The sequence below is a fragment of the Bubalus bubalis genome, chromosome 5 (assembly GCF_019923935.1).
Source record: "Bubalus bubalis isolate 160015118507 breed Murrah chromosome 5, NDDB_SH_1, whole genome shotgun sequence".
In the NCBI taxonomy this organism is placed as follows: Eukaryota; Metazoa; Chordata; class Mammalia; order Artiodactyla; family Bovidae; genus Bubalus; species Bubalus bubalis.
The window spans coordinates 43,694,648-43,766,736 of NC_059161.1; the positions used below are offsets into that span (position 1 = coordinate 43,694,648).

The 72,089-nt window shown below is 40.5% G+C and overlaps 2 protein-coding genes across 9 annotated transcripts; both read left to right on the forward strand.

The window, feature by feature from the left end:
- Positions 1-8,411: 8,411 nt before the first annotated feature.
- On the forward strand, positions 8,412-21,136 carry SELE (selectin E). 2 transcript variants are annotated; one of them, XM_006073100.3, is made up of 12 exons: positions 8,412-8,515; positions 8,865-8,949; positions 9,779-10,165; positions 11,170-11,277; positions 11,925-12,107; positions 13,232-13,417; positions 13,516-13,704; positions 15,338-15,514; positions 16,056-16,166; positions 17,029-17,050; positions 18,857-18,929; positions 19,874-21,136. In XM_006073100.3, the coding sequence occupies exons 2-11, from the start codon at positions 8,913-8,915 to the stop codon at positions 18,912-18,914; spliced, it is 1,458 nt and encodes a 485-aa protein (XP_006073162.2). In that variant the 5' UTR covers positions 8,412-8,515; positions 8,865-8,912; the 3' UTR covers positions 18,915-18,929; positions 19,874-21,136. The 2 variants fall into 2 exon arrangements, 1 of the variants encoding a protein (XP_006073162.2); XR_328832.3 differs by lacking the exon at positions 17,029-17,050.
- A 6,283-nt stretch (positions 21,137-27,419) lies between these two features.
- On the forward strand, positions 27,420-54,942 carry SELL (selectin L). 7 transcript variants are annotated; one of them, XM_025285978.3, is made up of 10 exons: positions 27,420-27,579; positions 28,581-28,662; positions 29,931-30,317; positions 31,735-31,842; positions 39,902-40,087; positions 41,947-42,132; positions 43,954-44,085; positions 44,932-44,933; positions 48,494-48,512; positions 53,810-54,942. In XM_025285978.3, the coding sequence occupies exons 1-10, from the start codon at positions 27,577-27,579 to the stop codon at positions 53,923-53,925; spliced, it is 1,221 nt and encodes a 406-aa protein (XP_025141763.3). In that variant the 5' UTR covers positions 27,420-27,576; the 3' UTR covers positions 53,926-54,942. The 7 variants fall into 7 exon arrangements, 4 of the variants coding, with proteins under 4 accessions (XP_025141763.3, XP_025141764.3, XP_006073159.3 ...); XR_006551172.2 differs by having other exon boundaries at positions 41,947-42,136; positions 53,810-53,844; XM_025285979.3 differs by lacking the exon at positions 44,932-44,933.
- Positions 54,943-72,089: the final 17,147 nt, after the last annotated feature.

A 72,089-nucleotide genomic window follows, 5' to 3' on the forward strand; every position in this document is an offset into this window, starting at 1 on the left:
TATAACATTTTTTTAATGCAAAAACTAAAGTATATTTTCCTTCTAAGGTTTCAATCTGAGCAGGCATGGAATCAACACAAAGATGGGCTTTGGAATAATAAAAACAGGGATTTGATTCCCTGCTTGACCACATATTAGCTGAAAAAACAGGCTGGTTACTTAACTTTTTGAGGTCTGTGTTTCATCCTCTGTAAATGGAATTAATAATATCTACTTTTCATTTTGTGAAATTTGCATGAAGTAATGCAGGTAAAGTGCTTGGCACACACTAGGCACACATGTATGCCAATAGTACATGATATCATTATTAATCATTAGCTATAAACATCACAGCAAGGAAAAATGAGGAACACTTGGATTTAGAGTTTCTTCTTGTATTTATGTTATATCATAATATTTTACAGCTGGCAGGGACTGGGGTCAAACACCTTTAGTTCTAGATGAGAGATCTGAGACTTAAATAGGATAAGAAGCTTGCTCCAAGTCACAGTGATGGTGTAAAACAGCAGATGGTTTTTTCTTTTTTTTTTGATAGTACGTTCACATGCTCAAAAATTATAACAATATACAAGGGAAACAGAGTTGATCTTTTTATTCCAAAAGTGACAAAGCCAGGTTTTTCTCCTGATGTAGGGCTCTGAGAGCAAAGCTAATAATAATTATTTAGGAAATTTTTGATTACAAAACCAGCAGCACAATGGCCAAGGAAAACAAGCAAAGAAAGTTTTCTAAAATCCAGGAGGATTTTCCCTTCTTTGTTAATGACAGATGGCAAACAGCCTGGCTACATTCAGGAAGGATTCTGCCAATCTATCAGCCCATCTGCCTGTATTTCTTCTGCTTTGGGAACTCACTGGGCTTGGCTCATTTTGAAGATATTCCCACTAGTTTTTTCTTAGATTCCAAAATGGAAAATGGAGCTTCAAGATTGCTGGGAACTATAAACAACCTCAGATATGCAGATGATACCACTCTAATGGTATCATCAAGAACAAGAAGAGGAACTTAAGAGCCTCTTGATGAGGGTGAAAGAGGAGAGTGAAAAAGCTGGCTTAAAACTCAACATTAAACTTAAAACTAAGTTCATGGCATCTGGTCCCATAACTCCATGGAAAACAGAAAGGGAAACAGTGACCAATTTTATTTATTTGGGCTCCCAAATCCCTGTCGATGGTGACTGCAGCCATGAAATTAAAAGACGCTTGTTCCTTGGAAGGAAAGCTATGACAAACCTAGATAGTGTATGAGACATCACTTTGGAGACAAAGGTTCACATATTTAAAGCTACAGTTTTTTCAGTGTCATGTATGTGACAGTTGGACCACAATGAAGGCTGAGAGCCAAGAACTGATGCTTTCGAATTGTGGTGCTGGAGAAGACTCTTGAGAGTCCCTTGGACTGCAAGGAGATCAAACCAGTCAATCTTAAAGGAGATCAACCCTAAATTGGAAGGACTAATGCTGAAGTTGAAACTCGAATACTTTGGCCACCTGATGCGAAGAACTGAAGGGTCACTGGAAAAGGCCCTGTTGCTGGGAAAGATTGAGGGCAGGAGGAGAAGGGGATGACAGAGGATGAGATGGTTGGATGGCATCACCGACTTAACAGACATGAGTTTGAGCAAACTCCAGGAGATAGTGAAGGACGTGGTGTGCTGCAGTTCATGAGGCTGCAAAGATTTGGACATGACTTAGCGACTGAACAATAAAAAGATAAGGTGCTGCCAAGCAGGACGCAAGGAAACACATTAGAATTGAAATCTCAGAATCATGTTAGAAGTTTAAAAAGGGAAATTAGTGGAATTACTGAGTCCTCTTGAATCAGAGGAGAAAGGAGAATAAATATATACATACTTATGGTACTTCTTTAAAGCAACTTGCTTTCTTTGGTTAAAAACCATTTACTTCTTTGGAGAAATGTCTGTTTAGGTCTTCTGCCCATTTTTTGATGGGGCAGTTTGTTTTCCTAATATTGAACTGCATGAGCTGCTTATATATTCTGGAGCTTAATCCTTTGTCAGTTTCTTCACTTGCAATTATTTTCTTCCATTCTGCGGGTTGTTTTTTCATCTTGTTTATGGTTTCCTTTGCCGTGCAAAAGCTTTTAACTTTAATTAGGTCCCATTTGTTTATTTTTATTTCCATTACTCTAGCAGATGGGTCATAGAAGATCTTGCTGTGGTTTATGTCAGAGTGTTCTGCCTATGTTTTCCTCTAAGAGTTTTATAGTTTCTGGCCTTACATGTAGGTCTTTATTCCATTTTGATTTTACTTTTGTGTATGGTGTTAAGAAGTGTTCTAATTTCATTCTTTTACACATAGCTGTCCAGCACCACTTACTGAAGAGACTGTCTATTCTCCATTGTATACACTTGCCTCCTTTGTCAAAGATAAGGTGCCCATAGGTGCATGGGTTTATCTCTCGGTTTTGTATCTTGTTCCATTGGTCAATATTTCTGTTTTTGTGCCAGTAACACACTGTCTTGATGACTATAGCTTTGTAGTATAGTTTGAAGTCAGCAAGGTTGATTCCTCCAGCTCCATTTTTCTTTCTCAATATTGCTTTGGCTATTTGGGGTCTTTTGTGTTTCCATGCAAATTGTGAAATATTTTGTTCAAGTTCTGTGAAAAATGCCATTGGTTATTTGATAGGGATTGCACTGAATCTGTATATACCTTTGAGTAGTATAGTCATTTTTACAATATTGATTCTTCCAACCCAAGAACATGATATATCTCTCCATCTGTTTATGTTGTCTTTGATTTGTTTCATGAGTGTCTTATACTTTTCTGTGTACATGTTTTTTTGTCTCCTTAGGTAGGTTTACTCCTAAGTAGTTTATTTGTAGGGCAGGAATAGAGAAGCAGACATAGAGAACAGACTTGTAGACACAGCAGGGGAAATGGAGAGAGTAGCACTGAAACATATACATTACCATATGTAAAACAGATAGCTAGTGGAAAGTTGCTGCATAACACAGAGAGCTCAACCCCGTGCTCTGTGACAATCTAGAGGGGTGGGATGGGGTGAGGGGTAGGAGGGAGGTTTAAGAGAGAGGGGATACATATATACTTATGGCTGATTAATGCTATTGTATGGCAAAAACCAACACAACATTATCACGCAATTATCTTCCAATTAAAAATTAAAAAAAATTACTTTCCATGTATGAGAAATCAAAACAACAACTCATCCTACTTATTTTCTGTATTTGCCCAGCACTGTTACCAATGGTGCCTCTAGTCTTCCAGTAGAGAGGGTGTCAGTAACTGTACTGACATTTGGGTCAAAATTGTACTGAGAGCTGAGCACCAGCCACAGGGTCTTCTTGGTATTCTTTCCCAAATCAGGTGACACTGGACCAACATATCTCAAAGTGTGGTAGAACTGGGGCATTTGTATAAGAATCACCTGAATATTCATTTAAACTACAGATTCCTGGTCCCAACCCTAAACCTACTGAGTCAGAGTCTCTAAGTGTTGGGCTTGAAGATAATGCACTTTATTTTATTTTGCTTATTTATTTTTTGGTTGCCCTGGGTGTTCATTGCTGCACTCGGACTTTCTCTAGTTGCGGTGAGTGGAGGCTACTCTCTAGTTTCAGTGTACGGGCTTCTCTCTGCCATGGTTTCTCTTGTTGCAGAGCACCAGGTCTGGTTGCTAGGGTTGCAGGCTTCAATAGTTGCGGTACACAAGCTTAGCTGCTCCATGGCATGTGGGATCTTCCCAGTCTAGGGATTGAACCCATGTGTCCAGTATTGTAAGGCAGACTTTTAACCACTGGACCACCAGGGAAGCCCAAGATACACATTTTATTTTTTAAAAGACATTAGTTTTGTTGTTGTTGTTGCACTGGGTCTTCATTGCTGCATTCAGGTTTTCTCTAGCTGTGATGAGTGGAGCTTCTCTCTGGTTATGGTGCATTGGCTTCTCATAGAGGTGATTTCTCTTGTTGCAGAGCACAGGCTCTAGATGTGCAGGCTTCAGTAGTTGCAGCATGTGGGCTCAACAGTAGCAGCTCCCAGGTCCTAGAGCACAGGCCCGGCAGTTGTGGTACACAGGCTCAGCCGTTCAGTGGCACATGGGATCTTCCCAGAGCAGGGACCAAACCCCTGTCTCTTGCATTGGTAGGAGAGGTCTTTACCACTGACCCACCAGGGAAACCCCACATACACATTTTAAATGAGCTGCTCAGGTGAGTCTTCTTCATATGAGAGGTCTGAAAACTCCACTTCTCCCTAGGATTGGGAGTGCAGATTGAGAGCCCAAGGCTCCTACCTGACCCAGGTGTTTTGAGATGGCTACACATCCCAAAGAAGTGAACATGCCTTTCTGCAGAATGAATTTAGAGGGAACCAGACTCATTTTCTATCAAATATACTCATGTTTCAATCATGCAAGAAATGCCATTCTACTCCATGATGGAGCACTGTTGATTAATTTAACTTTACAATTTTGAGTGTGCAAGAAATATCATATTTGTATACTCCAAGTAGGATTGAATCTTTATTAGGATTTCCCCTCCCTACCTTGGGCTTCCCAGGTGGCACTAGTGGTAAAGAACCTGCCTGCCAAAGCAGGTGACATCGAACCCAGGTTCGATCCCTGGGTCGGGAAGATCCCTTGGAGGAGGGCATGGAAACCCACTCCAGTATTCTTGCCTGGAGAATCCCAAGGGCAGGGAAGCCTGGTGAGCTATAGTCCAAAGGGTCGCAAAGAACTGGACATGACTGAAACAACTTAGCACACACGCACTCCCTACCTTAGACTCTACAGAAGTACTTTAGATGTTAGCAGAGTCAAATTTGGGGGCAAGTTACCAAGGCTTTCAAAAAGAAGCATCTTGCAACACTGCCCAGAGGTGAGGGAACCCAGAACCTCAGGAAGGCTACTGCCCATGGGTCATAGTTCCTTTCAGCTGAGGGAACTGAGGAACCAAAGCTAAATTCACACTTTAACAGGTGGTCTTGCCATATGTACTTACGGCCCATGCTACTTCCCATTCAACCCAACAATCTCCTGTCCATAGCTTTTATTGTCCCTTGCTATGGAAGATGAACTAGATGGCCTCGAGTAAAACTGTAACATTTGCCTTGGGAACCTTGACATCCTCTTTCCGGCTCTCCTTCACTCCCTCAGGGATGTCCCTTCACCATAAAGATGAGAATGAGTTTGCCTGGGGGGGCAGCAGCAAAAGTGTTTAAAGTCCTTGGTGCCCCATGACAGGATGTGGAGACGCCAGGCAGGGCACTTTCAGGAAAGTGATGATAATGCCAGGAAGGGCGGCACCTCAGACAAAATAGCCCTGGTGGTGGACGGAGCCCGAGGGGTGCCCGTGTTTGGATTATTTTCTTTCTTTTTCTCCTTGCCTCCCCAAGCTGGAGATTGTGAGGGGGTGTCCATATGAGGCCAGGGTTGAAAATGGAGCTATCCAGGGATAGCCAGCTGCATCTTCTGAGCTTGGGAGATTCCATGTGGCCTCGAGGCACCTCTAATCAGCCTGCTATGTGGGGGCATTAGGTTCATTTGGGGAAGGGGAGATAATATTCAACACTCCCAGCTATTCAGTGCTCACCTGATTTCCTCTTCAACTCATTCTTCTATCCTCCAAGTAAGGGTGCCCCCCTCATCAGATTCTGATACAAAAAAAGCAGGTGAAGAAGCTACAGTCCAGCTGTCAGCCCACTCCTGGCCCTCACTATGCTGACATCTCTCTATGAGAGGCAAATGAGGTCTGTCTATGGCCTCTTTCAGCAACTCTACAGTCAAAATAAAGCCCCTCCACTCTTAGTGGCCAGGTACTTGATTTGTGGTCCCAACCTCAGATGACAGGCGTGTGGAAAATATTCTGGGAGAATGCAGGATAACTGTAAGGGTGAGTGAGTTTGGAATATTATACTTCTGGTGGTAATAACAATAAGTTATCTTTACTCACAGTCGCTTCTATTCCTTATTTTTCATATCCCTCTTTTTTGGTATTGGGGTATGTCCCTGCACCCTTTAGCCATAGAGAGAATCTGCTTTAAAATCAGGATCTCCTGGAAAGTGTGATACAGGGATCAAAACTTTCCCTGGTGTAGCTCACCCTGCCTTGCTTGTCCCTTCATCCACTTCCCCACCACAGCGGAGAACCTAGAGTCTACTTTCACTGTATCTTCTGTCTACTGCTTACTGCCCCCTAGTTCCCTTCCTGCCTTCACGTCTCAGAACGCAGGACAGAGCCTCTCTGAGGGAGAGCTGGGACTATCACACTGCTCTTGGGAAGAAGAAAGAGATTGGAGGCTTGGGAAGAAGACGGCAAGGGAAGACTGGAGACTTGGGAAGAATAGGGAGGCTCATTGTGGAGCAAAATAACAAGAGAAACCACAGACTGGAATATAGCAGTTAAGAAAGCTGGCTCCGGAGACTGACTGCCCAGGTTTCAACTCCTTAGCTCTGTGCTTTTAGTTGAGACCCGTAAAATCCTTGTTCCTCAATTTCTTCATCTGTGTTGTGGGGATCATAAGAGCACCTATTTCATAGGCTATTGTAAGAATTAAATACATATGTAGATGAATATGTAAAAAACTTAGAACAGGGCCTGGCACAAGATGAAGGTTCAATATATGTTACAGATTATAACTGGGGCATCCAGGACATATATAGTCAATGAAATAGGGACTGTACCACCATTGGAGGTATTTTTAGATATTTGTGAACTAATGAGAAAGGAAAAAGACAAACTTAATTTAGTTATGAAAAAATCATAATAGTAAATGTAGTTATCTTGGGCTGTTATGACTAACTACTATTTTCAAAATAATTATTAGGTACTTTATTATTGTGTCAGATAAAGATCTGCCTACAGTACACATTTTTAAGTGACAAATCATGTGTTCACAACTTATTGAAAATTAATATGCATATAGATTAACAATATTAATATTAACCCAGCTTCACATCTTTCTCTAAAATCTAAACAAACACTTGTGGCTGATTACTTTCCACATTTACTGAGCAACAGCAACCACATTTACAAAAGTAAAGTTTGATAAAAAGTTAAAATAATGCTAACATCTGGAAAATATAGGACAGTTGGAGGGTGGATGGTATATATTCTCTGTTAAATTTGGGCATATTTAGGAATTAAATTAGCTAACTGGATTATACATTTACTTAAGTCAGTTGTATTTATTGGAATTTTTCTTCTCTTTTTCTGTTTGGTTTGGGTCTTTATGTACACAGAAAGAACCAGGGCACTAACAAGTAATGCAAGAAATAAACCTGTTATGTCCCCCTCAATCCCCTCACTACTACTTCATGTCTGCTGAGAGTACATTGTTAGCTGTCTTATTTTTAAAAGCTGTAACTATAGAATATTAGCTTCACTTGATCTCTACAGAATATGGAAATTAAAAGATTCCCATTTACTGTCTCTACCATTTCAATTAGATGGGATGCAGAGATGGGGAATGGTGATTATATTGTATATAATCCCCCCAAAGAAATGCCAATATAAAGAGCAGGAATCAGTGATATTATATATACATATATGAAGGTGGTAACTATATATATAGTTATATTTGATACAGAATTCTTTAAACTGTGTTCATTTTACTATAAAAGTAATAGAGGGTCATTGCAAAAACTGCAAAATGCTGAAAATAATCATGAAGCTTATAAAAATAACCCCTAAATTCTGTCCTCTAGAAATTACTGTTGACATTTTGATACATTTAAAAATTTTTTTTTTTTTTTTGCAATTCACATTTAAATTTTTTCAAACCAAATTTGGTTCAATTAAATACAAATATGTATAGTTTTCATCTTTATTTTCTCACTGAATAAATCATGAACACTTTCCAGATGGAATATCTGTTTCTCATTTTTCTTATATTTAAGAAACAAGGAATTATTTCAGACATGTAAGCGGGAGATACTATTTCTAGTAATTTAGCCAAAACTATGCATAGAATCTGAGGATTAACATTTTTTCATGATTAACATTACCTCTGTGAGACAGTGTACCTTAAAATGAGTTGAGTTGGAAGGTGAGAAAGAGAAAACCCATTATTGACTGGTATGTAGTAAGAAAATCAAGAGTAATAGCCCATAGATGACAAAACTATTCTTAGTTCACTTCAGTTGATAAAATTCTGATTACTACCACAATTTCAGAAAAGGAACTGCTAATAAGCCACGTTTTAAAACTTTCTAAAGACATGGATTTTATGTTAATAGAATTAAAACCGTGCATTTATGTCATATTAATAGAATTCATCTAAAATAAAAAGGCACATTAAAAAGGAGAATTCATGTTGACATCATTGTAATTTTTAGCACTGTGGAATTGCTGGGAATTCCTCTTTACTGGGTTTGGACATATCTTTGTATTACTCACAGGAAGTGAGCATCTTATAAAGGATGGTTCCAGCAGGAGCAGGGCTCCACTGTTCTTGGCTGACTTCACATCAAACCTGCAGGAGTGGCACAAAACAGAAGCAGCAGCAACACGGGAGGAATCTGATACTGAACAGTAAGTGCAAGAAATCTTTACAAGAGCAGTCTTGACCATGAAGCACAGATCATGAATATGAACAGATATGCAAAACTCCTTCCATAGAAGATCTGTGCAAGCTCTTATTGTATTCAGACTGCTTAAAACCTGGCTTTTTTTTTTGACTGAAATGATGAAAATCTTAACTTCTGTATTTATTCCTTTGGACAAACTTCTTTGAAATAAACCTTGTGGCAAAAGATTATAATCCTTTAATTTAAACATCTTATGATGCCACTTTACACATCATTGTAGAATGATCTGGGTATCTGGTAGCCTGGGAATTCATTCTAGAATTAATTTTGTACCTCCCTCCCTTCCCCCCAAGAAAAGCATTTTCAAGTCTAATCTCTGGATCAAAAGAACTCTTGAAGTCATGATTGTGTCACAGTATCTCTCTGCTCTCACTTTCGGTAAGTCAATGTCAGTTGATAGACTAAAATTTCTTATCCTTAGCACTACTGGCATTTTGGACCAGATAAGTCTTCCTTGGGGTGGGCTTCCAAGTGTAATGTAGGTTGTTTAGCAGCATCCTGGGCTCCTCCTCATAATGTGTTGTGCCCTGGGCTAGGAGCCATTTACCTCTTTGTGTCTCAGATCCCTTAGGTATAAAGAGTGATCATAAATAATCTATTTCCCAGAGGCCTTTTGAGGATTCAATATCATGGCTCATGTAAAGTGCCTCAGACAGTGCTTGATGGTGCATATTTAGTGCTCAAAAAAGCTTAGTTATTCTATTATTCTACTATTAGGTAGGTGTATTGATAGGTTATAGTGGGTAAGCACCAAGTGGAAGGTCAATTACAAAAGAGAAATACAGTAAATGGTAGTGTCTCCATTCGTACCCATTTTTACTTTGGAAAAAATTTTTCCAAGAAATTCTTACTTTGGAAAAACAATTGAATCATCCCAAAGGCCACTAGGAGGCTTCCCTGGTGGCTCAGCAGTAAAGAATCCACCCGCAATGCAGGAGACGTGGGTTCGATCCCTGGGTCAGGAAGATCCCCTGGAGAAGCGCATGGCAACCCACTCCAGTATTCTTGCCTGGAGAATCTCATGGACAGGAGACTGGCGGGCTACGGTCCATGGGGCCGCAAAGAGTCAGACGCGACTGAAGCCACTGAGCAGGCACACACACAAAGGCCGCTAGATGCCAAAAATATGACAACAAAAGATTCACCTAACAGACTCAAACCACAGCAGGGCTAAACTTTCCCATTCCTTTCATGTTTTCCCCCTTAGTGCTTCTCCTGTTTAAAGAAAGTAGAACCTGGTCTTACCATGCATCCATGGAAATCATGACTTTTGAGGAGGCCAGAGATTATTGCCAGAAAACTTACACAGCTCTAGTTGCAATTCAAAACCAGGAAGAGATTGAATACCTGAACTCCACATTCAGCTATTCACCAAGTTACTACTGGATTGGAATCAGAAAGATCAATGGTACATGGACCTGGATAGGGACCAATAAGTCTTTGACCAAAGAAGCCACAAACTGGGCTCCAGGTGAACCAAACAATAAACAAAGTGATGAGGACTGTGTAGAGATCTACATTAAGAGAGAAAAGGACTCAGGCAAGTGGAATGATGAGAAATGCACCAAACAGAAACTCGCCTTGTGTTACAAAGGTAAGGAGTCTGCGGCAGCAGTGGGAGGGAGATGTTGTGTGTGAGCATCTTGACAGATTGTTGACTGTATACAAAAACTGATCTCTATTGTGTGGATTTTATGTTCTAAAAAGATACAGTTTTTAAACAGTCTATTTGAAATGTTTAAACACCTGAAATTTGCCTCTTCTTGTTTCTTTGTGTGAATGTAGTTAAGAATGTATTTATGTATGGTGGTGATTTAGTTGCTAAGTTGTGTCTGACTCTCGTGCCCCATGGACTGTAGCCCACAAGACTTCTCTGTTCATGGGATTTCCCAGGCAAGAATACTGGAGTGGGTTGCCATTTCCTCCTCCAGGGGTCTTCCCCATCCAGGGATTGAACCTGAGTCTCTTGCATTGCAGGCAGATTCTTTACCTACTGAGCCACCAGGGAAGCCATATATAAGTATAGACCTAAATATATGCATATATGTATATATAAATATAGGCTTCCCCAGTGACTCAGTTGGTAAAGAAACCACCTGCAATGCAGGAGACTCAGGTTCAATCTCTGGGTGCAGAAGATCCCCTGGAGAAGGAAATGGCAACCCACTCGAGTATTCTTGCCTAGAGAATCCCATGGACAGAGGAGCCTGGCAGGTTACAGTCCATGGAGTCTCAAAGAGTCAGACATGACTTAGCGACTAAACCACCACATACTTATATACAGTGTGTATGCACACATATAACACACTTTTTAGTTACTTGTTATTTATTCGCAGTAGGAGAATTCTGTTCAGAATTGGTGATAAAGTGAATTTTCTATTTTGGGTGCCAGTTACAGCTCTACCTCTGATATTAACATCAGGGTTTGAAATGTTTAAGCTTAAGACTCATCTTGGGCATTTCATCAAGCACCTCCATTAAAATCTCTGACACTCTGTATCATTGGTGACATCCCTGTTACACATCATTGATCCCAAATTCAAAGAAACTCCGTTGAAGCATAACAACAAGAGTCATCACGGATTGTCTTTTCCACAGCCGCCTGTAACCCCACACCCTGCGGCAGCCATGGTGAATGTGTAGAGACCATCAACAACTACACTTGCCAGTGCCACCCTGGCTTCAAGGGCCTCAAATGTGAGCAAGGTAAGGCGTGGTCTCAGCTTTTCCTTCACTTGAAATTGTAGGAGCATTTTATGTCCCAGCTGGTTTTGGCGTCAGGTCTGCATGCTTTGCCTTCCCTGGAGCATATGGAGTCAGAAGGAGGTTAAGAGCTGAAGCTGTGAAATCTTTTCTCCTGCGTTTGAATCCCAGATCCACCACTTAGTAGTTATGGCACCTTGATAACAGGGAGGAAAACTCTCAAGTCCCAGGTTTCTCATTGTAAAACGAGGACAGTAGAGTACCAACTTCATAGGCTTATGGTTTGGATGATGTGAACAAATGCAGACACGACATTTTCATGGTGCCTGTTCTTTGCCGAATCCCTTTAGCCATGTACGACTCTCTGCGACTCCATGGACTGTAGCCTGCCAGGTTCCTCTGTCCATGGGGTTCTCCAGGCAAGAATACTGGAATGGGTTGCTGTGCCTTCCTCCAGGGGAACTTCCCAACCCAGGGATCGAACCCAGGTCTCTTTTGTCTCCTGCATTGGCAGGCAGGTTCTTTACCACTAGTGCCACCTGGGAAGCCTGGTGCCTGACGTTTGATAAATAGTAGTTCTGGTTTCCAGGGTTCTTCCCACATGCTACAGGGTGAGAGAGGAGCAGAACTGATTTGTTTTCCTTTTTCAGTTGTGACCTGTCCAGCACAGAAACATCCTGAACATGGACATCTGGTTTGCAACCCTTTGGGGAAATTCACCTACAACTCTTCCTGCTCCATCAGCTGTGCAGATGGCTACCTCCCAAGCAGCACAGAGGCCACTCGGTGCATGTCCTCTGGAGAATGGAGCACTCCTCTCCCAAAATGCAATGGTAAGTCTCTCTCAGAAAGCATAGAGCATTCTCCAATTCATCTCTCACCCCCTTGGTTCCCTGGTGGCTCAGACGATAAAGCGTCTGCCTGCAATGCAGGAGACCCGGGTTTGATCCCTGGGTGGGGAAGATCCCCTGGAGAAGGAAATGGCAACCCCCTCCAGTACTCTTGCTTGGAAAATTCCATGGACAGAGGAGCTTTGTAGGCTATAGTCCATAGGATCGCAAAGAGTCAGACACGACTGAGCCACTTCACTTCACTTCACTTCACTGTGCCATTTTCAGCACTTCAGGGAAAGTTCCTTCTAAACTTATCCTAATTAAACAAGTTCTAACTCAACTTGTTCTCTCAGCCAGTGTATATAGGGCCAATATGGTACCAGCTGGCTTTGAGAAAAGTTTTGATCCTGTTTTTGACATGAGTGTTTCTGAGGCTCTCATGATATGTAAGGGAACACAGAACTGTGGAACTGCCCCCTCAAAATCTGAATGACTTCCTCTCTCCTTTCTCTGTTTAATTTCATCCATGCAATTGGACCATTGAAGATCATGATAACCAAGCACCCTCAATATATCCTTTTCTCTCTGTTTTATCTTCCTAGGTCAAAGACAGAAAAACTCTTTCCTCCAGGTCTTATTGTTTAGTTGCCAAGTCATGTCCGACTCTTTTGTGACCCCATAGACTGGTAGCTCCTCTGTCTGTGGAATTTCCCAGGCAAGAATACTGGAGTGGGTTGCCATTTCCTTCTCCATTCTCCAGGTCTTGCTGGGCTAAAATAAATGAATGTTCTGTGTATGCTTGGATTTGTTTTTTTTTTATCACAACTAGTCATAAATCCTGATCTAGAATCTGCTACTTTTCTTTGTTTTTGCCTGTTGTAAAATAAGCCAGGTAAAACGATCAGGAACCACTTAGCATAGTCAAAGTCAATCAGAGAGGATGAAGATATCAAGAAAAAAACATAACAACTTTATTGTGGTGTGCGTGTCCCCAGAAGTTAACCTTGGGCTTTGAGTTCTACCCTCTGAAGGTAGTTTCCTTACTGTGTTATAAACTCCAGTTCAAGAAGAAGTGAATATCTTACTCTTCTTTAAAATTTCATGGTGTTCTTTCAAATCCCTAGTGGTTAAGTGTGATGCTTTGTCAAATCCGGACAACGGAGTTGTAAACTGTTCCCCAAACCATGGAAGCCTCCCATGGAACACCACCTGTACGTTTGAGTGTCAGGAAGGATATAAACTCACTGGACCCCAGCACCTACAGTGTACCTCCTCTGGGATTTGGGACAACAAGCAGCCAACATGTAAAGGTAAGGTGGCTCCGCATCAAGATTTACTGTAACATCTCAACCTATTCTCCAAATGGGCAAGTCTGACCTGCTAATATAAATTGGGACATGTGTTGCAGCTGTAACCTGTGCAGCCATCAGCCATCCTCAGAACGGCACTGTGAACTGTAGCCACTCCTTGGTTGGAGATTTTGCCTTCAAGTCATCCTGCCACTTCACCTGTGCAGAGGGCTTCACGTTGCAGGGGCCAACTCAGGTTGAATGCACTGCCCAGGGACAATGGACACAGCAGGTCCCAGTTTGTGAAGGTAAGCCTGAGAGTCCCCTTTCTCAAAGAACAGCAGTCTGCACATGTGGGCACTTAAAATGAAACCAGCTGCCTACATTAACTATAATAACCAGATCTGATGGGCAACAATCATCTTATGTTTTTGAGATGCATATAAAAGAACTGATGCTTGTCCAGGGAAAGGACTGTGTGGAATAAGAGTGGATGCTTTGCTGGTTTCTTAATTGTCCTGGGCTAATATAACTTTGCAACTCCACGGACTGTAGCCCGCCAGGCTCTTCTGTCCATGGGATTTCCCAGGCAAGAATACTGAGGTGGGTTGCCATGCCCTCCTCCTGGGGATCTTACCAACCCAGGGACTGAACCCACATCTCCTGGACTCTGGCACTGGCAGGTGGATTCTTTATTGTTGAGTCACCACGGGGCTACAGTCCATAGGATTGCAAAGAGTCTGACACAACTGAGCACATACGCAAATATATAAATATGTATAACTTTATAAACATTGGCATCGGTAAGCAGAAAGCTTAATCTAAAGGGAAATCACATTAGAAAATTTACAAAATAGAATTATGAGAACATGCTGTTGTTGTTGTTGTTCAGCTGCTAAGACGTGTCTGACTCTTTGAGACCCCATGGACTGCAGCACTCCAGGCTTCCCTGTCCTTCACTATCTCCTGGAGTTTGCTCAAATTCATGTCCATTGAGTTGGTGATGCTATCTAACCAACTCATCCTCTGCCACCCCCTTCTCCTTATCATTTGACTCTAAAACTCTTGTCATGCCCTTCTTCTGAAACTGCTTATAACTAGCAGTGAGGAAAATGTTTCAAGTATGGTCTCATCTAAAGAAACACCCTTAAAACATACATAAGCACTGAAGTTTAGTTTAATAAAGCAAGAGCGAGAATACTGAAAACAAGCAAGTTTCACTATCAGGTACTAACATTTTTGTAGCCAAATACAGCACAGAGTTATTTCTAGTTGCAAAAAACCACAAGACAAAAACCAAACTGTAAAGCAGATAAATTTGATGTGGCTGCCTTCTTATCTTCCTTTCTTTTTGGCCTCATCTGTAAGTACTCAAGACTCATAAGTTGCTCTCTGGCTACCTAAAATATTTCTCCTGACCCTAACTTCATCACATGTCAGAACAGAGCTCAGGAGCCATTGGTCCTGTAAAAGGCTGTCTAGTACCATTATCAACAGAGGCACTGGAATAAAAAAAAAAAAAGAAAACAACGGCCATTTTCCCATTTGTCCAGGGACTAATGAAGAGGCACAGTTGTGTCCGACTCTTTGCAATCCCATGGACTGAAGCCTGCCTTGCTCCTCTGTCCATGGAATTCTCCATGCAAGAATACTGGAGTGGGTTGCCTTTTCCTTCTCCAGGGGATCTTCCTGACCCGGGGATCGAACCTGCATCTCCTGAACTGAGGGCAGTTTCCTTACCAACCGAGTCACTAGGGAAGCCCAATGAAGAGGCAGCCACATACAATTTATTTGCTTTGCAGATTGCCCCAAAGGACTTGATTCTAATTTCCTACATGCTGAAAACTATGTAGTACTTAAACTTATTGGTGACTTTCTGTCAGTTTCAGAAGTCTTCCAGTCGATTTTTCTTAACTGCTACCCATATGCTCTCATTTTCAGTGGTACGATGTTCACGTCTGGACGTTTCTGGAAAGCTCAGCATGAACTGCAGTGGGGAGCCCATGCTTGGCACTGAGTGTACGTTTGCATGTCCTGAAAGATGGACGCTCAATGGCTCTGTAGTGCTGACCTGCGGTGCTACAGGACACTGGTCTGGGATGCTGCCAACCTGTGAAGGTGAAGCACTGAGTGATGGTGGTTGTCTGGGGCGGGGGAATCAGAGAGAAGAAAGCGAGCAAAGAAAGGAAGCTATCTGGCTACAATAATGAACTATCCAGTATATCCAAACCAGGAAGGTCAGAAAGGTTACCCAGGTTAACATTTAAGGGATGGATATTTCATTCTATGGGGAAGAGAGAAAACAGGAGTGACATGCTGATGGAATTTTGATAATTGGAGAAAGGAGAGCTAGTGCGAGAAATTGGAGGGGAAAGGAAAATGAGTGAAAAAGAGAGAAAGAGAGACAGAGGTTAACCAAGGTGTGCTGTAGAAGCTTGGCAAGTTAGAGCTCTGTCTGACCGTGCTGGGAGATAAGCTCACAAAGAGATTTGGGCTGATCTGAAAGGCCCTTAGTACCATGTCTCTGCCTCATGTATTGGACTAGATGACTCTTCTGCTTTGCACATTATAACCAGTGTACAAAGAAAAGGGCAAATGGACAGAACAGGAAGACTTTAAATTTAATTTCTTCTCATGACTGTTTACCCCGTTTCCTTAGCTCCCACTGTGTCCCAAACTCCCTTGGCAGTTGGACTTTCTACTGCTGGAGTCTCCCTTGTGACTATACCATCATTTCTCTTCTGGCTTCTGAAACGCCTTCAGAAGAAAGGTGAGGGCATTTATGAATGTACTCCAAAAAGGTTTTGTGAAAAAAATTTTTTTTCTCATTGATGAGTCATGTTGTCTCTCACAGATTAAAAAGTTATCAGAATCAAATCATAAGTCATTTAATGATAAACATGAATAAACTGCAGGATAAATAAGCAGAAATCTTAGGAAAAGAGTTTTAATACAAATGTTAGCGTGCTAACATTGTACAGCTCCAGGGGGTGCTATTCACTTTGAACTCTGTGGTCCGAGGAGTTGCTGCACTGAGGCTGCCATAATTAGTGTTCCTGGGAAAATGAAGAAAATGTTTCCAAAAATTGTATTTGGAATACAGGCTTAAATTTGGGAGCATCTCAGGAAATATGCAGTATTCTTGCCAGGAAAAAATCATAGATAGAGGAGTCTGGTGGGCTACAGTCCACAGGGTCACAAACAGTTGGATATGATGGAGCAACTAAGCACACACAGAGAATATGCAAACACATCTCACTACACTCTTGATCTGTTTGGCCTACAGAGTCTTTAAATTTTTTCGAACTAAACTCTGACATTTATGAAATAGGAAATTTCATATCAAATCTGATTTGAGATTTCTCATGACCAACTGGAAGACAGACAAACTTGGCAGGTGGAGCCTATAGACTATCTGCCTGCCTTAGGAAGCTGCTGTCCTCTTTGCATGAATGTACACTTTGCATTCACCCTGCCCTGTTGTCACCAAGATATGTTTGTGTTCTGATAATTATAGGGGCCTTGAAGGCCTTGAGTTTGCAATCCCTGATAAATAGAGTCATATTGCTTCAGGATTTAAAATGTCCCTGAAAGTCACTTAGCCCAAATTAATAGTTCTCTTTCTCTTGCAGCAAAAAAATTTTCTCCTGCCAGGTAAGCTGCATTCTTGAATTTAGGTTGGTGCAAAAGTAATTGTGGTTTTGCACTGTTGAAATTTGCTGTTTGATATTGGAATACATTCTTAAACAAATGTGGTTATGTTATACATTATTTTAATGCACATTTCTCACATTTCTCTCATTTATGTGTTTTTGCTAATGACATTGTGTGTGCTAAGTCACCACAATTGTGTCTGACTCTTTGGAGCCCTATGAACAATAGTCCACCAGGCTCCTCTATCCATGGGATTCTCCAGGCAAAAATACTGGAGGAGATATTTCCAACCCAGGGATCGAACCTGAGTCTCTTATGTCTTCTGCATTGACAGACAGGTTCTTTACCACTAGTGCCCCCTAGGAAAGCCCTGCTAATGGCATTACTTGCTATTTATTTATTTATTTATAATGAAGAGCAATAGTTTCCTACACTGTTGCTATTTGCTCTTTTTTTAAAATTAATTAATTTATTTTAATTAGAGGATAATTTCTCTACAATATTGTGGTGGTTTTTGCCATACATCAACATGAATCACCCACAGGTGCACATGTGTCCCCGCATCCTGAATCCCCCTATTCAGAGCACCAGCTTTGAGTGCCCTGCTTCATGCATCAAACTTGCTATTTTGGACTACAGAAATGATGTTAGGCAAAACTCAAATTAAAGTGATTTTTTAATTCAAGTTCAAAATGGATTGTAAAGCAGTGGAGACAACTTGCAACATCAACACATTTGGCCCAGAAACTGCTAATGAACACACAGTGCGGTGGTGGTTCAAGACGTTTTGCAAAGAAGGCAGCCTTGAAGCTGAGGAGCATAGTGGCCTGCCATCGGAAGTTGACAATGACCAATTGACAGCGTCACCAAAGCTGATCCTCTAACAACTAACTACGTGAAAAGCTGCCAAAGAACTCAATGTCGACCATTCTATGGTCATTTGGCATTTGAAGCAAATTGGAAAGGTGAAAAGGCTCAATAAGTGAGCTAACCACAAATCAAAAAAAAACACATCAATTTAAACTGTTGTCTTCTATTATTCTACACAACAACAACAAACCATTTCTCAACCAGATTGTGACATGCAATGAAAAGTGGATTTTACATGACAACCAGCTCAGTGGCTGGACTGAGGAAGAAGCTCCAAAGCACTTTCAAAAGCCAGACTTGCACAAAAAAAGGTCATGGTCACTGTTTGGTGGTCTGGTGCCTGTCTGATCCACTACAACTTTCTGAATCCCAGTGAAACCATTACATCTGAGAAGTATACTCAGCAAATTGATGAGATGCACCCAAAACTGCAACGTCTGCAGCCAGCATTAGTCAACAGAATGGGCCCAGTTCTTCTCCATGATGCTGGACCATGCATCACACAACCAATGCTTCAAAAGTTGAACACATTGGGCTATGAAGTTTTGCCTCATTCACCATATTCAGCTGACCTCTTGCCAACCAACTAGCACTTCATTAAGCAGCTTTACAACTTTTTGCAGGGAAAATGCTTCTACAACCAGCCTGAGGCAGAAAATCCTTGCCAAGAGTTCACTGAATACCAAAGCACAAATTTTTATGCTACAGGAATAGAGCAACTTATTTCTCATTGGTAAAAACGTGTTGATTGTAACATTCCTATTTTGATTGCTAACGATGTGTTTGAAGCCTAGTTATTATTTAAAATTCACAGTCTGAAACTACAAATACTTTTGTACCAACCTAATTGTAAAGCATGCCATTGAACATTTTACACATTTTTCTCTTCATGTTGGAAACCAGTGCTTTACCTTGGTGTTGTCATGTGTTCCACAGCAGCTGCTCAAGCCTGAAATCAGATGGATGCTACTCAACACCTTCCAAGTTAATTTAAGTCCAAAGGAATCAGGTAAGATTTGAAAATCACATATGGTTTTGAAAAAAGACATCTTCTCCACATATTCTATTGTTTCTTGAACCCTCCAAACCTGCTAGTTTCTAGGGGGGATATCACCACCTTGGTGTTATTTTATGGAAAGTTGTTTCCTTTTTTTTTTTTTTTTTGTAGGAGAGGAAAGGAACAAGAATCTTGCCTTCAATGAATCATTTCATTTATGAACATTAATGATAATAATGATAGTTAACCATTCTATGGCACTTACTATATTCTAGGAACCACTCTAAGCTAGGAATTCTATGAGATAAGGGCTATTGTATTTATTATTATATATATGAAGAAAATGAGGCACAGGGAAGTTGAGTAATGGCTAAAATCTCAAAACTATTAAGTTGTATAGTCAGGAATCATACTCAGGCGGTCTGGCTCTAAACTCTGTATTCTTAAAAACACTCTACTTTGCTTTGTGAGAATTTTGAAGGTTCAAGTTGCCTCTGAATAGATTTTTTTTTAATTAATAGACATTTTTATGTATGCAGTTTTAGGTTTACAGAAAAAAATTGGTAGAAAGAACAGAGTTCCAACATCCCTCCCTCATACCCTCTGATTTCCTCTATCATTGACATCTTACATTAGTATGGTATTTTGTTAAAATTGATGGGCCAGTTTTGATACATCATTATTAACTAAATCCCAAAGTTTACATTAGGGTTCAGTCCTGGTTCTGTACATTCTGTGGGTTTTGACAAATATATAATGACATGTATCCATCATTACAGTATCATACAGAATCGTTTCACTATCCCAACTGAATAGGATAGCGTTCCTATTTGCTGTTCATATTTGGACTAGCCTCGTGAGAGTACACACAGCTGTCTGTGCTAGAAGGGGAATTTTGTTGTTGCTGTTAGTATGCAAAATATTAAGGATCCTGATGTCATGCACTCTCATTGCAGGAGCACAAGCAAATTAGGGAACTAGAGCAATACCCTGAAGATGGCAGAGACAGAGAGGTCTGCTTGGGTCTCCAGCTCTTCTCTCCTACTGCATCCACTGGCTACATTTACAGGTGGGGCCATGGTACCCATGAGGACTTCAGTGGACAAAATCCAACGAGCAAGTCCAGTCTGCCACCAAAAAAGACTCAATTCTCTCCTTTCCAGTGCTGGCTACTGGAAGGGAAGGATGGCTCCTGGAAGGGAAGGATATTCTTGTCCATTCAAAAGCAAAGAGACTAAGGCTCTAGAATCTCAGGATTCCTTTCCTAACTCACCCTTCACTCACTTTGAAATCTTGTGGGGGTAATACAATATTTAGTGGCACTGTTTCTTTCTTTTGTCCCTCATGGTGTTTCAGCTGCTGACTCTGTAGTTGCTGTTATGGGGATGAATAATTGTCAAGAATTTAGAGGAAACTAATTGGTCATAGATATTCTATTAATAGACTTGGGGGAAAATGACAAAAGTTTAATGCCACAGGGTGATGACATGTGAAAAGTTGTTAATAGTGAAAATTCTATTTAGCACAGCAAGTACAGTCTCAGTCACTTTGATCCTTGTGGGATTTGGTGTTTTTTAAAGTGTTTTTACCTTCCCGGTGACACAGCGGTAAAGAATCCGCCTCCACTGCAGGAGATGCAAGAGACGTGGGTTCAATACCTTTGTAGGGAAGATTCCTTGGAGAAGGAAATGGCAACCCACTCCAGTATTCTTGCCTGGGAAATCCCATAGACAGAGGAGCCTGGCAGGCTACAGTCCATGGGGTCACAGAGTTGGACACGACTGAGCGACTAAGCACTAATGTGCTTTTAGAGGTTGTGTTCTTTTTGCTTGCATTGAATATAGTATAAATGCCTTAAGTCTTAATTCAGTACAAGTATTTTAAGTTATTATTTTAAATGTTTTATGTACGTATTTATTAAGCTAATGTCATACCTGGGCTTACCAGGTGGCTCAGTGGTAAAGAATCCATCTCCCAAGCAGGAGATGTGGGTTCGATCCCTGAGATAGGAAGATCCCCTGGAAAAGCAAATGGCAACCCACTCTAGAATTCTTGCATGGAGAATCCCATGGACAGATAAGCCTGGTGGGCTATATATAGTCCATGGGGTTGTAAAACAGTCGGACATAACTTAGTGACTAAACAACAAATGTCTACAATCACAACTATTGTATGTAACATGGCACTGTAAAGTTTGATAATAAACATGTTTATATTTATCCTGTGTAATGGCTCTTAAAAATCTATTTTATTTAGGTAAAAATCACATACCATAAAATTCACTGTTTATAAATATAAAATCCAATGGATTTCGGTATATTCACAAGATCCTGTGACCTTCACTGCTATCTAACTCTGGAACATTTCTATCACCCCTCAAAAGAAACACAGGACCCAACAGTAGTCACTCTCCATCTTCCCCAGTCCCTGATAACTACTTACCTACTTTTTCCTTCTATAAATTTACCTTTCTGGACATTTCATAAAAATAGAATCATCCTACAATATGTGGCCTGTTATGTCCAGCATCTTTTGTTTAGCATAATATTTTTTGGGTTCCAAAATCACTGCAGATGGTGATTGCAGCCATGAAATTAAAAGACGCTCTCTCCTTGGAAGGAAAGTTATGACCAACCTAGATAGCATATTCAAAAGCAGAGACATTACTTTGCCAACAAAGGTCCATCTAGTCAAGGCTATGGTTTTTCCAGTGATCATGTATGGATGTGAAAGTTAGACTGTGAAGAAAGCTGACCACTGAAGAATTGATGCTTTTGAACTGTGGTGTTGGAGAAGACTCTTGAGAGTCCCTTGGACTGCAAGGAGATCCAACCAGTCCTTCCTAAAGGAGATCAGTCCTGGGTGTTCTTTGGAAGGACTGATTCTAAAGCTGAAACTCCAATACTTTGGCCACCTTATGCGAAGAGTTGACTCATTGGAAAAGACTTTGATGCTCAGAGGGATTGGGGGCAGGAGGAGAAGGGGAGGACAGAGGATGAGATGGCTGGATGGCATCACTGACTTGATGGATATGAGTTTGGGTGAACTCCGGGAGTTGGTGATGGACAGGGAGGCCTGGTGTGCTGCAATTCATGGGGTCACAAAGAGTCGGACACGACTGAGTGACTGAACTGAACTGAACTTTCAAGATTCAGCCATTTTTTTCTATCATGTATCAGTACTCCATTCCTTTTCATTACTGAATAATACTCTACTGTTTGAATATGCCTCATGTTCTTTTTCCATTCATCAAATGATGGACATTTGGATTGTTTCTGCTTCTTGATTATTGTGACTAACACTGCTATGAACATTCATGTTCAAGTTTTAGAGTAGACTTATATTTTCAGTTCTCTTGGTCGTATACCCAGAAGAGGAATTGTTGGGTCATATGGTAACTTCATGCTTCACGTTTTGTGGAATTGCCAAATTGTTTCCCAAAAGGGCAGTACCCTTTCACAATCCCATCTGCAATGTGTGAAGGTTCCTATTTCTCTACATTCTTTTCAGTACTTATTATTGCCTGTCATTTTGATTATCACCACCCTAGTGTGTATGAAATAGTATACATATGGGTTTTGGCTTCAAGACTGTACAGTTGTTGGAAAAATATTAATAATCTAAAAACAATCATTAAGCACAATGAAACAAAGACTTCTGGAGTCTGTGCATCATGCTAGCTTCAATTCTAGGTTACTCAAGTCAACCAATTCACCTTGTTTTATCCTCCAGACTCAGTTATTCTCCAGGGTTAGAGACACTAGTTTTTCCTACAGAGAACGTGTGCCTTCTCTTTGCTAAAATAGTGTCAACGCAAAATGCCTTGTGTGTACCCAGCTAAAAACCACCTTGTGAATCTCATTGTTATCAAATAATTGGAATATCTAAAATTCCTAAGAAAACAGGGTTTAATGTTTGGCTTGGTTAGCCAGACTAAAAAAAAAAAAAAAAGTGGCTATAACATTGTTACAGGCTAAAAGTTTTTTTCACTTTGATTTTATACTTCTTCTTAGCTCAAAGTACTAAAGATAAAGTTAAAGAAAAGGCGAAAAACAGTATAGATCCTGCTAATTAGGGATGTTTTCATGTAGGACTGAAATGGGTACACACTTGAGACTTCAGCTAGAAATGCAGAGGAAGCAGGAATATTAGCTTTCCCAGGTTCCCCCAAAGAGAAAACTGAACAAATTAAATGTATTCAGAAGATACCCAAGTCAAACGGATGTAGACAAGTAGAGCGCATACAGTATTGCCAAGTGGAACAATTCTTGGTGTCAGCAGATTAAAAGATTAGAAAAGAAGTTTTTAACGAAAGAAAACAAAAATCTACCTAAACAGGAAGAGCTCATGGTCCTCTTTCAGTTCGAAAAAATATAGTTTGTACCTTCAAACTTTAACTGCCTTCTCCCAAAAGATTCTAAGCCAAGAGAAATTAAAATATTGCTCTCTTCAGTTATGCACATATGTAGTCAGGCTGCTGGTTTATAAGATTAAAGTCTAAAATCAAGGAGATGTTTTCTTTTCCTTGATCTCCCAATAGTGCAAAATCCTATCAATAGCTATTTTAATAACTTTCATCAACTGATTCCCACTGAGAGCCCTCAGAATGGGTCTTTATTACCACCCCTGGACTACTTGATAAAATCCCCACAAACTCATTAGTTTCTAGGTTCTCAGTTGGCTGTTAGGATGCACTATGGTTTCAAGTCATTGACACAGCCAGCACACAAATCTAGTCTTTGCTCACTTCCCAAACACATTTCACTCCAGCACTTCAGGAATTGTACTCCATCCACAATGGAGAAGTTTTTCTGCCTGCCTTGGAGACATTAACTTCTTCTGTCTGCAGTTACTCCCCTTCCCCATCTAGAAAGCCCCTACTCTTTGTGTCCCTGATTCCTCCTCATCTTTCAGGTTCTCTGCTTAAATTTCCCTTCATGACAATTGACGCTTTGGACCAGGTCCCCTGTTTAATGTTCTCATAGCCCATATTCTTCTTTTCTTTGATTGGTATTAAATAATTATTTGTTTAACATCTGTCTTCCCCACTAGATTCTATGTTTCTTAGGAGTAGGAACTTATTACCTTATTCATTGCTAAAATCTTAGAACCTGGCCTATTCCTGAAACATGGTAGATACTCAACAAATATTTATTGAATGAATGAATAAATAAGTGGATGAACGAAAGCAGATTTGGGCTCATCCTAAGAAGCAGGACTGCTTTTCACAAATGGAATGAGTTGTCTCAGAAGGCAAAAATTTTAAATCCAGTTATGCAGCAAGCCTAGAGATTCCATAAGGTAGGATTAAGAGGCAATGCAGTGGGCTTCCCTGGTGGCTCAGTGGTAAAGAACCCACCTGTCAATGGAGGAGATGAAGGTTCAATCCCTGGGTCAGGGAAGATCCCTTGGAGAAAGAACTGGCAACCCACTCTAGTTTTCTTGCCTGGAGAATTTTCCATGGACAGAAGAGCCTGGCGGGCTACAGTCCATGGGTTTGCAGAGTTGGACATGATTGAATGACTAAACAACAACAAAAGGAGACCAGAAAATGAGAAGAGAGAGTGGTCAGTTTAGTTCCTACTCACTCTTTTCCCTTTTTGGTGCTATTTCTGGAAGCAGCTGCCTCCTTCCTCTACTACATCTTCTGATGGGGGACTTCTCCCCAGGGTCCTAGTCCTCACTGATACATTATGTCCTCTCCTTGAGTTTTCAGTCCCAAGGATGTAATAGCTTCCTGTATTGCCAGTCTCTGGATACTCATTTTCTCTTGTTTGTTTTCTTAACCTTGTTGTTCACCTGTTGCAAGTGGCCCCTCCATTAAAGGCTCTTCAGTGGGGGAAGAATTCATTCATCTGGGGCCAGCTTTGTTTCTGGATGGGCCCCTGAATGAAACTCATTTTAACTGAATCACTTAAAACTATTTTGTTGAAAACAGGCCATAAGAGGAAAAGAGTAGAAACATGGAGTCCAGATGGGAGGCTTTTGCAACAATAATATAGGTGAGAGATGATGATGGTTTGGATTCATAATAAAATAGAAGTGATTGAATGCTGAAAATATTTTCATGAGAAAGACAAAAGATGGTGACATATTGGATATGAGTCGTGAGAAAAAGAGAGGTGTCCCAGTTAACTCCAAAGCTTTGGCTTAAGTAATTGGAAGGATGGGGGATATAATTTACTGAAATGGGAAAGGCTGTGGGAAGAAGCCACCAGGTATGGAGGAAGTTCAGAAGTTCAATTCAGTACATGCACAATTTGAGAGGCTTATTGAGGAACTAAATGGCAATATCAAGGAGGCATTTAGCTAGGAATGGGGAACATTCCTAGGGCACGAGGATGGCCTGGCTGGAAATATAAATTTGAAAGTCATCAGCATCTAGCTGTCATCAAAGTGTAGAGATTGGATTGGATTGTCAAGTCCATGAAGGTAAATAAGAAGAAAAAAAGCAGTGAGCAGTGGAGCACTCCAAAGGTCTGGTGGTTGGAGAGATGAGGGAGAATCAACAAATGAAATAGAGAAGGACTAGTCAGGGAAGTAGGAGGAAACTCAGGAATGCATGTGTGCACCATTGGTCAGTCATGTCCAACTCTTTGCGACCCCATGAACTGTAGCACACCAGGGTCCTCTGTCCATGGGATTTCCCAGGTAAGAATTTTGGGGTGGGTTGCCATTTCCTCCTCCAGCAGATCTTCCCAAATCTGGGATCAAACCTGAGTTTCCTCCATTGGCAGGTGGATTCTTTACAGCTGAGTCACTAGGGAAGTGAAATCCCAGAGCTGATTGGTCAAATAAGATGAGGACAGATAACTGGCTTTTGGCTTCAGTGAAGTGAAGGACCTCAGCAAGAGCTGTGTCTGGGGATGTGTGTGGTTGGAAGCCTGGTTGGATGGACAAGGGTTCAGAGAATTAAAAGGAAGGACTTAGAAACACAGGTCTAGACATGTCTTTGGGGTATATATAGCAGGAGCACTGGCACTTCTTGGTCTTCTTAGCTCCCAGGTTGGTTCCCACTTCAACATGTCTTCTGGGTTCCTTCCAGAATTGCAGCTTAACTATCAACAGCATGGTTTCCAGAACTGACTGACCCTGGTTCAAAACCCCAGCCCTGTCTCTTACTACCGTTGTGACTGAAGCAACTTTTTTAACCTCTCTGAGACTTTTAAAAATGGGGATAATAATTACATCCACTGGAGAGCAGTAATATTTAATATAATTACTGGATTATTGTTTTAATATTACTGCTTAAATATAATAATTTTAAGCAGTACTATTTAATATAATTACAATATTAAAGAAGTAATATATTAATATAATTACTGGAGAGCAGTGGTATTAAGCTTTATAAAGGTTAAATAAGGTGATAAATATGGAGTGTTGAGCGCTACACAATTTTTGTACTGTCTTTTTAAAAATGTTAATCTGACTATGTCAGTAACTCTTCCTTTACATTGCCCTCCACCATATGGGTCCTAATTTTATATGCAGTCTATCTCCTTTACATCTTAGGTCTAGAAATACAAAGGTACCTGTAGGCCCTGATACCTACTAGGGCAAAAAGCTGCTGCTGCTGCTGCTAAGTCACTTCAGTCGTGTCCGACTCTGTGCGACCCCATAGACGGCAGCCCACCAGGCTCCCCCGTCCCTGGGATTCTCCAGGCAAGAACACTGGAGTGGGGTGCCATTGCCTTCTCCGGGGCAAAAAGCTAGAGTCGCCTATCTTCAGGAGGTGCCATTAATAAGAACGTCCACTAGGGGGTGAGCAAGGAAAGAGGGAGGAGAAAGAGTTACCATTAATCCAGTCTGTTGGGTTAGCTCCACTGGAGTTTAACAGGGCCTCCGCGGTTGGGAAGATCCTCTGGAGAAGGAAATGGCACCCTACTCCAGTACTCCTCTTGCCTGGAAAATCTCATGGACGAAGGAGCGTGATAGGCTACAGTCCATGGGGTCGCAGAGTCAGACACGACTGAGCAACTTCACTCACTTCACCGCATGTAGTAGCTCAGGGGTAAAGAATCCATCTGCCAATGCAAGGACATGCTTGCTGGTAAAATTCCATGGACAGAGGAGCCTGGCGGGCTACAGTCCATGGGATCGAAAAGAGTCGGATACAATTGAGCACACAAACGCTGAGGTTTGAGACTACAAATCTGGCCAAAATAATAATAATGTTTTGAGTGCGTGGTGCCTGAAACTATCAGGGCTCTCTACCATGGATAGCCAGGAGCTAGTCTAATGCTTACAAAAAGAAAGGAGAGAGAGACAGAGAAAGGAGGAGGAGAGGAAGAAGAAGAAGGGGGAGAAGAAGGTGGGGAGGAGGTTGGAAGGAAGGGAGAAAGGAAAGAGGGAAGGAGCAAAGGAGAGAAGAAGGGAAAATCCAGCACTCATGTGTTGGGTCAGCAGTTCTTTTTCTCTTAGGGTTGGTGTTAGAGTGCAGACTAGGAAAGGGGTGGAGAAAGAGGTGCAGAGAGGTGGGGTAAGGGGAGGAAGAAGGGGAAGGGGAGGGTGTGAGCCTTGGTTAGAGATATGAAAGAAAGTAAGCCTTTCTGGGGACAGTGAGTGCAGTCTCCCTGCACACCCAGCCTTGGGCAAGGATCCACAGACCTGTGGTGCTGAGCTGAGAGGCTAAAGGGCTACAAAAGGACGGAGCAAAGCCATGGTAAGCTTTTCAGCCTAAAATATGTCAGATGCTCAGACAGAACCTCGTCTTGGGATGCAGAGGCAGGTGGCAAAGGACAAGAAGCAGCACATTTACTTTTTGGTTTAAAAAAGCCAAAACTAAAATTGCTGAGTCTAAATTAAAAAGTGTTCCTAGAATCTCTCTTCTCACGTGTGCTGATTTCTTCTCCTTGACTTGTCTCTACTGAGGGTTCCTGAAGAAGTACTACTATCTTGCAGAAATTGGCACTCTTGTGCCTGAACACTGGCACTATCTGAGAATTGAAACATTTCAGAAAATATGATGTAAAGATGTGAAGAAACTTTATGGTCTTGTCATTTGAGTTGCTCAAAATGTATTTCTGTTTAGTTGAGAAAAAATGAACTCCTTTCTTTCAGTAGTGTCTGTATGGTTACCTTATTCTTTTAGGAATTTGGAGTACTGACCCATCATAGTTAACTGTGAGATTTTAATATTAAATCTAGACACTAATAGTTCATTAAGGACTAAGTATGTAAGTGTTAGCTGCTCAATGGTGTGGAACTCTTTGCAACCCCATGGACTGCAGCCTGCCAGGCTCCTCTGTCCATGGGATTCTCCAGGCAAGAATACTGGAGTGGGTTGCCATTTTCTTCTCCAATTAAGGACCAAAGAACACTTAAAAAATATATGTACTATCACATAGCTTTATCTGACAGCTCAGCAGATAAGTAGATGCAAAAAGTTACTGAAATGTAGAAAAAAAATATCAGAACGGCAGCAATAGCAACTTGAGGCTAGAATAGGAGAAAAAAAAAAAAAAACCAACTATACACCAGTTTTGAGGCAAATTTAATTCTACCTGTTCACCCATGTCTGAGAAATCTCTTACCTCAGACAAGGTTAGTACGCATATGTGTTACACTTTGAACTTTGAGAAAGTTATAAGTACCTCTTCAAGGTACCTGTAAAATGGTGATTTAGAGTATAAATCTGAGTAAAATTTTGTATTCTATTTGCAGCTACGTCCATGGAAATGTCAAAATGCTCAGAGGGGCTTATGGAATGTCTTTAAACTGTGGGTCTGGATTATGCTCTGTTGTGGTATGTTATGATTTTTATAAATTGCTGAGCTTTTAAAAAAACATATGTTCAGTTTTGGGTATATATCTACTGAGTGTACATAGGTAAAAGTGGCAGGTAAAAGTATTAGGTAGATAGCTGCTAATTCTACCCTTTCTGCAAACATCTCTTTTCTTCCTTTCACCTTTAATATTTCCTTCCCCAGAGAACTCCTAGCCTTGACCCAACCTTTGCTGCAGGGTTTATTTTATGACATTATTTATTCCTTAATCATAACTGTTTCCCAGTTCTCTGTACATTTTATATATGTTTCATTTGATCAAGATTAATTATGTATTCTTTGCATCTGTTATTCCTTGCTCAGAGTCCTTAGAAAACTGTAAAAATTGAATCTGTGTTTTCTTTGGTATTTCTCCATAGTATTTGCCCTACACAGTGAAAACTCAGCAAATGGTGATGGCCGCGAAAACTTGAACCTTGTGCTATAATAGCGTTTCACTTAGATCACACCATGCTTAGAATGGCATGTATTACTATAGTGTCATTGTGTAATTATGTGTTTGTTTTGATTTCTTCAAAGCCCTCATATTTGAAGCACCCATGTGATTATTAAACACCATCAGTTGAGTATCTTTGCGTGTGTAACAAAATCTAAAATCAGTTTCATAATCCTACCTCATCTGGTTTTGTAAATTGTCCTTTTTCTATTTTGTATATAAGGCTTGGACTGTCTGTTTTCCCAGAAGCAGCTCTTTTATGGTAAAACATTATCTTTTTTATATAAAAGAAATTACTTCAAAGTGTGCCATTATTTCTGTTCTTATTTTACTTCACCTTTAGAAACATAAATATTGGTCTTTAGGAAATTATCCCAGAATAAAAGAGTAGGCAGTAAATTTTAGAGTTATATGATATTATAATGAAATTAACTTTAAATGACTGAGAGCCACTAAGAAATATGAATTTCTAAAATATGTTGGTTAAATTTTACTGGAAATAATTTTTGAGAAAAACTAGTTTATGAAAATAAATCTAGAAAGCCACCAAATTCATCTAAAATAGAGCTATGAGCAAAAGTATTCCATATTATGGTGAAAAGTGATTAGGACTAGAAGTTCTAGGTTCTACTTCAGATATGCAGATGACTAATTCCACAGCCTCAAGCAGGTAGCTTACCCTCCTGAGGTGTCAGCTTCCTCGTCTCTAAATGTCAGGCTCAGCTTGAATTAGTTCTAGGTTCTTTTCAGCTATAACCATGCAGCTACACAATTCACACTGATGTCTTTCAGATTTCTTTGCTCATCGTGGCACCGATTGCTGGACTTACCATTATTCTAAAAGACCCATGCCCTGGGAAAAGGCTAGAGCGTTCTGCAGGGGAAATTACACAGATTTAGTTGCCATACAAAACAAGGGAGAGATCGAATACCTGAATAAGACGCTTCCCTTCAGCCGTACTTACTACTGGATTGGAATCCGGAAAGTAGAAGGGGTGTGGACTTGGGTGGGAACCAACAAATCTCTCACTGAAGAAGCAAAGAACTGGGGTGAAGGGGAGCCCAACAACAGGAAGAGTAAGGAGGACTGTGTGGAAATCTATATCAAGAGGATCAAAGACTCGGGGAAATGGAATGATGATGCCTGCCACAAAGCAAAGACAGCCCTCTGCTACACAGGTAGGGACTGACCAGACTGCTGCACTGCTCAGGGAGGGCAGAGTGCAGAGAATGAACGTGCTAACCCCATGGGAACCTGGGACCACAGAGCAGCTGCTAGGGCATTCTGAAATAGGCCAGTCCTCTAAACAAGCTTGAATCATGACACTTCTAAGCATTTTTGGTGGGTGAGACTAGGCCCTATGCCCAAAATCCTTATGCCTGAATCAGTTTACATTAAGATGACAAATCCATGTGGAAAGTAAAGAGGAAGAGCTAGACAGTGAGTGTCCCTGATAATAAGGCAGGGAAGCAGAAGCAGAGGGCCAAGAGCTGATGCTCACATCACTTGTTTCCTCCCTCATGAGGTAGGCGACTTGATGCTACATGTTTCCTTTTTGGCCTAATCTTATAGTGCTCAGTCATGTCCCATTCTTTGTGACCCTATGGACTATACAGCCCATTAGGTTCCTCTGTCCATGGGCTTATCCAAGCAAGAATATTGGAGTCGTTACCATTTCCTCCTCCAGGGGATCTTCCTGACCCAAGGATCGAACCCCCGTCTCTGGCATCTCTTGCATTGGCAGGCAGAGTCTTTACCACTGAGTCATCTGGGGAGTCCTAATCTTACAGAATTCTATGTAATGAAACTTTGCAGTGTTTCATTATCTGTGGTATGTGAAAATTTCTGTAGAGACAATGGTGACAGTTCAAAAGTAATCAGTATTTTTCCAAGTTATTTTTAACAGTGAAACATTCATTCAATCTCTTGTTCACTTGGACTCTCTACCAATTTAGCAGGGCTTCTTCCCAGGAGGTTCAGTGGTAAAGAATCTGCCTGCCAGTGGAGAATACACAGGAGACTGGGGTTCAATCCTTGGGTCGGGAAGATCCCTTGGAGTAGGTAATGGCAACCCACTCCACTATTCTTGCCTGGAAAATTCCATGGACAGAAGAGCCTCATGGGCTACAGTCCGTAGGCTCACAGAGTTTAACACGACTGAGCACGCATGTGCGTACTAATTCAGTAAGTTCAGACTCTAATTTTTGTTCAGTACTTTCTATGATGAAAGGGATTGCCAAGCATACTACGGAAGTGATTGGGGTCAGGTTATCATTTAATCCACTTACTGCATCAAAAACAAAACAAAAAGAAATTTTAAGAGTTTCAATGTATATCGCTGTTTCCCCTGAATGTTATAGAGTATCAGCTTCAGTAAGTTCATTCTAAAAACAAATGTCTATGGCTGTATGACAACTATATTGTATAAATAAAAATTTTAGGATATGGTTTTTATGCAAAAATGGTATGAATGTACAAATATACTTTTCCCTGTTTGTTAAAATAGTCACAGCCAAAAAGTTGTGTATATTTAAAGAAATGACTAGGAGTATTAAAAAAGTACCCATCTAAAAATAATTTCTGACCCCTTTAAAGCTTCTTGTAAACCCTGGTCATGCAGCGGCCATGGACAATGTGTGGAAGTCATCAATAATTACACCTGCAACTGTGATTTGGGGTACTACGGGTCCGAGTGTCAATTCGGTAAGCTGCTTTTGTTTCTTTGTTTCTTCCTATGTAAAGTATTATAGTTTATGGAAGTTATGGGGGAAAATGATACTAGCCATTCTGAGAAATGAGAAGTTTTGATCAGTAGGCCATGCTTGCACAATATTGTTACTTTTCCGTAAAGATTTCATAAGTCAGCATGAAGTTTCAATTCACTTCTCAACAAGTCCTTTTGAATGCCACAAGAGCATTGGCATTGGAATAAAAGCTGTAAGGATTACAATCATGAATCAGGCCTGATAGATTCCGGCTGTTAAGGAATGGATAAGCTAGTGAGCTTGTTGGATTCATTAGAACTCTGAATCTGAAAGAAACAATACCATTTATCATTAGGAGGCTGAGTCACCCATCTTACGTTTTACATTATCCTCAAGATCATGACAAAGGCAAGACCAAAAATAAAAATTCACATAATGATATATAGTATCTGTCAGAAAATATAATAATAAATTCAATACATTGGCTGGCATTTTAGGGGATGAGGATAAATCTATTACAGATTCTTACTTTAAAGGATTTACAGTTAACTAGTGGAAATTATGGGTTTCCCTGATGGCTCAGCAGTAGAGAATCTGCCTGCCAATGCAGGAAATGAGACGGGGGTTTGATACCCTGGAAGAGAAAATGGCAACGCACTCCTGTATTCTTCTCTGGGAAATCCCACGGACAGGGGAGCCTGGCAGGCTAGAGTCCATGGGGTCATAGAGAGTCAAATATGACTTAGCAACTGAGCATGCACACAGTGGAAATTACACATGCTTATAATTTAATCTGATGGAAAGCCAGATATGCTGGAGGAAGCCTGGGAAGACTGAAAACTGCCTAATAAAAGTCTCTAGCCTTTATTTGATAGTGAGAAACCACTTAGTATCTGAACACCAGCATTTAGGGCAATTATCATAGAAGCAGTGCATAAGATGGACTGGAAAACAAAAAAGAGAGAAGATGTGATGATGGAAAGCATCATTAGGAGTCCACTGAAATCATTCTGAGTCGTGGTGGTAGAAACAGAAAGGAAAGAATACATAGATTGAAAGACATGGAGTCTTTGACCTAGTCAACTCACTACTGAAAGAAAACTTCAAGTCCTTTGATTGATATTGGTGGAGTTTCAAAACTACATTTGAAGTATCTGGTGAATAAAATAGAAAATTATAATAAGAAAAGAGCAGTGTTTCCAATTAATAAGGAATTAAAGCCAAACAAATTTAAATGATCAACCAACTGGAACAGATCTGGCTCATTTCACTCAATTCCTAAGCCCTGACTTCTATCCAATACTTTATATTCACTCCATTTCTAAATTTTTAAAAATTATTTTATCATCAACATGCCCATTTCACTCCTTTTTGAACATTTTATTCTTTTTTTTTTTTTTTTTTCTGTCTTGGTTTCCATCATACAACTCTTCCCTGGTTTTCTTTCTACCTATGATTGTTTCTCCTTGGGTTTCTTCATGGGCACTTACTCAAGCCCATATATTTATTGCTATTTCTTATCTTCCATCTTTCATCCATTGCTCTTCTCACTTTACATGTCCCCTTTGGTCAAACCTAGAAACGTCTGTGGAAGCACACATCTATGTGAGCTTTGGACAGACAAATCTGTTTCCAGCCCTGAACTCCAAATATGCTAAGCATAATCTTTGGGATGCCCCAAATATTGAAAAATCAATTTTCCCCAGCCAGCTTTCCTTTTTGTATTCCTTATCTCAGTGTGTGGTACCACCATTTATATGGGTACCCTGGTATAAAACTCTCTCACCTCCTCCTACATTTATGCAAAGTAACACACTACTCATTTTTATAACTTAATGTTTCTCCAACTTGTCTTCTACTTGTTAACTCTACACTATTGCCTTCATTATCTTCTTCCTAGATTATTGCAATAATTTCTGAGCTGAGTTCCACATCTTTAAATTAGCTCCCCTCAAATATATTATTCATACTATAGGCAGTCTGATCAATTTAAAAAATCAAGTAAACATCACACATATGTGGCCACCCACCATTTAATTTCTACCTATCATTTGTCCTATAGGATGAAATTTGAACTCTGAAATCCTCAAGGCATAGAATAATGCTTGATATATAGTAGATACTCATTAAACTGATGAAAAGATAGGGGCATTTTGCCTTAGCACCTGTCTTTCTATCTAATCTCATCTCACATCATCCCCTGCCTCCTCTTTCCTCCTAGTTTTAACATTAAAATGCTTGTAGTCTTCCACACTTACCATATTGCTTTGTAGCTCATTGACTTGCTCATGGCTTCCACATTTTGCACATGGATAAAATACCTATTCAACTGGAAGATAACAGTTCAGGGACCATTTCTATCCAGAAGTTTTCTTTGGATGCCAAGACAGGCTAAGCATCCCTATTCTGTGTTCCAATAGCTCCACATATTTGTTTCTTATTTATCTGACATTTGTTGAAATCATCCATTTAGTTGTCTGTATGCCTCAGCAGACTGACAGAAACTTGAGATCAGTCAGTATTTTATTTATCACTGTATCTGTAAGATTGAGACTTAGGCACCTGCTTGTGGGCATGAACTGAATTGGACAAATAAGTGACTTTCATTTGGACTTGTACTGTAGATGGAAAATATTAAAATTCTTCTAATTTCTTGAATTAATCCTTCAATTCTTCATTGATCTCTTAAGAACAAGGTTAAAATGATGGCTCACATTTGATAAGGAATAAGACACAAGAGTTTCAATATTTGCCTAAATGATGTGGCAGGACTTAAAATATGAAGACTGAATTCCAAGTCTTAATTTAATCTATTATGCCACTGGTCAGAGAAAGGAAGTAGACATACTTTCTACAGAGGACTGTCAAAATCAGAAGAACTAAAGTTCTGGAACTGAGCTAGAGATAGTGAAGACAGAATCCAGGCTTAGATGCTTCCTAAAGCCTATGCCCCACCAGTAATGCTGAAGAAGCTGAAGTTGAACAGTTCTATGAAGACCTACAAGACCTTTTAGAACTAAGACCCAAAAAAGATGTCCTTTTCATTATAGAGGACTGGAATGCAAAACTAGAATGTCAAGAAACACCTGGAGTAACAAGCAAATTTGGCCTTGGAGTACGGAATGAAGCAGGGCAAAGGCTAATAGAGTTTTGCCAAGAGAAGGCACTGGTCATAGCAAACACCCTCTTCCAACAACACAAGAGAAGACTCTACACATGAACATCACCAGATGGTCAACACTGAAATCAGATTGATTATATTCTTTGCAGCCAAAGATGGAGAAGCTCTATACAGTCAGCAAAAACAAGACCGGGAGCTGACTGTGGCTCAGATCATGAACTCCTTATTGCCAAATTCAGACTTAAATTGAAGAAAGTAGGGAAAACCACTAGACCATTCAGGTATGACCTAAATCAAATCCCTTATAAAGTGGAAGTGAGAAATAGATTTAAGGGACTAGATCTGATAGAGTACTTGATGAACTATGGAATGAGGTTCGTGACATTGTACAGGAGACAGGGATCAAGACCATCCCCATGGAAAAGAAATGCAAAAAAGCAAAATGACTGTCTAGAGACGCCTTACAAATAACTGTGAAAAGAAGAGAAGTGAAAAGCAAAAGAGAAAAGGAAAAATATAAGCATCTTAATGCAGAGTTCCAAAGAATAGCAAGGAGAGATAAGAAAGCCTTCCTCAGCTATCAGTGCAAAGAAATAGAGGAAAACGACAGAATGGGAAAGACTAGAGATCTCTTCAAGAAAATTAGAGATACCAAGGGAACATTTCATGCAAAGATGGGCTTGATAAAGGACAGAAATGGTATGGATCTAACAGAAGCAGAAGCTATTAAGAAGAGGTGGCAAGAATACACAGAAGAACTGTACAAAAAAGATCTTCATGACCCAGATAATCACGATGGTGTGATCGCTCACCTAGAGCCAGACATCCTGGAATGTGAAGTCAAGTGGGCCTTAGAAAGCATCACTACGAACAAAGCTAGTGGAGGTGATGGAATTCCAGTTGAGCTATTCCAAATCCTGAAAGATGATGCTGTGAAAGTGCTGCACTCAATATGCCAGCAAATTTGGAAAACTCAGCAGTGGCCATAGGACTGGAAAAGGTCAGTTTTCATCCCAATCCCAAAGAAAGGCAATGCCAAAGAATGCTCAAACTACTGCACAATTGCACTCATCTCACACACTGGTAAAGTGATGCTCAAAATTCTCCAAGCCAGGCTTCAGCAATACGTGAACTGTGAACTTCCAGATGTTCAAGCTGGTTTTAGAAAAGGCAGAGGAACCAGAGATCTAATTGCCAACATCTGCTGGATCATGGAAAAAGCAAGAGAGTTCTGGAAAAACATCTCTTTCTGCTTTATTGACTATGCCAAAGCCTTTGACTGTGTGGATCACAATAAACTGTGGAAAATTCTGAAAGAGATGGGAATACCAGACCACCTGACCTGCCTCTTGAGAAATCTGTATGCAGGTCAGGAAGCAACAGTTAGAACTGGACATGGAATGACAGGCTGGTTCCAAATAGGAAAAGTAGAATGTCAGGGCTGTATATTGTCACCCTGCTTATTTAACTTATATGCAGAGTACATCACAAGAAACACTGGGCTGGAAGAAGCACAAGCTGGAATCAAGATTGCCAGGAGAAATATCAATAACCTCAGATATGCAGATGCCACCACCCTTATGGCAGAAAGTGAAGAGGAACTCAAAAGCCTCTTGATGAAAGTGAAAGAGGAGAGTGAAAAAGTTGGCTTAAAGTTCAACATTCAGAAAACTAAGATCATGGCATCTGGTCCTATCATTTCATGGGAAATAGATGGGGAAACAGTGGAAACAGTGTCAGACTTTATTTTTGGGGGCTCCAAAATCACTTCAGATGGTGACTGTAGCCAAGAAATTAAAAGACGCTTACTCCTTGGAAGGAAAGTTATGACTAACCTAGATAGCATATTCAAATGCAGAGACACTACTTTGCCAACAAAGGTCCATCTAGTCAAGGCTATGGTTTTTCCAGTGATCATGTATGGATGTGAGAGTTGGACTGTGAAGAAAGCTGAGCACTGAAGAATTGCTGCTTTTGAAGTGTGGTGTTGGAGAAGACTCTTGAGAGTCCCTTGGACTGCAAGGAGATCCAACAAGTCCATCCTAAAGGAGATCAGTCCTGGGTGTTCATTGGAAGGACTGATGCTGAAGCTGAAACTCTAATACTTTGGCCACCTCATGCAAAGAATTGACTCATTGGAAAAGACCCTGATGCTGGGAGGGATTGGGGGCAGGAGGAGAAGGGGATGACAAAGAATGAGATGGCTGAATGGCATCACTGACTCGATGGACGTAAGTCTGAGTGAACTCCGGGAGTTGGTGATGGACAGGGAGGCCAGGCGTGCTGCAATTCATGTGTCCGCAAAGAGTCGGACACAACTGAGCGACTGAACTGAATTGATCTGAACTGAAAGCTTTTATCTTCCCCCATTGTAAAGAAGACAGTTATGGATACCCAGTGTTTCTCTGAACCTCCTACTTCCAACACTCTAGCATACTTAGGGTCTCTAATGTGGCAACTGTTTCCAAACTGAGCTGGTCATTCCCACTTAAACCTGTCTACATTTGAAAGTTCTCTGTCCAGGTAATGCCAAAGATAATAAGATTGTTTCCATGCAGATTAGCTAATATTTCATTAAAAGTGTCCTATGAGCCAGACTTTAAATCCTTGACTTGAGAGGACACTAACAGATGGAGAAATATACCATGTTCATGGATTGGAAGAATCAATATAGTGAAAATGAGTATACTACCCAAAGCAATTTATAGATTCAATGCAATCCCTATCAAGCTACCAACAGTATTCTTCACAGAGCTAGAACAAATAATTTCACAATTTGTATGGAAATACAAAAAACCTCGAATAGCCAAAGCGATCTTGAGAAAGAAGAATGAAACTGGAGGAATCAACCTACCTGACTTCAGGCTCTACTACAAAGCCACAGTTATCAAGACAGTATGGTACTGGCACAAAGACAGAAATATAGATCAATGGAACAAAATAGAAAGCCCAGAGATAAATCCACGCACATATGGACACCTTATCTTTGACAAAGGAGGCAAGAATATATAATGGATTAAAGACAATCTCTTTAACAAGTGGTGCTGGGAAAACTGGTCAACCACTTGTAAAAGAATGAAACTAGAACACTTTCTAACACCATACACAAAAATAAACTCAAAATGGATTAAAGATCTAAACGTAAGACCAGAAACTATAAAACTCCTAGAGGAGAACATAGGCAAAACATTCTCTGACATACATCACAGCAGGATCCTCTATGACCCACCCCCCAGAATATTGGAAATAAAAGCAAAAATAAACAAATGGGACCTAATTAACCTTAAAAGCTTCTGCACATCAAAGAAACTATTAGCAAGGTGAAAAGACAGCCTTCAGAATGGGAGAAGATAATAGCAAATGAAGCAACTGACAAACAACTAATCTCGAGAATATACAAGCAACTCCTACAGCTCAACTCCAGAAAAATAAATGACCCAATCAAAAAATGGGCCAAAGAACTAAATAGACATTTCTCCAAAGAAGACATACAGATGGCTAACACACACATGAAAAGATGCTCAACATCACTCATTATCAGAGAAATGCAAATCAAAACCACTATGAGGTACCATTTCACACCAGTCAGAATGGCTGCGATCCAAAAGTCTACAAGTAATAAATGCTGGAGAGGGTGTGGAGAAAAGGGAATCCTCTTACACTGTTGGTGGGAATGCAAACTAGTACAGCCACTATGGAGAACAGTGTGGAGATTCCTTAAAAAACTGGAATTCCTAAAAAAACTGCCTTATGATCCAGCAATCCCACTGCTGGGCATACACACTGAGGAAACCAGAAGGGAAACAGACACATGTACCCCAATGTTCATCACAGCACTGTTTATAATAGCCAGGACATGGAAGCAACCTAGATGTCCATCAGCAGATGAATGGATAAGAAAGCTGTGGTACATATACACAATGGAGTATTACTCAGCCATTAAAAAGAATACATTTGAATCAGTTCTAATGAGGTGGATTAAACTGGAGCCTATTATACAGAGTGAAGTAAGCCAGAAAGAAAAACACCAATACAGTATACTAACGCATATATATGGAATTTAGAAAGATGGTAACAATAACCCTGTGTACGAGACAGCAAAAGAGACACTGATGTATAGAACAGTCTTATGGACTCTGAGAGAGAGGGAGAGGGTGGGAAGATTTGGGAGAATGGCATTGAAACATGTAAAATATCATGTATGAAACGAGTTGCCAGTCCAGGTTCGATGCACGATATTGGATGTTTGGGGCTGGTGCACTGGGACGACCCAGAGGGATGGAATGGGGAGGGAGGAGGGAGGAGGGTTCAGGATGGGGAACACATGTATACCTGTGGCGGATTCATTTTGATATTTGGCAAAACTAATACAATTATGTAAAGTTTAAAAATAAAATAAAATTAAAAAAAAATGTAGTAAAACAAAGGGCTACTGAAATCCTAGAAAGGAAATGCAATTTGGGGAGAGGTTTTGGGGAAGAAGCTATTTGATCCAAGTGTTAAAGGAGAAGAGAACTGCAGAGAGGGCACTAGACTTAGGAGCAAGAATATAAAGGCACATATAAGAAAATCTGAATTCTATTAATAATTATTTAATCTTAGAAGATTAGGAAATGTAAAGCAGTTTCAACATAAGTATAGAAATTTTCCTTTACAGATTATCAGTATTTTCTCTCCTTGGAAAAAGGAAGCAAACACCACACACACACACACAAAATAAATAAATCCTTGACTTGCATTAAATTATTTAATTACCAAACTCTGAGAAGTCAATACATTTATCATTATCCCTCTTTTATAGATAAAGAACCTAAAGCTGGAAGGATTAAATCACCTTGCTTAAAGATACTTGGTTTTCAAGTATCAGAGCTAAGATTCAAACCCGGTCATCAGGTCCTCTTAACTCTGTTGAGTGTTGTTTCTTTTCTCATTGAAGTGACTCAGTGTGTGCCTTTGGAGGCCCCAAGGCTGGGTACCATGGCCTGTACTCACCCTTTGGGAAACTTCAGCTTCATGTCGCAGTGTGCCTTCAACTGCTCTAAGGGAACAGACATAATTGGGGTTGAAGAAACCACTTGTGGACCATTTGGAAATTGGTCATCTCCAGAACCAACCTGTCAAGGTGAGCCTGTGTTCATACCAGAGGCTTTATCGTGGGAATCCTGGATTTATAAACTAAGAAAATGTGGTGGAGCCTTACTAAGAATTCTATATCCTCTTTTGAAACATAATTTAACCTAACTTAGATTTTACCGTGATACTTTTCAAAGGTGTTATTTTTCTAATTTAAAAGAAAAACCACAAACAAAAAATAACAACCAACTATCTCTGTGACTACGTCACTATATATATATATATATATATATATATACACACACATGCACATATAATTTTCAGCAGAACAGTGTGGTTATACTGTATTTTTTATTTTATTTTTATTTTTCTCATTGCTATGGAATAATTAGTCTTGCTGAACTGCTGTTGAATTTTGGTTGTTCACCCCTTTCAATAACACTGATTTTATGTGGTGTTCTGCTGCTGCTGCTGCTAAGTCACTTCAGTCGTGTCTGACTCTGTGCGACCCCATAGACAGCAGCCCAACAGGCTCCGCCATCCCTGGGATTCTCCAGGCAAGAACACTGGAGTGGGTTGCCATTTCCTTCTCCAGTGCATAAAAGTGAAAAGTGAAAGTGAAGTCGCTCAGTCGTGTCCGACTCCTAGCGACCCCATGGACTGCAGCGACCAGGCTCCTCTGTCCATGGGATTTTCCAGGCAAGAGTACCGGAATGGGGTGCCATTGCCTTCTCCGTGTGGTGTCCCGCTTGACACCAAACAATTTCCTTATTGCAGGGTGGTGGGGTTAGAGGTCTTTATTGATTGTTTTATTTGGTTTATTCTTAGAATCATGTTTTACCTTTCCTCTTCCATGAACTCTCAGGACAATACCAAATTCTGTGAAAAACAAACATACAATCTCTTGATTTTTTTTTTCATTTGAAACATGGTGGGGTTTTTTTCTTTTTTTTTTTTTTTTCATATTTACTGTCAAGATCATCTCTTTAGGGGAAAAAAACTGGTGGTATCTAAACTTGTGAAGTTTTGGTTACATATTCAACCTTTATGCTTTTGACTCACTAGTTTAAGTGGTTTAATTCCCAAAAGCACTATTCAATCATTTTTGAAATCATAGAACTAATTGACCAACCTGCTAAATTTTACAAAATTTGAGGGACTTGCTTCAGAGAATGGGGGTGTTTCTCAAAACTTCTTGGATTGATGTTAGAACAGGTAAAAGGCAGGAAATTCTCTGTCTTCGTTGATAATGCACCATAAGAGCTCTTGAGGCCAAGGCCACATAGCATGGTGCTTCTGGAAGAGCTAGAGAGTTGCCAGGGCTGGGGAAGCAACATGGAACAGCCAGCTCTCCCCTTCTCTCCCCAATCCCCCTGCTCCTCTCCCACCATGGGCGTTCTGGGTTCTCCTCATTCTACCTCTGACTCACCACTCTCCATTATTCTCAAGACAAGAAAGCCTGGAAGCATCATCAGAAGTAATTTCTAGAAATTAGAAATGTCTAGATTCATGTCCGGAGAAGGCAATGGCACCCCACTCCAGTACTCTTGCTTGGAAAATCCCATGGACGGAGGAGCCTGGTAGGCTGCAGTCCATGGGGTTGCTAAGAGTCGGACACGACTGAGCGACTTCACTTTCACTTTTCACTTTCATGATTGGAGAAGGAAATGGCAACCCACTCCAGTGTTCTTGCCTGGAGAATTCCAGGGACAGAGAGAGGAGCCTGTTGGGCTGTTGTCTATGGGGTCGCACAGAGTCGGACACAACTGACGCGACTTAACAGCAACAGCAGCAGCAGCAGATTCATGTCAATGGTTCCCCAGTTAAGTTAGGCAGTTTGTCTAAAAGCTGTTCCTCACAGAGGGTCTCTGCTCAGAAATACTGATTTTTTTTTCTTTTTCATTGAAGTGATTCAATGTGAGCCTCTAACAGAACCTGATTTGGGAACCATGGACTGTAATCACCCCTTTGTCGACTTTGGCTTTTCCTCCACATGCACCTTCAGTTGTTCAGAAGAAGCTGAGTTAACTGGGGAGAAAAAAACTATCTGTGGATCGTCTGGAAATTGGTCCAGCCCTAGTCCAAGATGTCAAAGTGAGTAAGTCTGGCCCACTTTGTTCAAGACTTAAAGAGGTATTTGATGAATAAGCAGATGGTGGGAAAAAAATTAAACTTTTAAGTTTTGTTGCTAAGACATATGTAGCTTAAAAATAAATTCATACACATTGATTTACCATAAAATCCTTGGCTGCTCTTTCCTCTTCCTTCAATGACAGTTATTGCTTTTTTTTTCCAGCCAGTTCTCAACTCCTCCTCCCTTAACATCTAAACTCACTGTCTCTACTGACTTATTTCTTATCCATTTTTCTACTCCAGTACAATCTCACTTCTCTGTTAGTCTACTAAAATGTCTCCGCAAAAGTCACCAATGATCACCTAATTCTCAAAGTAACGGATACTTCTCCATGATCACAAGGTTGATTCCTCCCAAATCTGTCTGTGCATAAGAAGAACTGTGTCTTCCTCATCTCTGTATACCCTCCCCATGACACAGCGCCTGGCATTAGGTGCTATATTAATCCATGTTCAATTAGCATTTGACAGAATAGTTACCCACGTCTGCCCCAAGACTACACCAATGAAAGAATACTTTATTTTTGTCTTTTTTAAAGGCTCTATTTTTATTGGAGTGTAAATGTTTTACAATGTTGTGTTAGCTTCTGCTTTACAACAACATGAATCAACTCTAAGTATATGCGTATCCCCTCCCTCTCAGCCTCCCTTGAACCACCCCCATCCCACCCTCTAGGTCATCACGGAGCACTGAGCTAAGCTCCTTGTGCTATACAGCATCTTCCCACTAGCTATCTATTCACACGTGGTAGTGTAAATATGTCAGTGCTACTCTCCCAATTCATCCCATGTCAGCAGTCCTTAAGTGGCAGGATCTGTAGAAGCTCACAGAGAAGCTGATCTCTCTGTGGTCTGGGGCCAGGAAGTAGGGTAGGGAGTTGGGGAGGTGGCATGGGGTCTTTAGAGGAGGACTGTACATCAGGCTTATGGGGCATTACCTTTAAGGGCTGGGCTAGTGTCTGCCTCCTTAACCTCCTACAGTCCATAGGTACAACCCTCTGGCAATTGCACCTCCTTTCCATTATACATTTGGGTGCGGGGATGAAAACACCTTGAAAGGATTCATCAAAGTGATGTGAAGAATAAGGGACAGTCAGACCCTGTGCCAATATGCAAAAGTAAGTTTCTTCAACTGGTGGTATCAGAAGATAAATTTTTTCGTATCAGTATTTTTTCAATAAAGTTCCCCACATGAACTTAGTTCACCCTTATGAGAGGATATATAGATGTATCCTTTTATTTATTTGTGAAGAAAGTAGAGGGAAATGGTACAACTACAGCATTTGAAAGACAAATTAGTGCAAGTCCTTGGCATGTAATTTTATGTGCCTGTGTTTGCACAGCTGCTTCAAAGCCTTAACACTTTGCTTTGATTGAAAAGTTACCTGGTTCAGATCACTGGTTTTATTTTTTCTGTAGTCGTACTAGACTTTTTAGTTCTTCTCTGTGTTTGAGTCCTAGGCAGTGAACAAGATCATGGAGCTAAATACAATGATGACCACTTTTTACCAAAATATTTAGGTACATCTCCCAGGAATTCTATGACTCACAAATCTGAGGATTGAGATTCTGTAGGCATTGAGCCAGAAAACCTAGTTTAGTCTTTGCTTCTGCTATACACTCATCATGGGTTTTCCCAGGCCAGTTTTCTCATCTGTCTAATAGCATCAAATGGACAATTATTAGAAGATATAAGGAGGAAGAAAGTTCAATGTTTTGAAAAGGCACTAAGGAAATAATGCTTGTGGCCTCATCTAAATGCTTTACTGATTTCTCTTTCAGAAATAAACAGGACTATCTCAATAAACGAAGAGAGTGATTATAACCCCCTCTTCATCCCGGTGGCAGTCATGGTTACCGCGTTCTCTGGGTTGGCATTTATCATTTGGCTGGCAAGGAGATTAAAAAAAAAAAGTACGTGAGTTTACCTTCATGTAAAAATAATACAACTTTCAAGTGGAAGAAAACGTGCAAACCCACAGAAAATTAAGTATGAGAGCTTTGACTAAAGCAGAATACCAAGTTCTGGGTTCTATAAACATCAGTCCCTAGAAATGCATGAAGCAGCCCAGTATACACTTTCATTACAATAAGTTGGCTTATTTTTCCTTTTCATCTGACAAGTCTTTTTAAAATGCCTACTATCTTCAAGCACCTGTTACTACCTGAACATCTTGCTAGGATATTAACAGACAAATGAGAAATTGTAATGGTTCTTTGCTATTATTTAATTCTTAAAAAAAAAAGAATTGTGTGAACTGGTCCTAAAAGAGCCCACATGCTTTTGATTTCAGTGCAATTCTACTAGGAAGTGAATTTAATGTCCCACAGGGTTTACCAGGTGGTGCAGTGGTAAAGAATCCACCAAAGATGGAGCAGATGCAGGTCTGATCCCTAGATAGGGAAGATCCCCTGAAGTAGGCAATGGCAATGCACTCCAGTGTTCTTGCCTGGAGAATCTCATGGACAGAGGAGCCCGGTGGGATACAGTGCATGCGGTTGCAAAGAGTCGGACACGACTGAGCATGCACACAATGTTTTCAAAGCACTGTTCCCATATACCTAACTTTGTCAAGAGGCAGACACCTGTCTGGCTCCTAATGTGTGGGAGTTGTTGCATTGTCCCTTAGGGAAGTCCCCACATTTTCTTCCCTGTGTCTATTCACCAAGGTCACAGGTTTAACCAAATGCACCCCATACTTATGCTTCCCCTCCACTCTGGACTGGAAAAGAAAAGATAATAAGGAGGGCTGCCTCAAGAAGTTAGTGTCTGTTGCTTAGCATAGTAGGCAAAACACCATCAGTGAAGAACAGAAGCATCATTCCCCTCACTGCCCTTCTGAGTGTGTCCAAACCCTTAAGTGGAACCAACCTGCTGGTTATAGGCCCATAGTCAGGCAAGCCTTGGGTATGTGCTTCCACATTTGGCCAAAGTCATCAGGCAGAAACATTCAAGATTATGACGAATATAGACATTAGGCAGATTTAAAGATAACCTTGCTTCAACTTCAGGGGCCATCAAGGACCTCAGAACAATGGCTAACCAACTTCTCTGTGTTACCTCTATGGGGTCAATTGAGTGACATTTTAATTTCACTTCCATCAAATTAATTAGGATATATTATATTCCATGAATATAGTATGTAAAGAGTGCTACACCACCCATTCTCACTGGAAATTGCAGGAATATTATCTGCCAATCCCTAGTGGTCTTCTGGTATGATCTGATCTTTCATTCAAAATTGAAGACTAAGGGTGCCTGTGTGCTAAGTTGCTTCAGTCGTGTCTGACTCCTTGTGACCCGACCCCATGGACTGTAGCCCGCCAGGCTCCTCTGTCCATTGGATTCTCCAGGCAAGAATACTGGAGTGGGTTGCCATGCCCTTATCTGGGGGACCTTCCCAACTCAGAGATCAAACCTGCATTTCCTGCATCTCCTGCATTGACAGGTGGGTTCTTTACCACTAGCACCACCTGGGAAGCCCAGACCAAGGGTACTAGATCAGTTTTATAACCAACCCAGAAACATAATGGAAGGGGGTGCTCCTGATGTGCAAGAACTTCGTTAACTGTAAAGTGAAGAGTCCTGAGCAGTTAAAGGGTCTCTGCTCCTGCTTTTGCAACTTCAGCTGAGACTGTATCCCATCATCTTATAGTACTATGATATTTACTTAAATATTACACTAAGGCAAGAGAAGAATGAGATTTTTCTCCTACTGTTGATTATCCTTTCCCTTAAGACTGAAAGCCAGTCGCACAAACATCCTTTCTTTCCTCCTTCCTTGGATGACATTGGCAGAAGTGAGGTGGTAGAGAATAGATGGGGTAGTTAAGCTCTGCCCTCTGGGATAAGAGGGCTATTATTTAAATAACCACTAAGGACAGTGGGGCTGGAAGCTTCCTTAGTAAGGAGATATTCCCAAATGACTAAATATTTCAATAAGTGCTAGTGGAATAAAAAAAAAACAGAATTGAAGTGTGTATTTAGTAGTGGGGTGCAGGAGGCAGGTTCTACCCAAGGCTGTGTTCTAACCGGTGGTGAGAAAGCAGTGGGGTTGCTTTTAATTTTTTTTTTTTTAACCTTGGAGTCATTTCTGTACAAGATCTCAAACTGATACCTTGAAAACTTCGTGCCCCCACTGTGGGAATCAGTGTGGGGCAAACAGGAAATAGATAACGGGCAGTTAGGCTAGTTACAGTTATGCCAACAAAAAGCATAAGTGAACAGAAGCCCTGTGAGATCATTGACTTTGTAGGGAAGTCAGGGCATCTTTAGTCTCACACTCAGTCGTCCTCATTGGTGAAATGCCTTCTGATATCGCTAACTCTCAAGGGACTTTATCTTCTAAAAATTTTTAGCTGTTAGTTATTGGAAAAAGAAATGTTTTTCCTCTAGAGACAATGATTATAAATGATGGATAGATTTCCAGGTTAAGCCCCTAGAGCTTTTCTAAAACAATAGAGCTGATGCCTGTATAAGAAAGGTCAAAGCCAATAAATCTGCCTGCATCCAGTATTCATCAATCTGAGAATTGTATATAGGCTTTCGGGGTTCTGAAAGCTGGAAAAAAGGGACAAGTGAATATTTTGAGCAGAGTAGACAATAAAATGACCAGAGTCTTGACCCCCATCCTGTCGTCAGATAGATCTTCTGAACCTGTACTTTGGCCCCTGCCTGAGTTTTCTTAATATTCAGACTTCAGCTCCTTTATTTTTTTTCCTAAGAAAGGAGTAAAGGTGGGCTCCAGAAACATGCTTCCCTGTGTATGGGCTTGTCTAGAAATATATATATATTTTCTCCTAGCGTCATCATTTTCTGATTAGTCAGCATCACTGGCCCTATTCAGTAAATGAGGAAACTGAGGCAATGCTGTTTTAGACTATATCTCTAAAATTTCATATCAGCAGGGGCCAGGGTCAGAGATCAGACTTCCATCAAAATATGCCCCTTAAAACCACTGGTCTTCAGATTAATGAGGCTCTATTTTTCTCCTCCTCCGCCCCCCAACAGAAGAATTTTCCACCTGAACCAACACACAGGCTGAGAATTGGGCACAAAACTGAACAGATGCCCCTTAGTTCCCTTTTTCTTGAAAAAGAAACTCTCTCAATAGGAACAGCTTCTTGCTCATGTATTGTTATGTGTTTCATTGTTCCTGAGAGAAAAATATATTTGTATGAAAATGAACAGAATCTGAAATTCACTCATTTATTTCTCCCTGCTCAAATGCTTTTGGCTCATGTCACTGGCAGGCTAAATTTTGGAAGAACTAATTAAAAGTTTAAAACAAGAATTGAGCACTGTCTATGCTCTAGGCCCTGGCTTAAATATTTTGAGTACATTTTATCAACTCAATGAGGAAAACAATTATCAGCCTCTTTCACAGATAAAGAAATGGTAACTTAGAGAGAATAACTAGTTATTCAAAGATACACTTAAGTGTATCTTTGCAAAAAGGGACCCGGACTCAGATTTCATCATGTTCCAGCTTAACAGTCACAGAAATACATTGCCTCCTAGTGATATTTTTCCTCCTCAAAAAGCATTTTTTGCTTTTGTTTCCTCTGGAGCCTAACCCTGCAGTTTCATTCACTTATTTATACTCTCCTTTTTTCAAAAAGAATATAAGATAATTTCTCAAATGCATTCAACACAGCAAATTAAAATTAGTTTAAAAATAAGAAAAAGGAGGTCAAGGTTTAGAATACCACAAATAAGTTAGAGCCAGGGACAAAGAGGTTTCAGATACACCTGTTTTCCTGCAGCCAGCCAAAGAAGGACACATAAGCAGTAATGCTATTCAGTATGTTTGTAAGATAAGAACACAATGGTTACACAGATGAGGTGTGTAGTTCATACTATTGAGACCTGAGTGAAATTTTTCTTGCTTATTCTCACAGGGAAGATGACATGAGGTGTAATGATACATATTCTTACAGTATTTGCAGCTGTCTCTCTTAGGGAAGACTGTGTAGGTAGGATGGGATGGCAGATCAGAATGGGTAAACACAAGAATGGGTACATGGGGCCTTGATCATCAGACAGTTCAGACTAGCCTTCTGTCTTTATGAGCAGCACCAAGGATGAAATGGTGCTCTAAGAAGCATCTGCATTAATCGGTCTGTTCCGAATGAGTAACTACCAAAGCTCAAATGAGAACATTAAGCCAGGACCTCAAATCCCCTTAGATACCGATGAGGTCCACCTAACATAAGACTCTTCAAAAAACTGTTTTGAGACAGGGAATCTCCCTTCTCTTCTAAGTGAAAAATAGTGAAATTGCCTATTTCTGCTGATACCATTTTTCTCTTCTATTTTTAGGCAAAAAGTCTCGGAGAAGGTAAGTTTGATCAGAAAGAAGTTTCTACATCTGTTGATCTGTTCTCTACCTCTGTAAGATACTTCCTGTTATAGCTAGAAACATTAACTCCTTAGTAGTTATTCACATGGGTTTCACAGGTGGCTCGGTGATAATGAATGCTCTTGCCAATGTGAGAGACGTAGACGCAAGAGACGTGGGTTTGGTCCCTGGGTAGGGAAGAGCCCCTGGAGGAGGAAATGGCAACCCACTCTAGTATTCTTGTCTGAAAACTAACATAGAGGAGCCGGATGGACTGCAGTCTGTGGCTTTGCAAAGAGTCGGACATGACTGAGCAACTGAGCACGCAAGCACACAGTTATTTACATGGGATCTCATCCAAATGAAGTTTCCAGACAAAGTAATAAATCTGCTAACCTTCCTTAATAGCTGTCAGGTTTTTCATTGCTAATGGAGCTGAATGAATGAACAAGTAATAACCTATTAAGAAGGGACAGTTTATGTAAAGACAGCTTTTTCTGATTGCTTCAGAATTTTCTTTGTGGATTGGAAGTATTATGGTTTTTTTTCTTCTTATCCCAACTGAACATGAGGGCAATGGTAAATATAGTATTCAGTGAACAATCAAGTCAACAAGGATTTATTTATTGAAAAACTAATGAATCCCAGGTTCTAAGAAAATGGTATAATTCCAGACCCTGAGCCTGCAGCACCTAGCACAAGAGGGTAAAAGACCTCTGATAAGCACTGACCTTCAGAAATGTGGGAAAGGTGGGGAGCATTAATTCTACCTACAGCTTCCCCCAAAGAAGGGGAAGTTGTTTGATTTGGTCTTGAATCTCAGATTTCTTCAATTGCAAAAACACACACATATGAAAATACAAGGCCCCACCTGGCAGAAATGAAGACAACAAAACATTTCTCAGTTTCAGGGTTTGGTGACTTACTTTGAAGTTTTAGGAAGGAAAGTATAAGTCAAACGAACAACAGAGATGAGACTTTGGTGACAGACTAGGTGCCCAGCCAGACAACTGGGCTCCTTTTCAAATGCTGGAGGAAATGAAGCAAGATGGTCCCTGAGGAGGCTGGTTTCTTGTTCAGGCAACCACCCTACGAACCACAGATTGTTATTGAGAAGTTCTTAGTAGTTTACTGAGCTGTAGCTTAGGGTACAAAAGAAAACCTGGGGAGACAGAAGGCAACAGAGGCTATTATAAAGTAATTTATAAGCCATACAAAGGAGTATGGACTTAACCCTGAGGTCATTGAGTTGTTACTAACAGTGGTTGAAGCAGGTGAATGTCATGCTGAAATTTGCATCTTGGGAGGATCACTATCCATAAAAGTTTGTAAACATGGGAGTTGAGTGAGTCTGAGGGCAAAGAACTGTTTTGGAGGCATTAGAAGTTATTAGGTTAAAGCCAATGATGCCTGTCTAGGGCAATAGCAATGAGGATGAGCTTGTGAGATAACTGGTGGTAGAAGCAACTGACTATGATTATTAATTGACTGAGAGAGAGAGAGAAGACTCAAATAAGTTGCCATGGTTCTGATCTGGGATCTGGTGGATGGTTACCATCTCTGTTTTATTATTTACTGAGATGGGTACACAAAAGAATGAGAAGTTTTGGAGGTGATGATCACGAGTTCAGTTTTGTACCTGTTAAGGTTTAGGTGTCTGTGGTTCAACCACAGTCTGTTGGTTCTATCTGCCCCAAAGGGGCTACCTTGGGGCAGAAGAAATGGATCTGGAGGTCCTCACATTATAGGAGGTAACCATATCTTAGGAACACGTACAGTCACCAAAGGAGTATGTACACTGTGAGAATGGAAGGGAGTATGTACAGTGTGAGATGGAAGAGGATGTGGGAGAGAGGATAGGGGAGAGAGGATAGGAGCCAGAGGAAGGTCAATATCAACACGTCAGCTAAGGTAAAGGAGAACAGGGAGAGGTGGCCAGAAAGGTAGAAGGAAAATGAGGAGAGTATGGGGTCATGATCCTAAGGAAAGCAGGAAATGAAAATGATTTCAAATACTGCAAGGAGAACCAGTAAGTTTCTACTAGATATAATATAAGGGTATCAGTGGGGAAATTGTTTTCAATGTTGAGCTCATGATGCAAGTCCTATAGCCAGGGGTTGAGGAATCAGTGGGGATGAAAACGTAGAGGCAGAATATATACATCATCTCTTTTATAAAACTTGGCTGGAAGGAGATGAGATGAGAGAGTCAGGAGGGGTAACTGGATGGGGACATAGGGTCCATGAAGTTTCTTTTATTGCCCTCCTTGTCTCCCGTTAGATAATGTAGATGGGAGTCCTTGACCCTTCTCTAGGCTGACCTCCCTATCTCCGTGGGCAGGAAATCCACAAGATAGAAAGATTTTTTTCATGCTCACACCCACTGAGTGAAAGTCTTTTCTGGCCACAGGAACCACCTGTGTTTTAATTGCCACTAGATGGAAGCAGATCGATTTTTCAGATGTCTTTGAGGGGCAGAAAGAGATGCTGGCAGAAAGAGTATTAGCATTAAGTGAAGTTCCATATTAAGCTAATTGCCATATTAAGTGCTTCACAGGTTTTTACAACAAACCAATCAATAGCTGTTTATTAAAACACCTGTGTGTTGGGGAAATACTAGCCTTGACTGAGGTACCAAGAGGAGTAAATCCTTATGCATGACCTCAGGGAGTTTATTATCCAGTTGAAACGCGAAGGAGTGACAGCTTAGTCGTGTCTGACTTTGCCACCCCATGTACTATAGCCTGCCAGGTTCCTCTGTTCATAGAACTCTCCAGGCAAAAATACTGGAGTGGGTTGAGAAAGTTAACAAATATAGGGAAAAAAAATCAGAAGAATGAAGGCAGAATATGGTAATAGTCAATTAACTCTATATTGAAGACAAGACTTCTTCAATACAGAAGTATGGTGATTGCAGAAAGCCTTATAGAGAAGCTGGAACCTGGGTTAGTTTTTGAAAGATAGGATTTAGGGGTATGGACAGAAAGCAGGGAAGGCAGTCTGGAGAGGAACTGATGTAAATGGCATGGTCCTGGGACTCTGGAAGCACCTTCAGGGGCCAGTGAGTAGAGCTGCCTGGAGCCCACAGTGTGGGCTGTGAACAGGAGCAGTGAACAGAAGTTGGAAGGAAAGGTTTGCTCCATCAACAAAGGTCTTGAATGCTTTACCAGACATTCCAGAAGGACCTAGCAGAGAAGAATTATTTGCCCAGATACCTTGGGATGTTTCAAATTTATTGGCCAAAGTGACCATCAGTTCAGTTCAGTTCAGTCGCTCAGTCGTGTCCGACTCTTTGCGACCCCATGAATCGCAGCATGCCAGGCCTCCCTGTCCATCACCAACTCCCGGAGTGACCATACAATCATAGAGTTTTAGTTATGGAAAGGATTTTGATGTTCATACTCTCTTGATAATTGAGCTAATTAACTTTCTTTTTCATTTATTTCTGCTCTGATCTTTATGATTTCTGTCCTTCTACTAACTTTGGGGTTTCTTTGTTCTTCTTTATCCAGTTGTTTTAGGTGTTAAGTTAGGTTCTATTTGACGTTTTTTGTTGTTGTTGTTTTTTTCTTGAGGTAGGGTTGTATTGCTATAAACTTCCCCCTTAGAACTGCTTTTGCTGCATTCCAGAGGCTTTCGGTCATCATGTTTTCAATGTTATTTGTTTCTAGAATTTTTTATTTCCCTTTTTATTAAATATCTTTCTTACAATGCCTGAATTAGTGACAGAGTTAGTTACAATAATAACAGACATTTATCAACCATTAATTCCATGCTGTGCATTGTTCTGAGTGTCTTATATGTCTTACATCACTAAAGATTGCCTACAAGCCTGTGAATGTAGGTACTATTAATATTTCCACTTTAAAGTGGTGGGCCAATGAACTTAACTACCTGAGGTCACTTAATAAATGGCAGAGCTGAGATTTGCACCCATCTAGATCTAAAGACCATGATCTAGGTCACCCATCATGATCCGAAGATCTTAACATCTGTTCTTCTAGAACTCAGGTCTCTTGACACCCAGGTTGGAGTTGTATTGGGTTGGTTAAAAAGTTTGTTTGGGTTTTTCCATAAAGTCTTATGGAAAAACCTAAGCGAACTTTCTGACCAACACAATAAGTCCCAGATACCCTCCTCCCCCAGTGTTGTAAGTTTTTTGCACTGAAATCATTGTGTGATGACACTGAGGAAGGGTGGGGTGGCAGAGGTAGGATGTGTTTCTAAAACAAGCCAAAGGTGAAGTGAACACTATCACACACAACACCGCATATCAGTTTTAAGTCCTTGAGCTAACCTGCATAGTCCTTTGTGCCAATCCCTATTAGCATTTGGTTGGTGAATGACTGACTCTTAGGGCATTTGTGGTTTCAATTCTTGCTGGGTTATTTTGACTCTTCTGCAAACTGGCTCTGTTTATCACCTCATTTGGTTTCTAGTGTCTAAATTCTGCCTGGTAAAAGCTACACCCAAGATACACAGGAAGATACGATGCCAACCTCAGAGGTGGGGGGTTGGGGTGGGGGGGGGATACGTGAAATTTTGTTTTCAGAAACATTTTTATCTCTGTAATTGGCAAGCATGCTTGCAGCTGCTGAACTGTGGTTTACCCTGGCAGTTCATCATGAGAGCAGAGTCTCAGAATCTGGTTCTTCTTTTGAAGGGTGTTATTAAGACTTACCCTATTTGGTTCTCCCTTGTTCTTTCCAAGAATAAGACAATTGTTTCACACCTACACAAGTGTCAGTTTTTTTTCTCACAAAACTAATCACCTCCTCAAACCATATCCCACCAGCATCAGGACCTCAGAATCACTATTGTACTACCTTTCATGAGTTTCGATTCTCTCTGATTTTTCTTTCCATTGAAACATGTCTTATTCTACGTTTCTGACTTTCCACTGTTCAAATTCTATCAAAATGCCCTTCATATTCATTAGATCTGAAGACAAAGTCTATATCGTCGAAATTTCTCTCCATGTGGGTTCTGAGGTCTGGCTGCTTTGAGCATTACCCAAGAACTCGTTAGAAACGCAGAATCTCAGGTCCCCCCAGACCTGAACAGGGTCTGTGTTTTAGCACCATGTCTGGGTGGTAAGCACCTGAAATGATGAGAAGCGTGGCTTTGGGGTTGACTTCTCGTTCCTGTGCCTCATTGAATGTCTTGCATCTTGTAACTCATCTGAAATATGGAGTTCCTTTACTTCTGACCTTTAGTGACAATTTATCTTTACCACCAACACTTTAAGTTTTGCAGTTTTTCAGTTTCTGAGTTTATTTTCTCTGGTTTTTCATTCAGCATGGTTGATGCATATTAAACAACCTGCTCTGAAAGAAAATTCTTCGGATATGAAAGTGTCAGTGGATCCTTCAAATCCCCTCATGAAGTTTTGCTGGTGGCATCTTCTACACTGAAGAGGAAGTGTGTCTCTCCCAGCATATCTGAAGAGTTTTCAACATGACCAGCTGCTCCTTCTGTTCCCGCTTTGTTCCCTCTCCCATCCCTCAACTTTCAGCCTGCAGCAGCAAGTTTAATAGCTCAGCCTTTCATTCTTTTTTCCCATGGACTACCAAGACCACAGGAAAAAGGATTACTATGGAATATAAATGCACTGATTTCATTCTCTCTCTTGATTCTGGCTTCCAGCTTCAATTCCATGCTGTACCTGATGACATATACTTTTAAATATAGTGAAAATTTGATACATATGCAACTATAGGCTCACTTTTGTTATAGAACACACTTTATCTCCCTAGTCCTTCCAGTGTACTGTGGGGGCAGTTCATAAAATGGTGTTATCCTTGCTTTCCAGCTCGAGTAGTACTGGGAATCTGCTCCAACTAGGAAAAGTCCTATTTGCAGTGTAGCCCCAGCCTCTATAATTAGAGGCCGTCCCATTTAACTGCCTCCAGTCGCCTGCCTTCTTCAGCCATCTCTCTTCAGTTGGCTCATTTCCACATATAGCAGCTCATGAGCACCAAACAAAAGAAGAGAAGAAAAAGCCTGCACTGTTGGTTTTATTTTTTTTTATTATTTTTGGATTGGGCTTTTAATGTTTCTTTTTTATTAGCCCCATCCAGATGTTTCTCTTATGACCACTCATCACTAGAATGGCAGCTGCAGGCATCTCTTTGATGTCATACAGAAGAGCTAAAGCAAGAGGAAAGAGATGTCTTGACTCATGGTTGAAATGCCCCTCCTTCCTCACCCTCAATCCTCTTATGTATCCACCTTGATTCTATCTACTCTTTCTGATTCATCTCAGGCATCCCCCACCCTTACCACTGTTTTCATAACTAATCCTTAACTAGTCCAAACTGGAAATCTCCCCTTCATGGCCTCCTACTGCAAGATTAGTAACATGCATTTTTTGTACTTAAATACAATTTTTTAAATAAAATATTACCTAGTTTGTTATTTTTTAAGTTAAATCCTAAGTGTGTTTTCTCTCCAGGGAATTTCTAACCCCCTTTTAGGCAGACACTGTGCCATGTCCCTGGAATGTCTAATTCATAACTTGATGCTTAGTAAATGTGCATTCAAATAAATCAGAAAGAGAATACAGTGTACTGTGAAAATCAGTTGCAGCAAACTCTTTCTCCATGGCATGTTATGACCCATACAGATACTCATCTAATGTCAAGGGCTTAATTCTTATAAGAGAATAGGCTCCTGTGTAAAAACTCATTGGAAATACTCCTTGCACCATGGCCTATACATCTTTCATACAAACTTGTACACGTTATGAGAATCATTTTTTCATAATGATTACATTTTCCTTTGTCAAAGCCACCTCAGATTCTGCGTTATGTCAGGGCTGTTGCAAACAATTCTGCATGACGTGCACCATAGATTGAGGATGTGCCATTCACATTCATGTAGCTTAGAATAAATCCTTCAAAGTTGTGCAGGGTACAGCCTGCACAGACTCACAGGGCAGTCCTGATTGCAAGAGCTTATTCAACTAAGATATCAAGATCAAAGAACACAAGTAGAAGTGGCTACTTAGGGGTAAGATATATAGACTTAAAAACACAGTCCTATGTTTAAGCCCTGAGGCTACTGTATGATCTTAGGAATTATGTCACATGACATTTCATGAAGGTTCATAAATAAAGATTCACAAAATAAATTCCTCAAAGACCTTGGGTTTAACGTCCCTAAGACTTAGTATAAGAATGAAGTATGCCTTGCTTACCTCACAGGGTTATTACACTGATTGGGTATGAAATTGCTCTGTGAACTGAACCTTAAATGTAGACTTTTTTTTTCCACCCAAATCTTGTCTTACATGCATTCAGTAGTGTAGGATTCTGGCCTTAAGCAAGAGCTTGAACACAAGCAGATCTGAGGTCTTCTCCTGAGATTAGAAACCAGAGGGGATCCTTTACTTGTGCCCCACTCACAACCCAGTGCTCAGATTTTCCCCACAGGTCAGCTCTACTACCTGTGCCCTTGCTGGGGTCAGATGGGAGGGGATGGGTTGGAGAATCAGACCCTCTTTGTTGGGATCCAGTCTCTACCTCTATTGGGTGACCCTGTAAGTCATTAACCTCTCTGAATTTCAGATTTAGTTTGAAATAGGGCTATCATCATCTTCCTCACACAGTTATGCTCCAGATTAAATGAAATAACCCATTTCTCCCATAACCCAGAATACCAGCCTTCATGAAACTGATAGAATCCAAGGGACATAGAATGATCCTTTCCTCTGGATTTGTTTGCCAGAGCTTGGAGGACCTGTGCTATATTATTTTAGTTTCCTCAAGAAATATTTTATTAAACTAAGGTTTAATCTTATGACTTTAGCTCTGATAAATCTGTCCCCTGAGTGTTACCCACCACCCCTTGGCCTCCCTAAGACTGTGCTGTGTTCTTGTCACACATCTGAAACAGATCTAACTCCATAATAGGTTAATGAGAAAGAGATGAAGCAAGGAAAAGGTTTTATATTGAAGTCATACTGTGGAAAATTAATAAAGTTATCCTCTAGACATCTATGTTCTTCCCCATCAAGGTTCCTATTCTCTGCCAGCTGACTCAACTCTTTACTTCCCCTTTTGTGCAAAGTTCTGCAATTACCCTTCTCCTGACTCTAGCAATTTGGTTCTTCCTTCTGTTCACATGTTGCATTCAGGAAAGAATCACCACCAAAACAACCCCTAACCCATGACAAGGGATATGAAAATTTTTAGGGTAAGTAATGAGATTTTCACTTTCCTTTGCCCATAGTCTTCTCTACCTAGTGACATTTGGTATTTCATGATAAAGAGCCTTCCCTGTGTGACTCTGAAAGGTTTCAATGGAACTAAGGTTTATTCCTAGACAGTGTATTAAAAAGCAAAGACATTACTTTGCTGACAAAGGTTCATATAGTCAAAGCTGTGATTTTTCCAGTTCCAGTTCCAGTTCAGTCTTCAATTGTGTCTGACTCTTTGCAACCATGAACCACAGCATGCCAGGCCTTCCTGTCCATCACCAGCTCCTGGAGTTTACCCAAACTCATGTCCATTGAGTCAGTGATGCCATCCAGCCATCTCATCCTCTGTCATCCCCTTCTCCTCCTGCCCTCAATCTTTCCCAGCATCAGGATCTTTTCAAATGAGTCAGCTCTTTGCATCAGGTGGCCAAAGTATTGGAGTTTCAGCTTCAACATCAGTCCTTACAATGAACACCCAGGACTGATATCCTTTAGGAAGGACTGATTGGATCTCCTTGCAGTCCAAGGGACTCTCAAGAGTCTTCTCCAACACCACAGTTCAAAAGCATCAATTCTTCTGCACTCAGCTTTCCTTATGGTCCAACTCTCACATCCATACATGACCACTGGAAAAACCATAGCCTTGACTAGACGGACCTTAATGTCTCTGCATTTGAATATGCTATCTAGGTTGGTCATAACTTTCCTTCCAAAGAGTAAGCGTCTTTTAATTTCATGGCAGTAATCACCATCTGCAGTGATTTTGGAGCCCCCCCAAATAAAGTCATCCACTGTTTCCCCATCTATTTGCCGTGAAGTGATGGGAAGGAAGCCATGATCTTAGTTTTCTGAATGTTGAGCTTTAAGCCAACTTTTTCACTCTCCTCTTTCACTTTCATCAAGAGGCTCTTTAGTTCTTATGTATAGATGTGAGAGTTGGACCATAAAGAAGACTGAAGGCTAAAGAATTGATGCTTTTTGAATTGTGGTGTTGGAGAAGACTCTTGAGAATTCCTTGGACTGCAAGGAGATCCAACCAGTCAATCCCAAAGGAAATCAGTCCTGAATGTTCACTGGAAGGACTGATGCTGAAGCTGAAGCTCCAATACTTTGGCCACCTGATATGAAGAACTGACTCATTGGAAAAGACCCTGATGCTGGGAAAGACTGAAGGCAGGAGGAGAAGGGGATGACAGAGGATGAGATGGTTGGATGGCATCACTGACTCAAAAGACATGAGTTTGAGTGAGCTCCGGGAGTTGGTAAGGGACAGGGAAGGCTGGTATGCTGCAGTCCATGGGGTTGCAAAGACTTGGACATGACTGAGCAGCTAAACTAAACTGATTCTCTATTGTTCTTTTTTCTATATGTTAATTTTTTCTCAAATTTATTATTTTCCTTTTTTACTTTCTTATGGCTTATTCTATTGAATATAATTTTTCCCTCTAACTCTTAAGTGTTTAATTTTTGTCATTTTACTTTTCTAAAATAAACAATAGACTTTTGGATCGCAGCCATTCTGACTGGCATGAAATGGTACCTCATTGTGGTTTTGATTTGCCTTTCTCTGATAATGAGTGATGTTGAGCATCTTTTCATGTGTTTGTTAGCCATCTGTATGTCTTCTTTGGAGAAATGTCTGTTTAGTTCTTTGGCTCATTTTTTGATTGGGTCATTTATTTTTATGGAATTGAGCTGCAGGAGTTGCTTGTATTTTTTTGATATTAGTTCACACCAGTCAGAATGACTGCTATCTAAAAGTCTACAAGCAATAAATGCTGGAGAGGGTGTGGAGAAAAGGGAACCCTCTTACACTGTTGGTGGGAATGCAAACTAGTACAGCCACTATGGAGAACAGTGTGGAGATTCCTTAAAAAACTGGAAATAGAACTGCCTTATGATCCAGCAATCCCACTGCTGGGCATACACACTGAGGAAACCAGAAGGGAAAGAGACACGTGTACCCCAATGTTCATCGCAGCACTGTTTATAATAGCCAGGACATGGAAGCAACCTAGATGTCCATCAGCAGATGAATGGATAAGAAAGCCGTGGTACATATACACAATGGAGTATTACTCAGCCATTAAAAAGAATACATTTGAATCAGTTCTAATGAGGTGGATTAAACTGGAGCCTATTATGCAAAGTGAAGTAAGCCAGAAAGAAAAACACCAATACAGTATACCAACACATATATATGGAATTTAGAAAGATGGTAACAATAACCCTGTATGCGAGACAGCAAAAGAGACACAGATGTATAGAACAGTCTTTTGGACTCTGTGGGAGAGGGAGAGGGTGGGATGATTTGGGGGAATGGCCTGGAAACATGTATAATATCATATAAGAAATGAATTGCCAGTCCAGGTTCGATACAGGATCCTTGGGGCTGGAGCACTGGGATGACCCGGAGGGATGGTACAGAGAGGAAAGTGGGAGGGGGGGTCAGGATGGGGAACATGTGTACGCCCGTGGCAGATTCATGTTGATGTGTGGCAGAACCAATACAATATTGTAAACTAAAAAAAAAAATAATATAAAAATAAAATGCATTCAAGATTTTAAAAAATAAATAAACAATAAAATGATAAAATTTCCTTGACATTTCTTTTGCTATACCCAGAAATATCAATATGTAGTATCTTAAATATTATTCAATTAATAATAATTCAAAATTCTCTTTGAGATTTTTTTTGACTTGAGTTGTTTAAATACTTTCACATTATTAAGCATACTGGGATTTTAAAAGTTTTTCTTCTTAACTTTGAAAAGGCTTTTTTCTGTATAATTCTGATTTTTCAAAACTTATTAACACTTGCTTTATATTCTATGATCTATTTCTATACATGTTCCATGTGTAATAGAATTGATCAATTGTTGTATTCTATACAGGTCCATGAAATCATACATAGGTGTTTTTGCATGAGGACTGTGGTTGAGTATACTCTTTGATGAAGATGAGAGGCCTGATATCTATAAAGTTGGGCTCTTTAAACACATTGCAGTATAGGAACAAACAGTAGTTTCTAACTTCTGGGCCTTAAATTCCTTCTGAGTAAGGAACCTTTATTTTTTACATCCATATATACATCTGTATTTTTTTCAACTAGTGGATAGTGAAAATAACTACCATTCTGCAGTTTTTAAACATTAATGAATGTTCCTTATTTTTTACATCCATATATACATCTGTATTTTTTTCAATTAGTGGATAGTGAAAATAACTACCATCCTGCAGTTTTTAAACATTAATGAATGTTCCTTATAACAAAAAAGTTTGGAAACTACTCCTCGGGTATATGCTTTCTAAAGATATACTGATTTCTCGAGAACATTCACACAGTGCTTCAGAAGTAATTAGCACAATTGTGCATGTGTCACGTATATCATCAAACTTGCCTCCTGCCTGTTCACTCTAAATCCATATGAAACTGACCATGTAATCAAAGGTGAACCCAATGGACAGGTCCCAGCACACCAAGATGGGAGGCCAGTCTGCATGAGGGTTTCTGTCAAAACTGCTTTGTGGAAACTAAACACAGATTGCTGTCAGTTAAGGATTCCCTGGTGGCTTAGAGGATAAAGAGTCTGCCTGGAATGAAGGAGACCTGGTTTTGATCCCTGGGTTAGGAAGATCCCTTGGAGAAGGAAATGGCAACCCACTCTAGTATTCTTGCCTGGAAAAATCCCATGGATGGAGGAGCTTGGCAGGCTACAGTACATGAAGTCTCAAAGAGTCGGACACGATGGAGTGACTTCACTTCCCTTAAGGGTTCAGAATTGATTCAAACCCACGTTTCTCTCTCTCTAAGAGCTCTTTAGTCTGGGGACTTTTTCCATTCTCAGACTCCACGAAGGCTCCACTTGCCTTCGTGAATCCAAAGTCATTTTGTCATATCCTTGACTTAGTCCTAAATTAAGAATAAAGGAGAAATGTTCATGTAGAGGAAATATAACAAAGGAGGGACTTTCCTACAAGATCTTTGAAAAAAAAAAGAATATTTGCATAAACCATTTTTAACCAGCGTCTTTGTGTCTTTCCTTTCTGAATGCTTTGTTATACTCCCTTGCATTTCCCTTTCTGTCCCTGGACCCCAGCTAGTCGGAGACCAAAACCTAATTCTGTTTCACTTTGGAATCTTCCTGGCTCCACCCTCATTATCATGCTTGAATGATTACATTTACTGACCTGTCTCCCTGCTTCCGTTTCTTTCCACTCCTAAACCCCTAAGAGCGCTAATCTTCCCAGAATATCACTGTAATTCTATCCTCTCTTGCTCAACCTTTCCCAGAAACTACCAAGTAAACTTCACATGTGTTAGTCTGGAGTTTAAAGATATTCTGTGCCTATTCATTGCTGATTCTCTGCTAAGCCCGTATGCCTGTCTGATATCCCTGACTTCCATATCTTTGTCTTAGATAGCTCCGGTTCCTAACTAGACCTCACTCAAGATTTATTTTATCTGTAAATTCTGCTGCCCTTTGTCAAGTGGCCCCTCTCTCTTCTGATCTGCAGTACCTCTGGGCTTGCACACTTGGCATGCCAGAGTTCACACTGCCTCCACAAGCAGTTAGAGGTGTTCTTCTCCTTCCCCTCCAGATGCTGGGTTCCTCAGGGCAGGACTTGGCCCCTGGTAACATTTTTTACAATAGTGACTTTTCAGTAGACATTTATCAGTTAATTAAAGACCACAATCTTATGCTGCTGGCTGCTCTTTACCCTAAACATGCCCGTGTAACTAAAATTAAAAAAGCAACCACATTGAGCATCTGTCATCCTCCATATAATGGGGTGTGTTCTAAGGATGCTGAGATAAAGAGACACAGCCTGGCCTCTCAAGGTCACTTTCTTGGGTGATTTTGGCATGAACTGGGGAATGGCCACATTCTTTCAGCCTACCCAAGCAGCTCAGCATTAGTGCTTAAAGTTAAATCTATTTTAAGTAATTTTTATTACCTTTTTTCTTCAACATTGGACACATAGCTCCTTTTATTTATTTTAAATTTATTTTATTTATTTTAAATGTTAGTTTAATGTATTATTTTTTATATTATTTATTTTAAATGTGTTAGTTTCTGCTGTACAGCAAAGTGATTCAGTTATACATATATATGTATATATATATATTTTTTCATTATAAGATATTGAATATAGCTCCCTATGCTATACAGTAGGACCTTCTTGTTTATTTTTTATATAGTAGTTTGTATCTGCTAATCCCCAAAACCTAATTTATCCTTCCCCCTTTGTCTTCTGTGTCTGTGAGTCTGTTTCTGTTTTGTAAATAAATCCATTTGTATCATACTTTAAATTTCATGTGTAAGTGATATATGATATTTGTCTTTCTCTGCCTGATTTACTTTACTTAATATAATCTCTAGTTCTATCCATGTTGCTGCAAATGGCATTATTTCATTCTTTTCATGGCTGAGTAATTCTACTGAGTATATATGTGTATATGTGTATGTATATATATATATATATATATATATATATATATATCACATCTTCTTTGTCCATTCTGTCAATGTACATTCAGGTTGATGCCTTGGCTCTTGTAAATAGTACTTCTATGAACCCTGGGGTGCACATATCTTTTCAAATTAGAGTTTTCTCTGGATGTATGCTCAGGATCATATGGCACTTCTATTTTTAGTTTTTTTAAGGAACCTCCATTCTGTTTTCCATAGTGACTGCACCGATTTACATTCCCACCAACAGTGGAGGGATGTTCCGGTTCTTCACACCATCTCCAGCATTTATTGTTTGTGGACTTTTTAGTGATGGCCATTCTGACTGGTATGGGGTGATACCTCATTGTAGTTTTGATTTGTATTTCTCTGATAATTAGTAGTGTTGAGCATCTTTTCAGGTGGCTATTAGACATCGGTTTGTCTTTGGAGAAATGTCTATTTAGGTCTTCTGTCCATTTTTAAAATTGTGTTGTTTGTTTTTGGTATTGAGTTGTTTGAGCTATTTGTATATTTTGGAAATTAAGTCCTTGTCACGCACAGCTATTTTTTTAAAAATATATATGTATTTATTCTTGGTTGTGCTGGGTCTTCGCTACTGAGCATGGGCTTTCTTTAGTTGTGGTGAGGGCGGGCTACTCTCTTGTTGCGATGTGCAGGCTTCTCATTGAAGTGGCTTCTCTTATTGTGGAGCACAGGCTCTAGGGCTCGTGGGCTTCAGTAGTTGTGGTGCATGGGCTTAGTTGCACCATGGCCTGTGGGATCTTCCAGGACCAGAGATTGAACTCATGTTCCTTGAATTGGCAGGTGGATTCTTAACCACTGGACCAGCAGCAAAGTCCCACCAGCTCTTTTTAATATCACCTTTCCTTTCCTGTTAAACAGACACTAGTCGTGTGGACTAAAGTTATTTATCATCTTTGAGTCTCAATTTCCTAAAATTTGAAATAGTCATAATAAAAGCTGTGGCTGAGGACTAAATTCTATGAGGAGTGTAACCCAGGTGTCAAGTAGGGTCTCTCTGCCCCTGAAAATCCCAATTATTAATGGATTTTATGGATTATCATTAATAGATTATACAATGCATCAAAATACTTATTGTGGAAGCCCAAAACCCTCTCTGAAACTTCTCAAAATTCCCTTATTTTTCTTCTAAATATTTTGCTTCTGCCAAAGTAATTTTTTAAAAGATTTTTTAAATGTGGGCCATCAAATTAAAAAGTCTTTATTTAATTTGTAAGAAATTGCTCCCATTTTATGTTTTGGATTTTTGGCCACAAGGCATGTGAGATCTTAGCTCACCAACCAGGAGTCAAACATGAATCCCCTGCATTGGAAGGTGAAGTCTCAACGACTAGACTGCCAGTGAAGTCCCTGCCAAAATATTTGATCCAGCTTTGCTTTTTGTGGCCATTTTTTCATAACTGCTGTTTTCCCAAACTAAGGAAGCAGCCCCTTCACCTTAAACCCCTCCTTCAAAGCAACCTGAATATGGGTCTATGTTTGCAGTAGAATGTTTGCAGTGACAGTGACAGTGAGAGTCACTCAGTCGTGTCTGATTCTGCTACTCCATTGACTGACTATAGCCCACCAGGCTCCATTGACTATAGCCCACCAGGCTCCATTGACTATAGCCCACCAGGCTCCAGAATCCATGGGATTCTCCAGGCAAGAATACTAGAGTGGGTCGCCATTCCCTTCTTCAGGGGATCTTCCCAACATAGGGATTGAAACTGGGTCTCCCTCATTGCAAGTGGATTCTTCACCATATGAGCCACCAGGGAAACCCCAGCATGATTACAGGTTTGTGTAATGCTGGGGGAATCATACCATTTAATATTTATATTGATCTTAACAGGCTGGGATGCTCCTACAGAGTTCTTGCTTCTCACAACTTTTCTGTTTTCATTCCTCTCTATCTTCATTACCTTTCTCTTTTTCCTTGTCACACTCTCACAGGAGCAAAGAAAACTAACTTCCCTGCATTGTTTTTTATGCACAGCAGCCTCATTACATATTACTACTGCTCAAGTTTCTGCCAACACTGAATCTGAATCTGAAGGGTCTCACCTTCAGCCTTAGAGGATTCCTAAGAAAAGAGTTTTTTTTTTTTTTTTTTCCCCAATTTTGATTTGGATGCCACATAAGATAATTGGATGCAAGTAAAATAAGTTTAAAATGATAAACTTAAAGAAAAGAATCTGTTATTCTGCTAGTATCACCATCATGACTACTGTTGCTGTTGGAACTGTTTGTATTGGACATACTACAACCTGATCTGATACTTGGAACAAGCTTCATACCAAGATGTTGAGTAAACCTTTGTTGTTGCTATTCAGTCACTCAATGGTGTCCAACTCTTTTCAACCCTGTGGATTGCAGCACACCAGGCTTCCCTGTCCCTCACCATCTCCCAGAGCTGGCTCAAACTCATGTCCATTGAGTCAGTGATGCCATCTAACCATCTCATCCTCTGTCATCCTCTTCTTCCCTGAGGTCAATCTTTCCCAGCATCAGGGTCTTTTCTAATCAGTCGGCTTTTCACATCAGGTGGCCAAAGTATTGGAGCTTCAGCTTCAGCATCAGTCCTTCCAGTGAACATTCAGGAGGACTGATTTCCTTTGGGATTGACTGGTTGGATCTCCTCACAGTCCAAGGGACTCTCAAGAGTTCTCCAACACCACAGTTCAAAAAGCATCAATTCTTTGGCCCTCAGCCTTCTTTATGGTCCAACTCTCACATCTATACATGACTACTGGAAAAACCACAGCTTTGACTATGCAGACCTTTGTAAGCAAAGTAATGTCTCGGTCTTTTAATATACTGTCTAGGAATAAACCATAGTTCCATTGAAACCTTTCAGAGTCACACAGGGAAGTCTGTATCTCATGAAATGTCAAATGTCACTAGATAGACAAGACTAAGGCCAAAGGAAAGTGAAAATCTCATTACTTATCTTAAAAATTTTCCTGTCCCTTGTCATGGGTTAGGGGTTGTTTTGGTGGTGGCAGCTTCTCATTCCTGAATGCAACATGTGAACAATGTTGTTCCATGTCTGGTTCTAACTGTAGCTTCTTGACCTGCATTCAGATTTCTCAGGAGGCAGGTAAGGTGGTCTGGCATTCCCATCTCTTTAAGAATTTTCCACAGTTTGTTGTGATCCACATAGTTAAAGGCTTTAGCATAGTCAATAAAGCAGATGTAGATATTTTTCTGGAACGCTCTTGCTTTTTCTATGATCCAATGGGTGTTGACAATTTGATCTCTGGTTCCTCTGGCTTTTCTAAATCCAGCTTGAACATCTGAAGCTCTCAGTTCACGTACCTTTGAAGCCTAGCTTGAAGAATTTTGAGCATTACTTTGCTAGTGTGGGAGATGAGTGAAACTGTGCCATAGTTTGAACATTCTTTGACATTGCTTTTCTTTGGGACTGGAATGAAAACTGACCTTTTCCAGTCCCGTGGCCACTGCTGAGTTTCCCAAATTTGCTGGCATATTGAGTGTGGCACTTTCACAGCATTGAAGTAGAGAAACAAAGAGGATCCAAAAGTAGACAAACTGATCAAGCAAAAAAAAAAAAAAAAAGAAAAATGCTACAAATACATAAAATTAGGAGTAGCAAAAAGATATATATATAGTGGCATCAAGGATGATTTTCTTTGTGACACTAAACCACTCAATAATAAAAATATATTTTGTAAGAGTCTAACAAATTTGCTGGAAAAAATATACTTGCCAGAGTTTCTATTTACTCCTAAAGAATTAAAAAACCTGAATGGTCTCCTATAATCAATAAAGAATTTGAATCTGGAGTTAAAACTTTTCCCACAAAGTAAATATCAGGCTCAAATAATTTTACAGATGTGTTCTATCAATTAAAAAAAAATCAGACTTTTTCCAAATATATTCAACCTTTTCTAGGGAGATGACAAGAAGAGCTATCCCCCAAATATCCTTGATTTAAAAACCAGATGAATAGAACTGAATATGGAACAACTGACTAGTTCAAAATTGGGAAAGGAGTATGTTAAGGCTGTATATTGTCACCCTGCTTATTTAGCCTATATGTAGAGTATATCATGATAAATGCTGGACTAGATGAAACACAGGCTGGAATCAAGACTTCTGGGAAAAATATTGATAACTTCAGATATGCGGATGACACCACCCTTATGACAGAAAGTGAAGAGGAACTAAACAGCCTCTTGATAAAAGTGAAAGAGGAGAGTGAAAAAGTTGGCTTAAAGCTCAACATTCAGAAAACTAAGATCATGGCAGCTGGTCCCATCACTTCATGGCAAATAGATGGGGAAAAAGTGGAAACATTGTCAGATTTCATTTTCTTGGGTTCCAAAATCACTGCAGATGGTGACTGCAGCCATGAAATTAAAAGATGGAAGAAAAGCTATGACAAACCTATGCTAAGTCACTTCAGTCGTGTCCGACTCTGTGCGACCCCATAGACGGCAGCCCACCAGGCTCCCCCGTCCCTGGGATTCTCCAGGCAAGAACACTGGAGTGGGCTGCCATTTCCTTCTCCAATGCATGAAAGTGAAAAGTGAAAGTGAAGTTGCTCAGTCGTGTCCGACTCTTAGTGACCCCATGGACTGCAGCCTAACAGACTCCTCCGTCCATGGGATTTTCCAAGCAAGAGTACTGGAGTGGGGTGCCATTGCCTTCTCCATGACAAACCTAGACAGTGTATTAAAAAGTAGAGACACCACTTTGCTGACAAAGGTCTGGCCAGTCAAAGCTATGGTTTTTCCAGTAGTCATGTATGGATATGAGAGTTGGACTATAAAGAAGGCTGAGTGCTGAAGAATTGATGCTTTTGAACTGTGATGCTGGAGAAGACTCTTGAGAATCCCTTGGACAGCAAGGAGATCAAAGTAGTCAATCCTAAAGAAAATCAGTCCTGGATATTCATTGAAAGTCCCTGTGTGGGGAAGATCCCTGGAGAAGGAACCCACAGCTCCTGAACTGCAGGTGGTCTCCTGCATCACATTCAAATTTTTTACCACTGAGCCATCAGAGAAGTCCCAATTACAGGAATAACAGAGAACATATCAGCATGGATCTGTCAGGCGAGTGTATGCTCCTCAGTTCTGTCTCATCACAACAAAGATTTGGAGCGACGGACATTAAAGCCATCAGCACATCACAGCTCTCGGGTCTTGGACAAACCGTGTTATAGCTCTTAGACAAATCAGTGTTACAGTTCTATTTTATTTAGAAAATGGCAGGAGAATCCATCCTCCAGGTGTGAGGGCATGTCGACCCAAAGACACGAAGAGTGCCCCAGCGCGGGCGGGAGAGAGAGAGAGAGAAAGAGAAACAACACACGCACATTGCAGGTGGTGGGTGGAGAAGAAGAGCGCACACATGCGGGGAAGAGAGAAAGAGAGAGCGCTTTGGCTCCTTTTATGTTTTTTCCTCCCCCTGGGCCTGCCCTATGCAAATTGGGCCAGCCAGGAGTGCTGTTTGTTCTACCTGAAGTCCTCACTCTGGTCCTCGGACCTTTCTTTGACCTTCGTTTGTTCTATTTTTGTGGGCTTTTCCCTTCCTTGTCTTTTAGCCTCCACCATTTTGGACTCTTGTTTCCTATTCTAACTACCTAACAGATCCAATCCTTGCAGAGGTCTGGTTAACTACAAGATCATTCTAACATTCCTTCTTCAGGAAGGACTCTGAACAGTTCTCTAGAAAAAAAAAAAGTTCCAAATGTAATTAAACTAGTATTCAGGAAGCTCTCCTTTATATCTTGCTTAAATTCCTCTTGTTGTAACCTCAGTATATTTCTGTTCTTTGGGGGAACTGAAACTTCCATACAGAGGAAGCCAATATTGTAGTTACAGTTAACCCAAGATCATTTATTCTTGCCAACACTTGAGTGCTTTTAAAAATTGTAACAGCATCTGGTGATGACCCTGAATTATTCCCACCCCAGTAAGGGTCTGCTTCTCCTAGTTAGGATTTGCATTTCTCTCATGGGTGGTGCTGTTCTGGGCTAAGCCACTTCCTCAAGGCAGGAGAAACATTGGGTGGGTCATCTGGAAATATTCCCTGAGGTTATAGGCCACCACTTCCCCTTCCTGCTCTATTGAAATGGAATTCCTGGGGCTCTGCTGAGGACTCCCTGAGCAAGTGCTCTCCAGCCCCCAGGCTGGCCCTTTTGTGTGTCAGCCTGTGACTACTCATCAGTTTTAGATTTTGCCTATAGGAAAGTCCTGGGAAAACCTGGGGGCTGAAGTCCTGATTCATGCCCCCCACCCCCCAGCAACAATAGCAGAGGCAAATGACCGAGATGTTGAGGCAACAGGGTGTGCTGCTATAAGTGAAGAGAAATTTAACTTTCAGCTTTGTAATAGTGACAAGGAACATGCCAAGAAACTCACTTTTCCTCAGAAGCAGCTTGTTATTGCCAAATATCCTGTTCATCTGATTGAATAGGAGATTCTCTTTGTATTCTGAGACTCTGTCCTGACTGCAAATATCAGTTGAACAGAATCTACCCCAGGATGCAGGACAGATATGGGGGTGTAGAATTGAGTTTGATGTTCTTTTGCTCTGGAGCATCTGATCGATGTTGAATGATAAACCAGCAGTTAGCACAAACATTGACACTACTTTATTCATTTTGATTTTTAAAAAGACAAATGTGAGATTTAAAATAATTTTAAAAATTTATTTATTTTTGGCTGTGCTGGACAACCTATTCACTGATGCACAGGCTTTTCTCTAGTTGTGGCAAATGGGGGCTACTCTCTGGCACAGGAGGGCCGAGAGGAGCTACTCCACGTTCAAGGTCAGGAGGGGTGGCAGTGAAGAGATACCCCTCGTCCAAGGTAAGAGAAACCCAAGTAAGATGGTAGGTGTTGCGAGAGGGCATCAGAGGGCAGACACATTGAAACCATAATCACAGAAAACTAGTCAATCTACTCACACGTACCACAGCCTTGTCTAACTCAATGCAACTAAGCCATGCCATGTGGGGCCACCCAATACAGGCGGGTCATGAAGAGGTGAGGTCTTGAAGTGGAGAGGTCTGAAAGAATGTGGTCCACTGGAGAAGGGAATGGCAAACCACTTCAGTATTCTTGCCTTGAGAACCCCATGAACAGTATGAAAAGGCAAAAGGATAGGATACTGAAAGGAACTCCCCAGGTCAGTAGGTGCCCAATATGCTACTGGAGATCAGTGGAGAAATACTCCAGAAAGAATGAAGGGATGGAGCCAAAGCAAAAACAATATCCAGTTGTGGATGTGACTGTTGATAGAAGCAAGGTCCAATGCTGTAAAGAACAATACTGCATAGGAACCTGGAATGTTAGGTCCATGAATCAAGGCAAATTGGAAGTGGTCAAACAGGAAATGGTAAGAGTGAACGTCGATATTCTAGGAATCAGCTAACTAAAATGGACTGGAATGGGTGAATTTAACTTAGATGACCATTATATGTACTATTGTGGGCAGGAATCCCTTAGAAGAAATGGAGTAGCCATCATGGTCAACAAAAGAGTCCAAAATGCAGTACTTGGATGCAATCTCAAAAACGACAGAATGATCTCTGTTCATTTCCAAGGCAAACCATGCAATATCACAGTAATCCAAGTCTATGCCCCAACCAGTAACACTGAAGAAGCTGAAGTTGAATGGTTATATGAAGACCTACAAGACCTTTTAGAACTAACACCCAAAAAAGATGTCCTTTTCATTATAGGGGACAGGAATGCAAAAGTAGAAAGTCAAGAAACACGTAGGGTAACAGGCAAATTTGACCTTGGAGTACGGAATGAAGCAGGGCAAAGGCTAATAGAGTTTTGCCAAGAGAATGCACTGGTCATAGCAAACACTGTCTTCCAACAACACAAGAGAAGACTCTACACATGGACATCACCAGATGGTCAACACCGAAATCAGGCTGTTTATATTCTTTGCGGCCAAAGATGGAGAAGCTCTATACAGTCAGCAAAAACAAGACCAGGAGCTGACTGTGGCTTAGATCATGAACTCCTTATTGCCAAATTCAGACTTAAATTGAAGAAAGTAGGGAAAACCACTAGACCATTCAGGTATGACCTAATCAAATCCCTTATGATTGTACAGTGGAAGTGAGAAATAGATTTAAGGGACTAGATCTGATAGATAGAGTGCATGATGAACTATGGACGGAGGTTCGTGACATTGTTCAGGAGACAGGGATCAAGACCATCCCCATGGAAAAGAAATGCAAAAAAGCAAAATGGCTGTCTGGGGAGGCCTTACAAATACCTGTGAAAGGAAGAGAAGTGAAAAGCAAAGGAGAAAATGAAAGATATAAGCATCTGAATGCAGAGTTCCAAAGACTACCAAGAAGAGATAAGAAAGCCTTTCTCAGCGACCAATGCAAAGAAATAGAGGAAAACAACAGAATGGGAAAGACTAGAGATCTCTTCAAGAAAATTAGAGATATCAAGTGAACATTTCATCCAAAGATGGGCTCGATAAAGAACAGAAATGGTATGGACCTAAAAGAAGCAGAAGATATTAAAAAGAGATGGCAAGAATACACAGAAGAACTGTACAAAAAAGATCTTCATGACCCAGATAATCACAATGGTGTGATCACTCTCCTAGAGTCAGACATCCTGGAATGTGAAGTCAAGTGGGCCTTAGAAAGCATCACTACGAACAAAGCTAGTGGAGGTGATGGAATTCCAGTTGAGCTATTTCAAATCCTGAAAGATGATGCTGTGAAAGTGCCGCACTCAATATGCCAGCAAATTTGGAAAACTCAAAAGGTCAGTTTTCATTCCAATCGCAAAGAAAGGCAATGCCAAAGAATGCTCACACTACCGCACGATTGCACTCATCTCACACGCTACTAAAATAATGCTCAAAATTCTCCAAGCCAGGCTTCAACAATACGTGAACTGTGAACTTCCAGATGTTCAAGCTGGTTTTAGAAAAGGCAGAGGAACCAGAGGTCAAATTGCCAACATCTGCTGGATCATTGAAAAAGGAAGAGAGTTCCAGAAAAACATCTATTTCTGCTTTATTGACATGCCAAAGCCTTTGACTGTGTGGATCACAATAAACTGTGGAAAATTCTGAAAGAGATGGGAATACCAGACCACCTGACCTGCCTCTTGAGAAATCTGTATGCAGGTCAGGAAGCAACAGTTAGAACTGGACATGGAACGACAGACTGGTTCCAAATAGGGAAAGGAGTATGTCAAGGCTGTATATTGTCACCCTGCTTATTTAACTTATATGCAGAGTACATCATGAGAAACGCTGGGCTGGAAGAAGCACAAGCTGGAATCAAGACTGCCAGGAGAAATATCAATAACCTCAGATATGCAGATGCCACCACCCTTATGGCAGCAAGTGAAGAGGAGCTAAAAAGCCTCTTGATGAAAGTGAAAGAGGAGAGTGAAAAAGTGGGCTTAAAGCTCAACATTCAGAAAACTAAGATCATGGCAGCTGGTCCCATCACTTCATGGCAAATAGATGGGGAAACAGTGGAAACAGTGTCAGACTTTATTTTTCTGGGCTTCAAAATCACCGCAGATGGTGACTGCAGCCATGAAATTAAAAGACGCTTACTCCTTGGAAGGAAAGTTATGACCAACCTAGATAGCATATTAAAAATCAGAGACATTTCTTTGCCAACAAAGGTCCATCTAGTCAATGCTATGGTTTTTCCAGTGGTGATGTATGGGTGTGAGAGTTGGACTATGAAGAAAGCTGAGCACCGAAGAATTTTGAACTGCTTTTGAACTGTGGTTGGAGAAGACTCCTGAGAGTCCCTTGGACTGCCAGAAGATCCAACCAGTCCATTCTAAAGGAGATCAGTCCTGGGTGTTCTTTGGAAGGACTGATGCTAAAGCTGAAACTCCAATACTTTGGCCACCTCATGCG

What these genes read in the sequence shown, in the direction of transcription:
- SELL (XM_025285978.3), top strand. An exon ending in CTGGATTATGCTCTGTTGTG is followed by an intron (nt 28,663 to 29,930) that starts GTATGTTATGAT and finishes GATGTCTTTCAG; the next exon opens with ATTTCTTTGCTCATCGTGGC. An exon ending in TCCAGAACCAACCTGTCAAG is followed by an intron (nt 40,088 to 41,946) that starts GTGAGCCTGTGT and finishes TTTTCATTGAAG; the next exon opens with TGATTCAATGTGAGCCTCTA.
- SELE (XM_006073100.3), top strand. Translation starts at nt 8,913, where the DNA reads ATGATTGTGTCACAGTATCTCTCTGCTCTCACTTTCG. An exon ending in GAAACGCCTTCAGAAGAAAG is followed by an intron (nt 16,167 to 17,028) that starts GTGAGGGCATTT and finishes TTTCTCTTGCAG; the next exon opens with CAAAAAAATTTTCTCCTGCC. An exon ending in AAAAAATTTTCTCCTGCCAG is followed by an intron (nt 17,051 to 18,856) that starts GTAAGCTGCATT and finishes TGTGTTCCACAG; the next exon opens with CAGCTGCTCAAGCCTGAAAT.